This window comes from Hydra viridissima, unplaced genomic scaffold (assembly GCF_058129835.1).
Source record: "Hydra viridissima isolate aposymbiotic clone 2 unplaced genomic scaffold, HvirCarnegie_v1 scaffold_3, whole genome shotgun sequence".
Classification (NCBI taxonomy): Eukaryota; Metazoa; Cnidaria; class Hydrozoa; order Anthoathecata; family Hydridae; genus Hydra; species Hydra viridissima.
The window spans coordinates 9079082-9132030 of NW_028324302.1; the positions used below are offsets into that span (position 1 = coordinate 9079082).

Here is a 52949-nt window from a genome sequence, read left to right on the forward strand (position 1 = left end):
ATATATATATATATATATATATATACCCTATGCTTGCAAAGCTTGCTAGGCAGCTTCTGGCTATCCCAGCCTCATCTCTCTTCTGAAAGAGTGTTTTCAAGTGCAGGGAACATTTGCACTGTAAGGAGAACAAATTTAAGTGTTAGCAAAATGGAGCAGCTAGTGTTCATGAAAGAGAACAGTAAATTACTGGATGAGATTTCAGATTTAAAATGGCCAGGCTACTTTTAATTTTTTGCTTATCCTGAAACTTGAACTCTTTCAGTACTAATATTCATATTTCAATTTTTTTTTGTTATTTGTAATTCAATGTCATAAGTGAATTGAGGTTGAACTGTTTTGGGTATTTTTACTTCTTCGGGTATTTCTACAGGTATTTCTACGGGTATTCTACGGGTATTTTCTACGGGTATTCTACGGGTATTTTCTACGGGTATTCTACGGGTATCAAGTATCGGGTATTAAAAACAATCGGGTATTACCCGATTTAAAACGAAACGGGTATTTTATAACTTTCGGGTAATTACCCGAATATTTAAATTCGGGTAATACCCGAAACAACTACCCGGATCCGAGTTCGGGTCTCGGGTCCCTAAGTGATATCATGTTCAACTGAACGAGGCTTTATCAAACAAGGAGTGTGATAATAAGATCAAAACTATTAGTGAAGAATTAAATCAATTAGCATGTCTCTTTTGAAAAGACATGCTAATTGATCGAAAAAGCAGAACGTTTCTTTTGCCGCCAGGAATCTGTTTTTTTTTATGTTTTAGGCAAGTTTTAGGAAAACTCTGGTTTTCGTTGAAGTTTTAAATAAGTTGGCGATAACTTAACCTTGGATTTGCTCCTGCTTGACGAAACATCAAAATGTTTTCAAGCGCAAAAGCATCGTTTTTTTTTTGTTTTTTTTTGACCTTCTGGTCCTGGATCAATTCAGAGTTTTACTGACGGAATTCTCTGAAAACAATAATCTACTTGCTCTGTTATTGATGGTCCATTATCATCCTTATTGTCTGCCAATTATCTGCCACTGTTGCGTTGGCTATTGTTTTATGACCATTATTATCATTATCTTAACTTTCATATCTCAAAATCTTAACAAAGAAATCTTAAATATGGCTTAACTGTTCATTAATAGCAATTTTATGAAATTTCTTATAGAATACGTTTAAACTAACGCAGAATATTTATGAATAAAACAGTTCGTTCAAGAAAAGAAAAGAATAGAATCAATTAAAATTTTTTGCTACTTTTTATTTTATTTGCTTTTTTACAGCATTTTCTGATGTATTTTTTATATGCACTTGATAAAACTGAATTAATAAAAAGGTAATGAAATAGTGAACTTGATTATGACTTTAGTTAAAGAAATATTATTTCTTGTCATTTAAAAACAAAAAGTACCTCTTTATTAAATATGGTCAGCAAATGATCAATTAATGTTAATAGTTAATTGTAACGTAAAAAATTATATATAACATGCTTAACACACACAGAGGTAAGAATTATATGTATATATTTAAAGTTAATCAACGTAAAAATCAATCTTTTTATAATTTAGATTTTCATACAATTCTGCTCATGTACCCTATTAATATCCTAAACATGGTGATATGAGATGAAATATGAAATGAAATTGTATCACAGTAGATGCATTTGGAAAAATATTATATCAAGTAGCATGCTTCTTATAAAAAGTATGACTTTCTAAAGTTTATTTAGAATAAAGGATTTTTTAAATTTTCTTAAATTGATTTTCAAAAAGAATACTTGAAAAGCTTTTTAGTTCTTAAGTTTTTAGACACTTTCTAAGATACACATGACCATTACATAGGTCACTCTAAATCTAATAATATTTTTAAAAACTTATTTGAAATATTTCCTATAAAAAAATATTCTTTTTTCTTTTTTTTTTCTAAGATAAAGTATTTTAGCCATTTTTAATAATTACCATTTTCCCAACATTTGTCTGACAAATACTTTATTTAAAATGACTTTGTAATTTAGGTCAAAAATTTCAAAACTTTATATTAAGGATACTTGACCATAATTTTTGTTTCAGTTAAGTTTTTGTGCTTTATTAATCCTTTTGTTTTTTTGTTTTTTTTTACAGGTTAACTTTAAAAACAAAATGATCAGATTTGATTTGCGAGTAATATTGGGATTTATATTCTCTTTTGCAATGTTTTATTGGTTTACAATGCTGCCAGGTTCAAAAGAAAAAGATGACCCTTATATGAGTGAACTTCAAAATCATCATATTCATAATGAGGAGTTTAATCAAGATAATTTTAAAATGGAGTATGAAAAACAGGTTAGTAAATTTACCAGTTCATGTTAAATCACATATATTTTTTAGAAAATTAAACCAGAATTTTCAGGACTCTGTAAAATATGGTAGAAAAATGCGTTTTTAAAATCTATTTCAAGGTAATTTTTTTTGTGTGTATTGCAAATGTTAATTTTAAGTAGAACTTTTATTGCATTGTAGGAATGAAAATTCTGCTTAAAATTAACATTTCATGAAACTTATTCTGGTTTAAATTTTGTCCTGTTTTTATGTTTTTTGAAACTTTTTTTAATTGAGCTGGTGAGAATCAGAATGGTGTAAGTCAAAAAAGAAAATTAATATTTATGATTACAATACATCATTCTGTTAAATTTGAGCTTGGTTTAAGTAATTAGTTACTAATGTTAAGTTAATTGAGAAAAGTATTGATTATAAAGCTATGAAATTATATGCATTTAGAACAAAAACTGCACAAATAGTAAAATAAACTTCAGACCCAATAATTAAAAACACCACCTTCTGGACTCAGTCCAAGAAAGAATTTTAAAAATCTATTTTAAAAGATTGTTTAGTAAGAATTACACATAATTACACATTCTTATAAGTATGCCAAACTTTTTCATAACAATAAAGTTTCTATACTGTGTAAATATGTTAGTGTGTATATGTGTATGTATGTGTGTGTATACATACATACATACATACATACATACATACATACATACATACATACATACATACATACATACATACATACATACATACATACATACATACATACATACATACATACATACATACATACATAAATACATGCATGCATGCATGCATGCATACATGCATACACTTAACCACAAAATTAATGCACCACTATACATTTTGATTTATTTTAATTGTAGTCAATATTATCATATATTTTGACAAATATATTAAGAATAGAACACATAAACACAATTATTTTGATAATAAAGATAAAATGAACTTTGAGGATGGTGAAAAAAAATGCTAAAACCAAAAATGTGGTTCATTTAACAAAATAAAGAAAAATTATTATCATTATTATTATTATTATTATTATTATTATTATTATTATTATTATTATTATTATTATTATTATTATTATTATTATTATTATTATTATTATTATTATTATTATTATTATTATTATTATTATTATTATTATTATTATTATTATTATTATGCACACTAATACAGCTTAAATTAAAACATTTTTGTCTTATCAATAACTAGTGTTAACACCTCTTGATGTTGTTACAGCCTGAAAGCGCAGTGGCATACTTTCAATTAGAGATCTAATTGTTTCTTGAGGGATATCTTCCCACATGCGGATAGCTTTGTCGCAGCTTGTCTAGGCTGTTAGGTGGTGAATGTTGGCTTCTAACACAGTATCCCATTATGTCCCAAAGATGCTCTATTGGGTTCATATCTGGACTGCAAGCTGGCCACTCCAAAACTTGAATATTATATTGTTTAATTATTCTATAACAATATGTGCCATATGTGGTCTAGGATTATCCTGCATAAGAAGGAATCAATCCAATGTACAGTGGAAAAAGTACCACAAAAGGTTCTAAATGTCTGTTATGTATTGTTGAGAAGTCAGACGTCCACCATCAACAATAAAAAGCTCTGTGCGAGCTGTTAAAGATATTTCGCCCCATACCATCAATGAGCTGGCTCCATATAAAGTGGTTTCTCGAATGTTAGAAGCAAAATATCTTTTATTTGGTCTTCTTTTATTTGGTGGCAATCAGAACTTACAAGGCAAAACTTTGACTCATCTGTAAACAAGACCTGTCCCCCATCTGTGTATGTGTGTGTGTGCTCTGAACCTAACATGTACCTAAGATTATTTTCTTCAGCTTTTTCAAGACAAATTCAAACACAAGTTCTGGTTTAGTATTTGAGCTTTATATGCTCCAAACTATCTTTGACTATGTATCTATAAGACTCTCATGACAACCCTTTTTTAAAAGATTCTAAGAAATTTTAGTATTTTATAAGACCACCTTTGTTTTTAGGGCATGCCAAGACTCTATGCAGCATAGAATCTATAAGTTTTCTGATTAATTCTTGTCGCATGGTATTCCACAACTCTTTTATTTGCATTTTGAGCTGCACCAAGTTAGTGGGCTTGCTTTTTTGTAATTTGCAGTCCATTCAACTCCAAAGATTCTCAATAGAATTTAAATCAGTTGAGCGAGCGGGCCAAGGCATTAGATTCAACCGTTTTTCTTCCATTTATTGCTTTATTGAGCATGCTGTGTGGCAAGGAGCGTTATCTTGTTGAAATTGCCAGGTGGAGTCAGCCTTGAAAACGTCCATTGATGGCTTTAAATAATCTTCTAATATCTCTCTATATCAATGCTGATTAAGGCGATCAATGTAAAGATGCGTCAGTCCATCGCTAGATCCAGCAATGCAGTCACAAATGCCAATTGAACCTCCTCCTCCTTGAACTCTTGATAAAACGAGGGTTATATTTTTAGTTTTTGTATCTTCTCATGACAACCCTTTTCTTGCGATTAATAAGTTCAAATTTTGATTTGTCCGAGAAAATTACTTTTCTTCATTGCTCTACAGTCCATGCAACTCTCTCTTTGCACAATTTTCTTTGCTTGAGATGGTCTTTGATACTTAATAGTGGCTTCTTTGTTGCAAGGTATGAATTGAGATGTTTTTTCTTCATAAGCTTGCTAATTGTTGATCGGCTAACTTGATGTGCACCCAAACTGTATTTAGGTCTGAGGCGATTTCAAGTTGACGACCGATTTCTCGATTACTGAGACCATTTTGTTCAGGCCAACAACTTGCCACTTTGTTTCAATTGAAATGCTCCTAAAACCCATATTTTTGTTATTGCAATTTTAAAGTTTTAACTAACTGCATTTCAAATGATATTTCCGCAACTTAAATTAATTCTTCTTATATTTTTTATTGACTATTATTAACCAGCAAAGAGTTTTTAACAAAAATTAACCAAAAAAGTCTTTATCAAAGGAATTAAACGAGTGTGCTAATACATTTTAAATGAGTGCGCTAATACTTTTGCACGCTTAATTTCAGACATTTTTCCGAGTAGTCATTAAACTTCTAATTAGCTCATAAAAAAAACAAGCAGGTTGACAATATTTGACCATAAAATTAAATTTAATTGGTTTTATCTTTCATTAAAAAAAAAAAACTAGTTCAAAATTAAAATTATTTTACAATTTATATTGGTTTGAAGTTGTTTGTAATAAAAAAGTTACAAGTGTGCTAATACTTTCTGGAAGCACTGTAACCAATTTCTGGTGGCATCATTCAATAGCTTTGAATCTGAATCTTGAATCAGAATGTATGTTATATAAATATTATGCTCTATTTTATAATTATACAGTTACAACAAAAAAAAAAGAATTGTATTAAAATAAAATTCTTAATTTTAAGAATTTTAAAAAAAAACTTGAGATGACAAAAGTAAAATTTCTTTTATTGTTTTTGCATCTTAATATTTTAAAGCAAGTTTGTGATTATCTAAATAGTTTATAGCAAAAAAAATTTTAGACGGGAGTATTTAGAACTGCTGCATCCCAAATTATATGATGTATAAAAATATATTTATTTATTTTTGAACACTTTCATTTTGTTTTTTAGTAACTCTAAATGCAATTTTTGAATTCTGTGTTTTAAAAGCTATTCTATATGTGTATATGCTGTTTTGCTTTACTATATAATGCTGTTTTGCTTTACTATATATATGCTATTTTGCTTTACTTTATATATGCTGTTTTGCTTTATTTTATATAACACTATATTTAAACTAAAATCAAAGCTTTTTTTTTTTTTTTTTTTTTACAAAGATATTTATAATGGTATTCATTTTTCATGTATTCATGAAGTATGTAACTTTATTTTCAGAGTGAAAAGGAGTTCTTGAATAACAAAGAACTTTTAAAAGTTAAAATGGAATTTGACCGCCTTAATAATCAACATTTAAAAGAGACAGAAAATTTAAGAACTGAAAATAGTGATTTAAAAGTAGCTATGAAAAAATATGAGGAAGAACTTGGGCTACTATCTAGGCAAATTGAAAAATTGAAAAGATCAGTTCTGGAGAAAGAAGAGCAACTAGATGTAACAATTGAAATGGATAAGCGAATAAATGCTATATCCATTGAAAGTGATAAGCTACATAAAGAGAATTTGAAGCTAAAACAAGAAGAGCCTGTGAGACCATTTGAAGGTTTAAAGTTGGTGCATTTTGATCTCAAAGGTGCTCCGCCCAAAATTGACTACCTTATTAAAATGATAAAATTTTCAAAGGAGTTAGGAGCAAATGGGTTTTTAATTGAATATGAAGACATGTTTCCATGGTCTAATGAATTATCGTTTTTGGCTCGCACCAATAGCTACACTAAAGATGATATAAAACTTATAGTAGATACTGCTCTGAAAGAAAAGTTAACAATTATACCTCTTGTGCAGACATTTGGCCATCTTGAATTTGCATTGAAACACAAAACACTTAGTCATCTTCGTGAAAATAAAGTGATAACCAATTCAGTTTGTCCTTTAAATAATGATACATATTTATTTGTGAAAAATTTAATTGACCAGATTCATTCTGCTCATCCAAATTCAAAGTGGATACACCTTGGTGGTGATGAAGTTTGGAATATTAAAACATGTGACAGATGCATCAATTCTGCTTTATCAACGGCAGAAATATTCACTTATCACATGATGAAGCTATTCAAATATTGCAAAAGCTTAAGAACAGTAAATAACAAGATAGTAGAACCTGTGATTTGGGATGATATGTTGCGAAATTGGCCAATTGAGAAGTTAAAAGTAGTAGCAGAATATGCTTCACCCATGGTATGGGCTTATGAAGCAGAGCTTGAAGGATATAGAAAGTTTCCTGAAGACATGTGGGAAAGGTATGCAAAATCTTTTTCATTCATTTGGATAGCTAGTTCATTTAAAGGTGCCCTGAAGGCATGGTCAGACTTTGTTCCTATAAAACAGCATTTAGAAAACCATTTGTCTTGGTTAAAGATAACTTCTAAAATTAAATCAACGGGCATGAAAATTGTTGGTATAGCATTAACTGGATGGAGCCGATTTGATCATTACGGACCTTTATGTGAACTTTTACCAGCTGGTATACCATCTTTAGCACTGTCTTTAGCTGTTTTACAAAAAGGTCGCTTTGATGCAAGTCTGCATGAAGAAATCTCCCACAAATTGGGATTCAACGAAACCTTCAAGATTAGAATCGATCGTTTTAACACATATAAACCTGAAATGGCCAATTACTATGGTGGGGATTACTATTACTTAGCAGGACTACTAGAAAATGGTTTGGGTTGGAAAGCTCTGGCTGAGGCAAGAGAAATTGGTTGGACACGCCCATTCCAAAGTCAATTAAAACATACGAGTTTTTTCCATTTAAACTTTACAAGAAACGCTTTGAATATTAGCAAAACTAGCATTTTACAAGTTCAAAATAAAGCAAGAGAGTTACTCTCCAAGTATTATGATGTTGATACAGTTAATGAATGGCTAGCTGATAAAGTAGACTACCAAATCAAGCTAATTGACAAGTCCTTAAAGAAGGTTTCATATTTATTGGAAAATGATAAGTTCTTTTAATATTATCCAGAAGTAAAATATAACTTTTTATAATTTTCTATAACACCTGTTTATATAACCATATATAGAATTTGATTCGCTGCAATGCGTTTTTATAATCAAGTTTTTAAACCTAGATTTTGCTACAATATGGTATTATTATTACTAATATTATAATAAATTGCGGAAAAGTTTTCAAATCCTATTTTGAAATTTCAACTTTTCTGTATTTTAATGTTTTAAGAAATGATTAATGACATTAAAATTGCATGGTACTACTAACCTCTAGTCTCAATTTGTTTATATCCTTGTTCATAGATTCTTGCTTAAGGGAACGAATCTTTAGTAATTAGATAACACAGGTCTACCACGAAGTCTTTCCCTGTGTTTTGAAATGTGTTTTCTATAGATTTTCGTGTGCTGACTTGGAGGATACATTTATGATTACTACACAAAATTGATAAAAATTAGACCTTTTCCTTCCTAACCTTCACTCCATCTATACCCTTGTTGATGCTTGGACATCTGACGTCTGGCGCATATCTTCCACTCTCCGTACTCCTTTCCCTCCATTTAGGTAAAATAGTGAAATAAACGATGCCTTAATTGGTAAATTGGCTAACTCAACTTTTGACATAAGAAAATATTTTGATGTTGTTGAATACGCTGGGAAAGATGGGGGGGGGGGGTTGTCACCTACAGTATATAAAATTAAACAACTCCTAGCTTTCAAAATTACCGAAAAAATAGCGTGCATATAAATCGAATTATTTTTAATTTTAAAGTAGGTCATCTTCAAAAAGTTTTAAATAAGTATGTGATCAAATTATATTTTTTCATGATTTTAAATTTTTGAATTCTGAACAATGATATATATTAACCTTGATATCTAATTTGCTCTACCGCAGTGAAGCAAATTTTTTCCCGGCCCAGGTTTGTTTTGCCAGCCTGAAATGACGCAATAATGTATCAAACACTGATCTCAAAATATAACTGGATAGCGTATACGAAAAAATTTTTTGAAGCCAGTTTTGGCCTCCCAAGATGGTGGCGGAATTAAGGAATGGTGATATGAAAATTAAGAAACTGATGATAATCAAGTTTTATATCTTAAGCTCAAATATTGATAAATATATAATTTTCTAATAAAAATCTAGTTTTTTTGTTTAACATAAGATTTTATTCATAAAAATAACGGAATATTACATATTTACATAAATTTCAAATATAAATATTTTTTTATTTAACAAAACATTCTTACAATAAGTTGCTCTATATTAACTTTCTGTTTTTCGTTTTTTAGAATAGATATAATAAAATAAAAGTTCTCAGTAAAACTAAATACAAATTTTAATCTTAATTTGCTTAAATTTAGTTTGTTTAATAAAAGTAAAGAAAAAGTATTTGTTTGCTTGTGCAGAAATCTCAAGTTTCAAATAGTTAGCATTTGTTATATAATTTATGTACCTTTTAGTTCTTAACTACCCAATGCTGTGTGCTAGAAGGTTAATAACACAACAGCATGGTAGGCAGCTAATTTTATTTTTAAGATAAAATGTTTTTTAGGCATTAGTTCATCAGATAGGCACTAAAAAATTATAAATGCATGAACTATTAGCTGAGCGCTGTGATTACGCACAACTCAGAGGTTCCTTCTAGAGTTATTATATACATATACATATACATATATATATATATATATATATATATATATATATATATATATATATATATATATATATATATATATATATATATATATGTATATATACATATATGAAGACCTCAGTGGAAAAACCAGCGTTGTCACATTTTTCTTATTTTGAGATAATCAATTTTTAAAGTTCAAAACGTTCTTTAAAATTTAATTTATACACTGCTTTTTAGTTTTATGTATATATATATATAGATTAACTATATTTATATCAGATTATTTCTTAAAAAATAAAATATAAATATTTTTTCAATGTTTTTTTCGGAAACTAAAGTTCATTATCAATAAATGGACATCACTGACTTTTTCCTTGGAATTTTTAAGTGGCGTAATTACTATTTTTAGCCCTTCTTTTTTGTTTAAAAACAAAACAATATCTTAAAAATGGGCTCTTCATGATGTAAGGGACCTCAAAAGACAGTTGACCCTGCTGTTTCTTTAGCTAATTTTTTTTTGTTATCCCACTGAAACGTCTATGGGAAGTTATTACATTTTGTTAACATCTATTGTGGAGCGATAGATTTTTTTATCTAACAAAGTCAAACTAATTAAAACATAAATTTTAACACAAATTTATCAGAAACATTACTATACGTGAAATTAATGAGACCAGCATGAAATTAATGAGAAACATAACCATAATTAAAATATATTTTTCTAATCAGTATCTGAATCTTCTGATGCCGAATCTTTTGTTTCTGTGTTTGAAGTAACAAGATTATCAAAAAAACTGTGATTATCAGGTTTACATAGACGCTTCAGAACTTGTAAGTCGTTATACTTGGCAGTACTTATTGGTAGAACTGAGGAATACATATTAAACTGATTGAGTGCAGTTTCTGTTTGATTATTTTGTCTACGTTTTACCAAAGCAGTATTTTCAATATTGCCATTCCAGTTGTTAGGAAAGAGACGCAGTGCAGGGTGTATATCTTGAATGACAAGTTCTCTGACTGGTCGAGTTTTTATCGGACATGCACACTTATAATATTGTTTCAAGTAATCAGAAAATCTGAAAAAATTTACATTGAAAAAATTTACAACATTAAAAGGTGAAGGTTTTTTTCTGCAATTCTTAAGAACCTGACGCCAATCCTCAGGAATTTCAACATTAGCCTTTATATTTACATTTGCCATGTCATGATCGCATTCCATATAGGAATGACCTCGTATAGGAAATGACACTTTAATACATTTAAAACGTTTTTGAAAGTGAACCATCCAATGCAAAAAACGAAACACAGTGTAATTTTTGTTTTGTCCGCAAAAAAAATGTAATTTAAGGACTGTGTCAGAAAGATGATTAATGATAAAATGATAAAGCATAGAGCAAACATCATCAGCTCCCTTTTTTCCTGTTGTTTCATCGTATGTATAAAGAAATACTTCATCACTGGATAGGATGTGTATATTAAGTGAAAAAATTTAAGCTGTCTTGGGTAATACACATTGTTAGTTGATTTATTAGGCAAGGGTAAATTCTTCTGAAAATCAAAAGCAATAGCTTCAAACATGTCTGAGTTTTTTGCTCGTTTTTTTGCATTTGACTTTCTGTTATAAAATACAGCAGCTTTTTTTGTGTGAAAATCATGCTCTGTTTCAAGATCTTTTTTCTTTTTTTATTAAGTTTGATAATATCTTGACCAACTGCATTTAAAAGCTCTTGGTCAGTGTGTTTTATATTTACAATGAACTCATCACAAGCTAAACAAGTGTCTTTTTGTGGAAAGCCAAACCCAATATTAAATTTATTGTTAAAAACTACTCTGTATGTTTCGTATCCTAATTTAACAGTTGGGTAAGCATGTTTGAATAGTTCAAACATTTTAGAGACATTTAGATCTTCAGATAAGTAAATTTTTTTAGTTTTTCCAATAGCATAATGAGATGACCTTCCTCTGAAAGAAGATATATGTTTTTGGATAGCTTCACTGTCACTTTCGGTTATTTTGTGTGGCCAATTTTTATGCTTGCCTCTACCATCGATTGGAGGGCGACCTAAAAGAACAAAATGACATAATATTCATATACACACACACACACACACACACACACACACACACACACACACACACACATAAATAGTTTAGTTCATAACTTAAAATATTATAAATAACTTCTTTAACTATTTACTAACCAGTTGTAGCAACTGATTTCCTTATTGATTCGATCTTAGCTTTTGTAATTCCGAAAAAAGACATCATAGATTTAATGCAGATTGGAACTTCGATAGCTGATTGTGCTCTTTGCACCCTTACACAATAAGAATATGAAAAATTGTGTAAGTTTTATCTGCATTCTGTCGTGGTCTTCTTCTGTTAATGTTTTGGATTTTTATTAGTGTGGATAAGTACACGTCCTGACTATTTTAAGATGAATATTCATTAAAGTTCTTAATAAGTTCGTTCCTTTCCTCACTACTAATATTTTTAAAACATGCAAGTCGAATACAATTACAGTCTGCCCCAATAATATGGCTCGATAAATTGTGTATTTTTTTTCTATTTTTAAAATTAATATTAATCTTTCTTTTTCTTGATTTTTCTGTAACCACCGGACTATCATTACAAGCCATTTTGTTTTTTGTTTACTTTTTTCCGCGGCTTTTTTTTCAACCAATACTTGAGGTATTAAGGAATCACGTTGTTTCGTAAACTATAAAAACTTCGGACAACGCAGGTTATTCCAAATGTAACCCTTGACATCACCGATTGTTCCATTTGATCATGTTTAATTTTATCCTCTTTTTTAATGAGTGGACTAGTTTTTTCACTTGGTAATTAAAATAAAAGATGAAATAAGATATGCTTGCTTGAAAAATAATAGTTTCTCAAAAATTTTAAAAATGTCACATCGCTGGTTTTTCCACTGAGGTCTTCATATATATATATCATAAAAATATTTTTGATTGGTTTTTGAATAGGATAAGTTTTGTTAATTGCTTTCTAAGCTTTTTTCCAGTTATTTTGGCAGTTTGTTTTTTACCCAGGTGATAAAGATATATATTTGCATAGTTTTCTGAAATAAGTTTAATCAGTGCAAATAAATGGTTATCAGTTATAGCTGAGTCAAACATATAAGATGTTTGTTCATTAAATATTTTTGAGTAATCAACTGATCTCAAAACAGCACCAGAAATGGCATTTTGAATTCCTATTTCATTTGGAAGGTTGCCATTTATTGAGGCAAGCAACCTTTGGAAACATCTTTCAGTTTCTTTGCATATGATAGTAACACTTTTAGTTGGTTTAATTAAACCTCCTCTGTCTTTGAATTTTAAAAAACTGGTTTGTTCGAAATGATAAGAAAGTACTAATGCATTCCAACATTTAATGCAGACAGTTTATTGTAAATTTACGTATCATAAATTTTTTGATAAGATACATAATGTTGATAATGTTTGATAACATACAAAATATATGTTATCAAAACATTCCCTTAATGATTTGTTTTGAATAACAAGTTAAAAACAATTGACTCAATTATTGAGAGCTAAAATATTACAAAGAATAATATATAAGTAAAATAACATATTAAAAAATAATATTTTGTACTTAATATTTTTATTAAATACTATATTAATTACATATATGTATTAAATAATCCTAGAAGGAACCCCTGAGTTGTGTGTACTCACAGCACTCAGCTAATAGTTCATGCAGCATGTACATATCTGGTATCTTGCTACAAAAATTGAAAATATAAAATTTGTCAAAATTGTAAGTAGACACCACTGCCGCCTACCATACAGTCATGTTATTAACCTTCTAGCACACTGCATTGGGTAACTAAGAACTAAAAGGTACATAGATTATGCATAAATATTATTTAATCGTAAAGTAAATATTTAATCGTAAAGTATCGAATATTTTGTACCTTAGTATCAAAATAATTACTTTAATTGTCTGATTTTTTTAGAAATCATTTCATTTCTTTAAAGTCATTAAAACTTTGTTTCATAGTCTAGTTTTTCTTTCAAAACTCTATTTATTTTCTTTAATATTTCTGTAAAAAGCCTTATAAAATGTACATCGATCACCGCTAGGAGCTCCGATCGCCGCCATCTTGGGAGGCCAATTTTGGCTTCAATTTTTTTTGAAAAAGGCAATTGAATACGCTATCCAGTTATATTTTGAGATCAGTGGTATCAAAGCAAAACAAAAATGAAGTAGTTGGTTTAAATAAAACGGCTACCGGCATTAAAAACTTTAAAAACTTGCTTCACTTTTTCTTACGGAATTTTTGTGAAGATAGACATCTAGTTTATATTAGTAATATTAGTAATGTTAATAGTTATTAGTTAATATTAGTTAATTTTAGTAATATTAGTAATGATTCTGTATGCAAAATAAACAAGCACCAAATAGAATTTTATAGATATTGTAAGTACTTTATTTTTTATCGAGTTTTTTCCTTCCTGCGAAATTGCATAAAACAGAATTGGCCGACTTACTGATTAAGCAATCGTTAAGTAATATTGAAGTTTTGTGCACAAAAAAAACATGCGTTATCTTATTTGTTGTCATATTCTTAACACATGGTTCCATTATGTTTTATGATTTTATCAAGCTTATTCAAAATGTCCTCAAAGTCGCTGGAATAAGGAAGTTATAATTTTTATTAAGAAAATTGTTCGTAAGGCAAGTAATTTACACTTGAGTATTTCAAATCAGATAAAATTCATCGAAACACCCTTGCTAACATATTCCGACATGCTGAGATGGGATAGCAATCGGCTAAAACAATCATAAAACTTGAAAAAGGTTTTGGATAAAAGTGACTAGTATAAAAATGGATGAGTGTGTGAAGAACTAAAAGTTCCTAATTTGTTACGAGATAACAAGGTATGTTTTTGATGTTATATACAAAAATTATTCTTTTCTCCATGTAAATACACTAACTTGATTTGAGAAACAGTTACAAAGTGGAATTATCTTAAATGAGCAATATACAATTGTATTAATGGTTATCATCACATAGTGCTTGAATCTCAACTAATTAGAATTAAATTCTCTAAAATTAGTTAAAAATTCACATGAAAACAAATATTTTTTGTACTTTTGTTTTAAAGTTGGACTATTAAAAGGCAATGCAGATAATTCTTAATCTCTAATGTGAGACTAAATGAAAGAGTTGTAAAAAGAGTTTCAATTAAAAAATATTTAAGTAATCATAATGTAGTGAGGCGGTATTCACGTGTTTAACTATCGGCATTCACAATACACATTAAGATATCTAATCATGTTTATTTTTATTTTTCAAATTATAAATGTGAGCAGAAGATTTGAATTCAAAATAATTGATGCCAGAAGCCAACAACTTGCAAAGCGGCGAGATAATCGTTTTTCCTCACTTTCATGACAAAATAAAATCCGTTATAACAAAATAAAATCTAATGCTTTTAATGAATCAAAATCACAAACTCAGTTTCTAATATTTAATAAACTCAATGAACGAAATAAAAAGGGTGAAAATCTTTTGCAGACCGTAGAAAAATTTTCGGGGAATAAAAAAGCAGAACATTACAAATATATCTTGTAGTTGTATGAGTTATCATCATTTAGAATGCTAGATGAGGTTTATTTCTTCAACAGCCACCTTTACGAATTCGCAATTAACTTCGGTGACGTTAACGATGAGCACGAAGAGCGCCCTCAACAAGTTGATAAGGTTATGAAGGAAAGGTATCAAACCGATTGGACATACGTATGCTTGCAGATTACTGTTGGAGTTTTCAAAGAGAAGCCCAGACATGAAACATTCGGGTGTTTACGCAAACAGAAATTTCTTCCAAAATTAAATTGCTTTATGAATATGTTAATTTTTCCAATTTTTATTTTGAGTGCTGTATTGTATCATACTTTTTAATTTCAGACATCTTTATTAAACATGCTTTTAAACATTCCTTGAAAGATGGATAGAAGGTCATTGATTTTAAAAGTGATCATTTTGACTAATAAAGTCTTTTATATTCAGAAATCTATCGTATTTTAATTACGGGTTATTTTTTTCTTTTTATTCAATTCTTTCTGACAAAAACCTTCAGGAAATTTACATGTTAGAACTCATGACTGTAGCTTTTAATGAGTTTCTAAGTTATTTCTATTTTGTTCTTGGAGCATCAATTATTAAGTCCGCATTATTGTAAATACAATACATACAATGCAAATCTTTATGCTCCTTAACATCACATAACCTTTTTTAATTTTTTTTTTTAAAAGAATTTCGAAACCTAAAATACACTCTTAAACATCACATAATCATAATCACGGAAGCGCTACCAAAATGTAACTGAATGAAATATTGGCAAACAACAAATTAGAAGAAAATAAACTGTTGATTTTTTTGTACAATTCCAAATACCCACATACAGCATAGCGTAGAACTACATATTTTTTTTTTAGGTTTTAGGGAAAACGCCGTTTTTTCCTTTATAGCCGGACGGCATCGGAGACTTCATAACCATGCTTGTGTATGTGTGATTAACCAACGTTTTCAACCATTCGATCATGGGTGATTTTTTTATTTCTTCGTTGATAATGCTATACCATATATTTTCAATTTTAAACCGTTCAATTTCAATCTAAAAGACAAGCTGTAAATTTCACCGAAATAAATTTTTTTTCTTCGAAAAAAAAGATGAAGTTTATACCAAAAAAATTCCAAACATTTAAAGGTTCAATCAATAATTTTTACCTCCTGTTCGCTCCAAGTGATTGGTTTATGTAAACCATCGTTGCAATGTTTCTCATTATAATGTTTATAAAACACCTTCAAAGAAAGCTGATCATAAATTTGCAGCACAAAGTATTTTACAGTTATAAAGTATTGAATGTAGATTTAGAAAACTGATAGTTACAAAGAGCTGTTAAAACGTTTCGTACCTTGCAAAGTAATAAACCGAGACCAGGAGCTTTCGGTATATCGGCCTAAATGAATATTTGTGTAAGTAAATCTTAAAATTTGTCTAGCATTGAAAATGCAAGTAAGCGTAAATAATTTTTCCTTTTTTATTAAGTTAGTAAATAGGCTACATCAAATTACTAAGATTTCACGATGACGTCAAGGTTTTTTTTTTTGATGAAAATTTGGTGATTAAGAAATTCATCGTGAAATCTGATCATGAAGCTCAATGCATCAGAGCTTCTCCTAAACTAAGTACACCTCTCAGAGGTATATTTTAAACGAGTTAGTCAATGACTTCCATTACATAGTGAAGCGCTATAGATCTATTGGTGGAAAAAACAATAGACCCAACTCTCAGCATATCCCATTCATGTTCAAAGGACACACGATCAAGGGACCTTGTTGGTTGATTCTTCAGAGCATTTATTTTTTCTTATTTTGATTAATTTTTATTTTACTTTATATGATTTATGTGTACCCATTTATTACTACAAACTATATGAAAATATATCTACGTTTACTTATCATCCATTTTCAGTATTTTTGTAAGGATCATTTAAAAACTAATGAAATGAAATTAAAATTAAAAAAAAAAATTAACCAAAAATTTGAACTTTGTCGACCCTATGTATATAGAAGATAAAATATTAACATTCATTAAATACAACCCTATGGTTATGTAAAATATAAAAAATAGGTATATGAAAATATCTAAATATACGAGAAAGGCTAATTGAAAGAAAGAACTCATATTGGATGTGGTTTTATAAAAATACTTTTGTCGGCTGCCAACTCTTTTCGATGGTATCCTCTGAACAATGGCCACGACACACTGCAATAACCAGACCTATTTTGTCAAAACAAATAAAGAAGTTAAACCAAGTTTGCACACATTTCAGGTATAGGCACAATAAATATCCTAAAATACCTATCATTTTTCTGATTTGATGAATCATAAAACTTTGACCAGATATCTCAATTGCAATAAACTCTTGTCCCTGACATTCAAATGGTTTGTTTGCCTGAAAATGTAGCAGAACTTACCTAAAAATGCAGATTCGCAAAAAGAAAAAAAACAAAACAAAAAAATTAATGAGTTTAAAATTCAACTTTAAACTTTAAACGTTCAAATTTACAATCTATAAGCATTTCAATTTGCAAACCCACTAAATGACAATTGAAATGTTAATCATGAATATTAAATAAAATCTAAAGAAAAAAAAGCTTAAATTGAATAAGAAAAAAATTATTACCTTGAAACTTGTAATATATCTATTTGCACTTTTGTCTGAAAAAGGTCTTTGAAAAAAAAAATACCGTTTTTAAATATCAAGCAAAATATGCAATAAAAATATTCAAAACATTTGAAACACTCAAGCATTTATCCATGTTAATGATTTATAATTTTTTGGGCGCATATTTTCAAAATAAAAACAGTGAGCTTTAAAAGAAAAAAACTTCATTCGATAATATCTTACAAAGAGCTATATAACTTTTAAAATGGGGCTTTTTCTTACTTTCCACTGGTAAAATTATGAAAATTGTGCGTCCCTTCATAACGCAAAAACAGTTGATTCACTTTCTCAAACTGCTCATCTGAAAGGTTTGTGCAAAAAAAAAAAAACATTACTAAAACTAAAAGGGGGTAAATTAAAACATTTAAACTGGAATTAAAATTTTTAATTTCACTTTAAATAACTTTAGCATTTTTACACTTTTTTGCATAATTTTTTAAAAAGTTTTTTTAAAAAATTATGCAAACCCTTGAAAAATCTAAATCTGTTTTAATATTTTTAAATGTTTAAGACTAACCTGTGATCCTATAAGAAGCAGAAAATATCTAAAGAAATAGTTTTCTAAACATTAGTGACCTTATCTTTACATTTGTCAAATAATTTTTTCAAACAAAATAATGTGTTATGTCAATAAAATGATTGCTTTAAGTTTCCAATAAAGACATACATCTTTAGATGGTGCAAAAGCAAGTGAAGGAACCAAATACTCATAAGCACGACCAGAGCAACAACATTTAGCATCAAAACTTTTTGTAACTCTTTCTAATCCTGAAGAAAAATATTATTACATGAATCTAGTGGCTTCAAAAAACTCTTTCATAATTATAAGGTTTATTTACCAAAAACACGAATATCCTTTGGCAGTAGCTTGTTTACATCTTCAAGGAATGTATTAGATGCTACAAGGTAAAGAACATTACAAGGCATATTAAATTATTTTTGTTGTTACTTCTTCAGGCATCTTTTAATAATCTTTTCAGTTATACTTATCTTTAATGACACGGTTTGTCTTGCTGCTGATACGCCTTTGTCAGTACGGGCTGCTCGCTGGAAACTCAACTATAAAGAGGCAGAATTAAACAAATTACAAATATATTTTTCAAGTTCATTAGACTGGTGTTTACTGCAGTCATTATGATAAGTTTTAATATGTAAAATATTTGGTCTTGTTAAAAGTAAACTGATTTACTTTATATATCTTAAGATACTATCATTATGATTATAAATATATTTTATATTGAGTTTTTCATATGCATGTTAATGATAAACTTGAAACTTATTTTGTTTTCGTTAGAATTAACTTTGATAGAATTAACTAACTGAATAATAATACTAACTTAATAAAAAAAATTATTATTTTCAAAAGAAATTTTACCTGGTTGATGTTATTTACCAAAAACTCTTTTTTGTGTTCAGTACGGATAGCTTTTATCTCACAAAGGGCATCCAAAAGCTTCTCTTCAATTGTTTCAACATCTGGATTTCTGAATTAGCCAATAAAAATTTCCTTTCACACTCAAAGTAATAAAGCATTTTATTTCTTTACAGTATGTGCTTCCAAATAGATTTTTCATCATACTTTCAGCAATTGTTTGTTAAATCATTTTATTTCTGTAAATAAACTTATAATATTTTATTAAAACTTTTTTTATAGAACTAAATTGTTTTTCTTTATTATAGAAATAAAATAATTTATATCTGTTTTGAAATTCAATAGCAATAACAACAATATGTTCTACTAAATACAAATACAATCCTGAAAAAACTTTCTTTTCAACCACATGAAACCTGTGAAATAGGATTAAAGTAATTTCTTACTTTTGCATTCCAGAGTAATTTGCTCCACAGTATGCTAACAACAGCGCAACTTTTCTTTTCCTACTAAAATCCACATTAAAATCTTTGCAAATATTTGATTTTGCTTCAGTGATTTTGTATTTTGTAAAGTCAGGCTATAATAAAAGTTATTACAGAATATTTAATGTATGGATTTAATAATAGAATATTTATTGTGTAAGATTTAGCAATAGAATCTCAATACAGAAAGGGTTAAAATATAAATAAAATTTGCAATTATCTCTTTTTGATGATGCACCAGCTAGTATCATTTACCTAAATTTTATTGAATTGAAATCATTAATCCAGCAATTTTTAAAGCTCATTCTCTTGTCCTAACTGACAAGATGTTAAAGAGAAAAGAAAAGAGATACTAATTATAGATATTAATTATTTAAGGTAACAGTCTTTTAGTAATTCAAAATGCAAATAATTATTGCTATAATTAAAATTAGATATGCATAAAAACAATTAAAAATCTCTTTCTATTTAAAACTCACTTATTTTCCTCTGAAAGAACTTCTTGTAAATTTTTTACAAGTTTAACAATATATGATAGCAAAGCATTGGTTTAAAGCATGAAACTGGTTTCAAAATACAGAGATTTTTATCAAACTTAAAATACCTATAATGTTATTGATGGTGAGATTTTTATAGGTTTATAGAAATTGGTTTATTATGAAATTTTCACATTCTATAATATAAAATGGTAAAATTTCATAATACTCTTTCTAAAAAAACTTGAATACAACTAATTGAGTGGAAAAGTTATTTTAGATAGTGTTATACAATAGATATGTACCTATGATGATATTGATTGTCATAGATGCATACTTATAATATTGATCAGGAATAGGTTGAAATTTGGAAGCCTCTGTGTATACAAATTTATATCTAAATATAAACTTTAAGAATTTTAAATCCAATGCTGCTAATTTTAGTTTTCACTCTTAAGCTTTACATACATACATACATACATACATACATACATACATACATACATACATATATACATACATACATACATACATACATACATACATACATACATACATACATACATACATACATACATACATACATACATACATACATACATACATACATACATACTACAACATACATACATATAGCTAATGTCATAGTTTTATAGTTAATGTCAATGGCCCTAAATAGTCTCAAATAAATTGTCATAGTGGATGTCAAGATGGGTCAAAACATTTCTTTTTCCTTAAGAAGCAGTGCTAGTAACTCAATAAGATCAAGATATTGTGTTTCCATTACAACAGTTATTTTGTTCATTCTGAACATGTTTTATAGTTGCTGTTTGTGATAACAATTTGGATGCTTGCAGGCAAGCAGTTCAAATTATAATCTTATCAAGACAGAGTTGAACCTAATGCTGTTCACATTTTTGATAAAAATAACATTAAGCTGAGCTTCTCTGTTAAAATGTACTTTGGTATGATTGATTGGAATAACTGCCAGGTAAAACCTACCTCCTCTGCTGTCCAATGTGTTTAGCAATAACCTTAAGATATATTAGCAAGTTATTCTACTAACATTTCCATGCCATTTACAACTGTTGAATGGACAGAGATGTTTTCAGCATCCAGTTCAAAATTCATGGTTCTGTTGGGCAAGAAAGATATATTTTTTAACTGTCTAAAGTGGATACCAAGACTTATTTCAAACAATATGTGCATCTTCATTATCACTTGAATAGTTTTTCAGAACAATATTCTTAGCTAATGTTTAAACACATGTATTGACTGTCAGAAACATTTATGTATTTTTCACATTCTAAAAAATGTTTATTGATTTATATATATATTGAATAAATAATGGAATTATTATTGATGCACCCAATAAAAAATCAGTGAAATACTACACAGTCAAGATTACTAAACAGTATTGGATAGGGTAACACACACTGTAAGATGTGAAATACTTTACCTTTTCTAAATCATCAGGAAGCTCACCCTCCTCCATAATTCTTATATTTTCTTCAACATTCTTTTTTTCAATTGTTGAATTGTCTGAACTACCTTCAATGGACTTTATTTTTTTTATAGGAGAAGCTTCAACTACACCAACATATTCATCTAGAGGAACGCTGCTACTTCTTTTTATCAACTGATTATCCATTAATGGAAGAAACTGTAAAACCTTATAATGCAACCTTAAAATAGAATTTCTAATAAAACTATAATACTATTAATTGTAATTTTGGGATAAAAAATACTTCCAAATTTAAAGTTAACTTATCCCTAATATTTCTTTTGAAATAAGGCTATTAAAATCTTTATTAAAATCAATATATTAACCTTATAATAAACCAATATAAAAACCTTATTAAAATCAATAGGGGGAAAAATAAATTGAAAAACAAAATATTATAAATAAAAGAAGTATCTAATTGCAACAATAATACACTATAATGATATATGCATGGTAAAAACATACCATGAGAATATCAATAGCTCCATCAACAAACATGATTATTTATCAATACGAATTTATCAAAACTCATACTTTTATTACGAAAACTGTTATCGCTAAAGTGAAAATGATTTTGAAAGTCCAAAAAATTTTTAAAGTTCTCATTTATTTTTAAAATTCTCATTCTTAACAAGCTAGTAGACCTCTAACAGGTAGTCTTTCTAATAAACAAAAAAACAAACTGTTCGTTTGCCTAAAAAACGTAATAAACACGAATACTTGGGAATATTTGGGATAAATTATCAGATAAGGCTAAATTACTTATGACTAGGGAGTGAGAATCGTGCTAGTGTTTCTAAGAGTACGTTTAAAACTATACTGAGGCCGTGTGCACGTCTCTTCTTCGCAATAAGCAATCGGCTATCTTTATCGGTAAAAAGACATCTCTGCAAGCGGGAGTTGATCTGGTTGAAACTGCCATCTTTCGTATTGATAAATCAGCATGTTTGTTGATGGAGCTATGATATTCTCTTGTGTCTCTCTGTAGGTGTGTTGGTTGATTAGACCAGTATAGTTATTAAACAAACTTACTCCAATAAAATTAGGGTGGTACATCCCCATTGACTTAAAAAGTTTTTTTAAAAATTAATTTTTTAAAAAATATTTTTTTTTTTAATGTAAAGTTTTTTATAAAACGTGATTTTAAAGCCATGTTTAATAAAATAAATAAGAAAGTGGAAGAAAAGTATGTCTTTGTTGGTCATAGTTTACTTTTGGAATACTTCGAAACACCATAGCAACACATTTTTCATCATTAACAAGTTGGTGGACTTAATATTTTCAAGATGTTTTCATTATTAAATGACTTAGGTAATGAACCAGAATTACGAGTAATTAGTCTCAGAGCATGTTTGCACCGATTTTTTCTGCTTTTGTTCAAAATTTTCAAAAGCAATAAAAAGTTGTTTTTAAAATATTCCATACATTCTCAAATGAAAACTTTTAGCTCATAAACTTTACCTTTCTTTTAACATTATAATCTGAAACGTTCAGCTTTAAAGGTTACATCGAATTGAAAAAATAAATCTTTGACGATTGAAGAAACAAATTTTTGACGGTTTCATTGAAGGTTTGGTAAGTTCATGATAACTTACCAAAACCTTCAATGAAACCGTCAAATACATAACCTTGGGTTGGCTCTTACTTGACGAAATATTAGACTTTCTATTAGTCTAAAATGTCAGATCTTCTAAATCATCAAAAAATCTTAAATGAAAAATAGTTATGAATAACTATTTTTCATTTAAGATTTTTGTTTTTCATTAAGATTAACGTTGGTTTTGTGCTAATAACTTTGTGCAACTATTTATTAGCTTCAGCATTTTCCGCAGGATGTTTTATTTACACTTGATAAAACTGAGTTAATAAAAGCAGCATTGGGCTTGTAAACTTTTTATTGAAATATTAAGTGAGAGAAATATTTTTCTTGCCAAATTTGGTTAATTTCTTACGATATTTTGCAAAAAAGAAGTTGCAAAAAATCTTGAACCAACTATTTTTTTGAAAGCACTACTATTTTATTATATAATTGTTATATAAAATGCGATTAGTTATTACTTAAATCCATTTACTAAAATTACCCCACTCAACATTTTCGTTCACATAAAGTGACACTCTTTAATAATAATAATAAAAAAAAAAGTATTCTTTTATCATTATGTGAACACGCTACTATATCTTAATTTCTTTGTTTACAATTTAGATTTTTCTTTGAGAAAAACTCCTATTTATTTACTGATTGATAGAAACTTCTGTTGTATGAAGTAATTTTTAATATTCAGCAAAGTTTGTAAATATCCCATAAACTACATTAGTAAAACGATATGATTGGGCTTCCTTTCGCTACTCCTTTCTCTATCCTTTCCCTTCTTCCAACTTATTTACGCTGACAATTTACCAAACTTAAATTTGTTTTGTTTATTGTTACTTAGCGATAATAATGTTTTACAAATGGCGAAAAAGGTTGCTGCTCATTTAGCTGAAATCTGAAAGTTGCAGAATTGCTAATAATTTGAAAACTATAGAATAATAAGTTAATTTCAATAGCATTTTTTTTTTTTGAGAATCTTAAACAGAGAGTTTCGAAAATATAAAAATATATAGTTTAAGAAAATATAGGCAGTTAAAAGTAACTAGCAGGCGAAATTTTTCTTTGAATCTTCTTTACACCTAAAGTCAAGTAACTAGGTATCTATGACTAATATTATTTGCATTACCTGTATATTACCTAAGTTGTTCATACATACATACATACATACATACATACATACATACATACATACATACATACATACATACATACATACATACATACATACATACATACATACATACATACATACATACATACATACATACATACATACATACATACATACATACATACATACATACATACATACATACATGCATACATACATACAAAAATACCCTAAAAACAGATTTTATCCTAGGTCCAAGAATCTGTTCTTAAAATCACCCCATCATTTCTACCCATAAAAAAGTTATGCTTAACTTTATTCTTTACCTCTATGAATGTTTTCTTTATGTTTATGTACATTTTGTAATTTCTTATTTGTGTATATGTGTATATGCGTATGTATATGTGAATATATTATCATAACTACTTGACCTATATTTTAACTCTTTTGAAAATCTGTTTTATAAGTGTTACTTACAAATTTTTGTAAATTTCTACTTTTGTTATGTGACTAGTTTATTTCTTATGGTTTTCTCTTGTCTTTTCTTTATGTTATTTAGGTAATTGCATTTTATTAGTGAATTACTATTTGAAATGACATGTATTTTTTTGTAACATTCTTAACATGAAATTTATTGATATTGATTGATTTTGTTCTAATTTTGTTACTAATTTTCAGTGTAAATTGGTAATATGAAAAGAAAAGAAGTACTCAATAAAAGAAGGTAATATTGTGGGAAAGCTTTTATCATTTTTTTTGTCTAATCATAAGTAAAGATTCTCAAACCATTGTAGCAAGGTATGCTATCTTGTTGAAAAGGTGTAGGAATACAATTGTTTGTGAAAAGTTCATTTTAAGGTTATCAATATGGCAATTCTGTTTGAGAAAACTGTTAAAAAAAAAATCTAACTTTGTTGTGATTCATGCATGTCCACGTGCTACTTTATTGCTTACTAAGTCTAATGATGCAATTTCTATTTTATTTTTAGCAGATTTTCTACACAGGTTTAGTTTTTTTGAATATCAATTACAAGCAAAATTATCTTATCTTTAAACTTTAATCCTACAAAAAAATCTAAAATTTATTTAATTCATAAAAAGAACTTTTTTTTTCCTTTTACAGAGAGAGAATCATTCAATTATCTATGCCTAAAGTTTCCAAAGCAGTTTGGGCTACAATAGGGTATATTATTTAAATTTGTTGAAAATTTTTCCTTAATAGTTTAACTTTTTTGTGATTTTGATTGGCATTAAAGACATTTATATATTTACTTATCTATATTGTATTATTCAGAAAAAGAGCTAAAGTTAAAATCTAAAATTATGTTTCAGAAAAATTGCTTATTATACATGTTTTATTGCTATTGTTAGAAATAGGTTCAAATGATTTATGTTTATTTTAATATAATTTTTAAATATATTTTTCATTTAATTTTGTAAATTAGGCCACCAATTGTTTGGGGAAACCAGGAGTTGATGAGACCTCTAAGCAAAGCAGCATTAAAAGCCAAGACCAGTAGCCACGTGCTTCGTCTTGCAGCACCAAAAAAAGACTTTCAATTAGTTCATCCAGAAAAATGCAGCAGGTATCTTTTTTTACATCAACTTTCTGTTAGAACATAGATAGAAAAGCCCTTGCTTTGTTAGATTTTTTGTTTTCTTTGCTTAACTTTTTATTAAAGTATTATAAAAGGTCTTTAAATTAGATCATCCAGAAATCCTCTCATTAGAGTATTAAAAAAGGACTTTCAATTACATTATCCAGAAAAAACTTAAGTTTTACTTTTCAAACTAAAAAAACCATCATATAAAAAAACCACTATATAAAAAAATGGAAATCTTTTTCTTTTTGGCTATGAACTTAGATTCTTTTAAGTTTTTGTTTTTTTTTAAATTTCTTTTTTTCTTCTTTTTCTAGTTTTTTTTCTATGCCAATCATGTACACTTCTTGCATGTAAATGTTTAATATGCAAGCACATTATATCTTCATATACGACATCGTTTGTACAAATTATTTTTAACTGCAAGATTAATTTACATAAATTAATTGACAAACTATATTATTGATGAATGCAAACATACATCTTACATTGAAACTTATACTTATCATGTATTTTACTGCTATATTGCATTACAGATTAGCTACTTAATGCATTTTTTTTGCAAGTTAAAAAACAATACATAATTTCAGCAAAGCATTGTTCACATGTAAAAATTTTAAAACATGTTTTGCTTTAAAATTCAATATATTTTTTTATTTAAGATTCAATATACTCTTTCTTTAGTTCCAGCTCCTTTTGTCATACCAACATTTACATGCTACATGGTCTACATTTTGTTCTGTATTATTATCTTCTGCAAATGAAATTCTCTATCATCTAACTGATACTTACAACTTTTAGCTTTTAATAACATTTTTCAAAACTTCTCCATTGCCAAACTGCGTATGTTTAATTTACAGGTTATTACATTTTAGGACTATTGCAAATGTTTAAAAGTTTTTTTTCTAAACTCATTTATTTAAAAAATTCTGATTTAAGAGAGCACTTTGTATACTCTTGTGGAAGACCCTCTGTTATCTGGGAGGTTCAATCCAAGGCAATGAAAACAATTGCTTCAAAACGTGTTGAAGAGTTATCCAAACCAAAAAGTACAGCTTCAGGATATGAAGAAGATAGGTAAAACAATTCACATTTTGTTTAAATTTCTGAAACATTATTTTCATGTTAAATATAGATTGGTTTAGAATGTTTGTGGTATTTATGTAATTAAATGTTAATGAAACATTTGTAGCAATTTTTTAGACTATCATATGTTCTTGGATGTGGAAGGTCTTCTCCAATATGGAGAGTAAGCAAATCATCGGGAAATGTTTGTATCCCAGAAAGAGTGAATGAACTTGCACGACCTAGGTCTTTGCATAGATTGTATCAACCTTCAAAAGAGGTAAGAAGAGTTTTGATTTTAATAATTCTTTACATTATTATCGTGTTTTAGCTCTTTTTAGTTTTATTGTTTTTAACTTTTTTTTAAGGTTGAATGGTTAGTTTCTAATGCTGCAAAAAATACAAAACCAACTTCTTCTATTGAATCGTTAGCTCGTCCTAAAGTACGCACTGATTTGCCATTTTGTGATCCTCAATGGGTCATACAGAAAAGTACTCTTTCTGCTCATGCAAGTATACGGGTTGAGGTATGTTTACATTTGTATAAATCTTTGAGTAATAGATAAACCATTCCAAAGATGTACTATAGATTCCTCCAATACAATATTTTTTAAATTTAATGCTAATACATATAGGAGCTCTCAAAGCCTAAAAAGTTAACAGATGGTTATCTTCGTAATCGAGATGTTGAATGGAAAGTTTCTAATGCTGCAATGAATGCTAAGCTCACTGAACGTTTACAGGCATTAGCAGTTCCTATTGTGCGAGATGCTATGGATTATGTTCAGTTTGATCCATTGGCATTTCAAGTTAAAAAATCAGCACTGAAAGGAAAAATACCAAGTCGAATTAATGATTTAGCTCAGCCAATCATCAGAGGCGAAAAATAAATTTTTTTTCGCTACTTTTATAGTTTTTGTATTTTTTTTTTTTTTAAATCATAATTAGATTATAAATAAAAATATTTAAAAAGGTTTTCTGAAAAAAGTAAAATTCCAATAATATTGATGTAATACATACACCACCACTCAACCGCTCAAATCTATTTTCCCATGCACAAAAATAAATGGTTCGATAAGGAAATAAAGAAATAAACTCTGGATAAGTGTTAAGGTATATTTATGCATGTAAGTTACATAAATGACAAAAATTGTTACAATTATTAAACTGTAGACTCATCTATATTTCCACCATTGTTTTTGATGTTTCATAAAGTTTAAGAATTCTACATAACAGTTTAATTTGAAAAATTGTACTTTAATATCACACAAAATTCTTTCAAAACTCTCCACGATTATTCTTTAAAAATGGGATACATTTTCTAACCATTCTGTTCGATACATTTTACAATTTATTTGGGTTCAAATCATGGCTGAATCATAATTTTTATTATTCTCTTAACAGAAAAGTTGTTCAAATAATCTCTAAAGAATTTAAAAATGTTTAGACTCATAAATTTGTTGGAATACCAAATCCTCAAGGATATCCAGTCAAGACGAATGACATTTGGTTTTCCAGTATATTCTAACATTTCTTATTTTAACAATTGAATAGCCACCAAAATAATCTAAAACAAAAAATCATAGCCATATTTTACATTAGACATGTGAGTGCGGTGGATTTTATTATATTTGTCTATTTATTTGTTTTTAATGTTTATGTTTTCTTACGTTTGAGGGAAAGGGGAAGGGGAAGGTTTGGGTTTGGTGTTGTTTGGATTATGTATATGGAGGTTGGGAACAAGGTTGATGGTCTGGGGAGTATTTGGTTAGGAAAGGGCTTGGTTTGGGAATAGTTTGGTTAGGAATGGGTAAGGTCTAATCAAAAAGGCTTAACTTAAATTCGCCGTCTTCAGTATATTCTATAATATAAAACTCAACAAATGTTTTATTAATGTGTAAATATAAAAAAAACTTGGAATTAATTCGATAAGAATTTATCGAGTTAATGCTAATCATATCCGACCGGAAAGTTTTGACTAATTGACATTACAAATCGCTTATAATGTTAAACATTACAAGAACAAAATCATTCAAAGAAAAAAAAAATTATATATATGTGTGTGTGTGTGTGTGTGTGTGTGTGTGTGTGTGTGTGTGTGTGTGTGTGTGTGTGTGTGTGTGTGTGTGTGTGTGTATATGTGTGTGTGTGTGTGTGTGTGTGTGTGTGTGTGTGTGTATATATGTGTGTGTGTGTGTGTGTGTGTGTGTTTGTGTGTGTGTGTATACACACACACAGTATGCTTGTTACAGTGTTATATTGTGATAGTATTGTATTGACAGTACTGTATTGTTTATGGTAGTAAACTATGTAAGTTACCAAAGTGCGAACTTCTGTAAGAAAAACACGATATTTAATGATTTTCTTGAGAATAATGAAAGATTAAGAAAAAGCTCTGAATAGGCTAACTTAATTGTCAATAGTCTCTATTTAATTATCTCCTGAAATTTCCTTTAGTATAATCCTGCTTATGAAAAGATAGTTCAGAAATTCCTTTTCCAATCTCTGCTGGAGTTACATCAAATGTGCGGAGAAGTAAATTCTTTATGTAAATTTATTAAGAAATAGTCTTTCACTGGTGGGAAAAGCAGTTTACAAGACTTTTGCAACAAAACCTGACTTTTTGTAATAATGCCTGGAAAATTAGAGGGAAACCAAAATTTTCCTTAAACTGATCCACAAAATAAATCGATACACACAAGAGCCCTCACACACAAGTACACTCACAGACAGAGAGCTAGGGAAGGCAAACAACCATAAAAATCATTGTCATAATATGTAGTAGTATAACCCTATGCGCACATTTCTAGTGATTTAGTACTGCCTAGTGGTGACGATCACCAGTGATCGCCACTCAATCACTATTCGGTCGCCGCGAATACTTGACGAAGTTTAACGTAAAATTCAAATATTTTGATGAGATTTTGTCAGAGATCATTCAATGCACATTTAAGGTGGTAGGCCTATGAAAAATAGAGATTTTTGATCAAAAATTGAAAAAATAGGTAATATATTGTATTTATGTAAAAATTTATCCTCTATCTTCTGATATATAACTTGTTTAGGTTTGATCAAACTAAAAGGGTTTAAAATAACTTATATTATCAGCTAGTTTGTTTATTTACCTTAGCAACGCCATAGCAACGAAAGATTAAAACCTTTATTTTACCCAAATTTGATGGTCAAAATGACAAATCTTGTGAAGCTTCTTTTTCCAATTTAATATAGATCTGCGCTGTTTTTGGTCATGCTTTAAAATCACATTTTCTTATAATAATTGTCGTATTGAACTGTATATTGGTTGTGGAATAAAATCATTATTTATGAATTTTTCAACTCTTGATTTAAATCAAACAAGTTGTACTGGTGTATAATTGTAATGTCTTCTGGAAAAAGCAACAAGCAAAATTTTTCACGAAAAAGAAAGAAAAAGCCTCCTTTAAACAAATATTCAAGAATAAATCTTTCAAATATTTCATCAGAAAAAGTTTCATCTTGCATAAGTAAAAAGAGGCTAATTTGATTTATCATGAATACCTTGGGGACGGTGATACTTCCTCTTTTAAAGAAGTTGAAGAATCTAACCCATATAAAAGTTATAATATTCAACCAATAAAATTAGAATGCATTGGGCATGTGCAGAAGCGACTTGGTACACGCTTGCGAAAAATTGTACATAAGTATAAAGGAACAAACAAACCCCTACATGGAAAAGGAAATTTGACTAATAGTGCAATTAACTCAATGCAGAATTATTATGGTATTGCAATTAGAAATAACACTAACAGCATTTATGCAATGAAAAAAGCAATAGGAGCAGTTTTGTGGCACAGTACAAATTTTAGTGATAATAGCATTCGTCATTCTATGTGTCCTAGGGATGAATATTCATGGTGCAAGTGGCAACTAGATAAGCTTAAAGGTACAAGTACTCACACAAACAAAATTAACTTGCCTATCTTTATTCATAATATAATAAAACCTATTTTTAAAGATTTATCTGATGACGATTTGCTAAGTAAATGTTTACATGGTCAAACCCAAAATTCAAATGAAGCATTTCATTCAATTTTATGGACTCGATGTCCTAAAAACATTTTTGTAAGTAGAAGAACATTTGAACTTTGTATAAACTCTGCAATAGTTCATTATAATGACGGTGGAGATGGGGTAAAATCTGTTTTAAGTCACTTCGGATTGTTAGGATCATTGACTATTCCAAAACTGATTTTAAAGGACCAAAAGCGAATTGTAAACAAGCGTCGTAAATCAACTTCAATATGCAAAAGGCAAAGAAAAAAACTTAGATCTCTTCATAAAGGATACTTAGATACTGAAAAAACTGATTCATATAGCACTGGTAGCTTTTAAGGAGTGTTTTTAGACGTAATTTTTTGATTTTAAATTTTTGACTCGATTTTTCTCATTTTGAGATTTTTAGTTTTTTTTTAAATTTTAAAACATGATATCTCCAGTTTAAAGTAAGCAATTAAGCTGAAATTTTCAGGATATGTTCTTCATACATGTAGAATTCATTTGTCATAAGATTTTTAAAATTTCTTTTTTTGGGGCGCTACAATGTGGTTTTATCTGCCAGAGTTTTTTTATAAAAATATATATTCAAGTTTAAAAGTCAATATAATCTGAACTAGGAAGGCAAATTTAAAAATCCTATGACAAATGAATTTTATACATATGTAGAACTACCATACCAAATTTGAAGTTTTGATTTATTGTCGTTTTTGAGAAATTGTGTTTTGAAGTTTTCGTTTTTTTCACACTTTTTAATATAATTTCGAGGCAAGCGAGGCACTTTTTTATATATTTTATTGATTTTATGTTTAATTTCATAATTATTGTTAACAACTGATTAGTTTTATTGTAAATATATCTTTAATACTTGAAAAAATTTTTTCATAGGCCTACCACCTTAATGGTGATTGTTTAGTGTGATCAATAACATGAAATATGAGTTAAATATGGCAGAAAGCAAGCGCAAGAACTATATGTAGGTACGTGTGTAAAAATTTCAAACCATTTATTTATTCAAGTTTTATATATGGTTCGAAAGAGCTCTGAATTTGTAATAAAATGGTGAAAACTTTATGAAAAAAGAATCATGCTCATTTAAGTAACATTATTTTTATGAAGCATTGCTTAAGAAAAATGCAACTTTCGTATAAAACTCGCGTTCGGCTAACTGCAACTTTGTAATAGAATCATTGTTAATTTGCGCATGATTTTGCATAGTGAAATGTGCAAAACGATTAAAAAACGAAACTAAAAAAGTTTCGAATTAAAGAAACAAAGTATTTTTAATGATTAAAACGTAATAGTAAAATTTATAATAAAATTTTATAAAACATGCATTAAAAAATATCGCGTTTTTTTTTGCAATATTTACAATAATATATATATATATATATATATATATATATATATATATATATATATATATATATATATATATATATATATATATATATATATATATATATATATATATATATATACTTATAGAGGTGATCTTTAAATACATTAAGGTGGCTTCACAGGAAATGTTTTTTTTTTAGTAAAATAACTTAAATCTGTTCTAAAATCAGTTTTATAAATTCAATTTAATGAAAATAACAATAAAATATAAATGCTTATTGAAAAAAAAAAAAAGAGGACTTTATTTATAAAAAACGCATAAAAAAGCATATATTTATTTATTTTTCAAAACACGATTAAACCAGAATGGCTAATTAAAACAACTCGCAACTTTGCAATATTATTATCTGATATATGAGGTAGAGGATGAACTAAGATCAATATATAAAAACAAAAACATTTCTTTTAAGTCCCTAAAAACTGAAAATTGACTAATTTTTAGGGGGTAGGGTTCAAAAAAAGACTTAGCAATCAATAAATATTCATTCAATTATCAAGATTCTAGTTCATTCTCTACATATATATGTATTGGACAATTAGGGAAAATTTGAAGGTCTAAGCATTTTTTAATGTTGAGATATCGTGTTTTGAGTTTATAAATTATGTTAAAATCTTCATTTTTAGATATAAGGCAAATAAGTTAAAAAAGTTTTAAAAACATCCCTTTTTGTAGCTATTTTTTGATAATTGTTCTTGATCTTTATCAATCCAACCTTTCCTAATTCCTCTCAACTCTTTTCTTCTTTTTTTTTTTTTGGTTGTCCTTTTTTCACCATATTCTGTAACTGCTTTCGGTCTTTTTTTACTGAACTGGTTATTGTATTTTTTCCAAAGTCTAGATTTAAATGTTTAAATACACGATAAATACCAGATGAACCTTCATTAAAAGAAAGAACTGCTAAGTTTACTCCCATTTCAAGAACATCTGTCTTTACATAAACATTTTTAGGACATCGGGACCAGATGATATTATTTAGTCCTTCATTACAATTTTGAGTTTGCCCATGAAGACATTTTTTCAATAAACTGTCATTACTCAATTCATCAAAGTCTTTCTTAATAATTTCATAAATCCATTCAGGCAAGTTTAATTTACGAGAATAGTTTTCATCTGCATCTGCATTACTACTTATATTGTCAAAAGCATTTACAGTTAAACATGACATGTTCATAAGTCGTGAAAAATTAACCATTGGTTGGTGTCCTCTTCCAATTTCACGGAATCCAATTACCATTCTCAGGTTAACATCAAACATGTTTCTACCTTTTTTATCATTTTTAACAATGTTTGAAGTAAAATTACTGTATGTAAAAGAACATTGTGCATTTGTACATGTTAAAATAAGTTTATGGGAGAAACCCATTCTGCTAGAATAATCATCTGTGATGTTAACTTTACTTTTACAATCAGGACATGCACTAACCAAATCAAATAACTGTTTGATAAAAATAAAATTAACCAGAAGAAAATAATCATTTGTGTTGGCATTACTTGTATCTTTGACATCAAACTTTAACTTTTTAGAACTGATACATGAAACATTTTCAGACAAGTTACCAGTTACATTCGTATCTTTAATACATTTGGTGTGCTTGTTACCACTAAATTTTCTCTTCTTAGATCTTGAAGTATTCTTATAATTACCCATTATATATTTAATTTATTAATCTAAAAAAATATTTCAAGTAAACATTGTATCAACACAACTTGTGTTAGTATAATGGTTTTGTCACAAGAAGTAATTAAATGATCGTGAAATGATGCAATTTTAATAAGTGGAACGGTTTTATTTTTAAAACTGAACATGGTTAGCCTCTAAACTAAATCTTTTATAATTGCAGAACACGAAAACATACCAAAAGAGTGGTTAAACAAAAGTTTTCATACTGCTTTTTTCCGTTGCTATAGGCGTTGCTAAGGAAGCTACTTTATATCATACCTGCAAAATGCAAAATTGTTGCTTAAAAAATTAAAATTATTAAAAAATAATTGTACCATCATTTTCAGCATTGTTAAAAGTCTCAAAAATCATGTTTTTCAATTTTTTTTTTTTTTTTTTGATTTTACACCTTTTATTTCCTGTGAAGCCACCTTAAAAGCGTTTTCGCCTATTTTTATCGTTACCACGGTCGTTTAGACTTTAGAAATAAATGGAAAGTTATTATACGCAAGCGCAGTAGAGTTAAAAATAATTTTAAATTTTAAAAATGGCTACGGATGCAAAACTTATCATTGACAACGAGTAACTTGTTTAATTTTAGATAATTAAATAGGCTTTTAACTAGTTTTTTTCATGAAATTATTTTGAAAATAACTTGCAGCTGTACGAAAAAATTTTTCAAATAAAATACAAGACCTCTGAATGTGAATAATATCTACTTTCAGCTAAAGCAACTTTAGTGTTTTTGTTTACAATTTTTAAACCTTTTTTAAAATATTTTTGAGCGTAGAAATTTTTTAATTTAAGTTTATTCAGCAAGATGAACCTTTTATCTTTTTTGTATTTTTTGCTTATATGAGGATTCAATTTTTTTTGCAGGGTTAAAAGAAAATCTTAATCATTAAACTTTTGTGACCTGTTGCTATGGTACTCTTTTCCGATGTGACTATATATATATATATATATATATATATATATATATATATATATATATATATATATATATATATATATATATATATATATATATATATATATATAATTTATATACATAAAAAATATATATTATGTATATATACATAGTTTATGTATATATACATAATATGTTATGAATATATACATAATTTATGTATATATACATAATATATTATGTATATTTTCATAATTTATATACATAAAAAAAATATATATATATATATATATATTAGGGCCATGCAAACTGACATTTTTTGTTTTGTTAAGCTTTTTTTTTTCCAAAAAGATAAAAATATTTCTTTGAACAAATTCTTTTTGCCCAGATTATATTTTCGACGTTTGTTTAAAAGTAATATTCGAACTGTTTTCATTTACTCTTACTCCACCCGGGATAAAAAACCCATTTCAATTACATTTCAGCTTTAGAAATCTAAAAAAACAGCAACATTCGCAAAATAAAATATGATTAAAAAAAACTTGAATCTTTTTTTTTTTCGACTCGAATCAAAGCGACACTTGATTTGCAAATCGAATCGAAGCAATTCGCAAGGTCCTAATATATATATACATACACATACATACATCATATATTTATGTACACTTATGTATGATCAAAATTTTGAATGTTATTATTCCAGGCTTTTGATTTAGTCAATAACCTCTAATAAATCAACTGTATTGTCTGCATTAAAGCAATATCATTGGTTATGTTTTTGATTTTATTGATTGAATGCTTTAATTTTGATTCTATCGATTGAATCATCAGTCTGGTTTTGTACATATTGATTCAAAATTAATAAATTATGATAAAAATTGATTCAAAACAAACAAATATTATAGTATACTTTTTTTTAGTATTCCAACCATATTCGCGTCTTGAAGAGGAAACTTACCTGTTGTAAAGAAGGGAAAAGTAAACTAAAGCAGAAAGACTTTTTCTTGGAGCTCGATATAAATATTTTTTGTATTTGGTGTTTAAATTTTTTTATTTTTAAATGTTTTTTTGCTTGAGACTGTTAAAATCAATATGAATATATTTAGAATATTTTTTACATAAAGAGTGAAGGAATGAAAAATGTATTTAATGCATAAAAGATATTTATATTTTCATTTGAATTGTATTTTGATCTTTTATTTTGTGCTGATTGATATTTATTTGATGCATAAAATAAATTTATATTTTTTAAATTATACCAATGTTGCTTTTTCTTCAGTTTGTCTCTATTGCATTATTACAAATATTACAAACTTTATAGCTTTATATCGAAAAATTAAATAGTTTATCAAAGTTATGCTTTAAGTTCAAAACTTGTTTGTGTTTTTATTTAGATATAATATGAAAATTGACATTTTCAAAGAAAATGCGAGTAATATTTAGAAATGTGACCTTTAAAAGTTAGAATGAATAAATTTATTTAATGTGTTAAAAAGATATTAACTAAATATATAAAGGGTGTTTTTTTTAGAGGTATAGAACTTTAAATTGCAATAAAACAACGATGGATTATTCGATTGACAAGAATTTTTTTTTATTAGAAAGATAATCTTGTGGCATTACATTTTAAATATAATTTCTGGCATATGACCGCCACGGCTGGCTCGGATGTAGTCCAATCTGGACGTCCAATTTTTGATGACTTTTTCCAACATTTGTGGCCGTATATCGGCAATAACACGGCGAATGTTGTCTTCCAAATGGTCAAGCGTTTGTGGCTTATCCGCATAGACCAATGACTTTACATAGCCCCACAGAAAGTAGTCTAGCGGTGTTAAATCACAAGGTCTTGGAGGCCAATTCACAGGTCCAAAACGTGTCTTTCAATAAATCGATTGTGGCACGAGCTGTGTGACATGTTGCGCCGTCTTGTTGAAACCACAGCTCCTGGACATCATGGTTGTTCAATTCAGGAATGAAAAAGTTTGTAATCATGGCTCTATACCTATCACCATTGACTGTAACGTTCTGGCCATTATCATTTTTGAAGAAGTACGGACCAATGATTCCACCAGCCCATAAAGCGCACCAAACAGTCATTTTTTCTGGATGTAACGGTGTTTTGACATACACTTGAGGATTATCTTCACTCCAAATGCGGCAGTTTTGTTTGTTGACGTAACCATTCAACCAGAAGTGCGCTTCATCGCTAAAGAAAATTCGCTTATGAAAATCGGGAACAACGGCAATCTCGTTTTGGGCCCATTCGACGAATCTACGCCTTGCTTGATGATCGTTTGGCTTCAATTCTTGCAAGAGTTGGATTTTGTAAGCACGCATACCAAGATCCTTCCGCAAAATCTTCCATACAGTGGATGGACACAGATCCAATTCCTGTGCTCGATGGCGGATAGACTCATTCGGGTCTTCCGCAATGCTACGCTCTACAGTAGCAATAGCTTCTTCTGTACGCACCGTACGGCGTCTCTGGGGATGCGAGTTATCAATAAGAGTAAACGTGGTGCGAAAACGTTCCATGGTTAATTGAATTAACTGCTCTGATGGATGATTTTGTCGAGGATAAAATGGATGTAGAGCGCGATACGTATTCCGCACAGAACCATTATTTTCGAAATAAAATTGAACTATTTGCAAGCGTTGTTCAGGCGTAAGTCTATTCATGATGAATTGCCAAACCAAACTGAGAATAAATCACTTGTCACCTGTTAAATCGGTCGCCATCTTGAACAGTAATGCCAACTTAAAGTTCTATACCTCTAAAAAAAACACCCTTTATATCAATTTAGTTTCTCCGCGCAGTGGCCTTGCTTGTCAAGGTTCGTGTTTCGGAGTTAAAGAGTTGAGAGGGGGTTGTACCACGAATAAGAACAAAAAATAAAAAACACAAAAAAGAGTAGCCTCCTCGACTGTAGTAACCCCCTCGGCCTTGGGGAGGTGAACAATCTAATATATATATATATATATACATATATATATATATATATATATATATATATATATATATATATATATATATATATATATATATATATATATATATATATATATATATATATATATGTATATATATATATATATTTGAGGCAGTGGCCTTATTCTTCATAAAAATATTAATTAACAAATTATATTCAGATTGTAATAATGTAAACTGAGATCTAGCTTTATTTGTATCTTTGTAACAGTTATAACATATAGAAAGAGCGCTCCGGTTGGAGCAGGTAAAATCCTTCCTTTTTTAAATTCTGTAACCGTTTGCATAGCAGTATATTGGTTAAGGTATTTTACCTAAACATGCACTGATTTTAAATTATCATTTTTGGATTCTTTCTTGTTTCGGAACCTTAAATGTTCAAACCTTTTTTGAGTGGCGCTCAAAAAATGTCTTTGGCCCACTACATGACGACTTGACCCTGGTTAATGTCACCCAGTGTAGTGCAAATGACAACTGTAAATATCTGAAAGTTATAGGGTAGTTTGATTGTTCTAATGATAGAAATAAGATTTTGCAATATCCGCATAAATGTTGATGTATTAAATTAGTATAAAATTGATTTTTTATTTATTTATGCCTAGAAACTAAATGATGGAAGCAGAAAGCGTTTTAGAATAGGTTTCCATTTAGTACAGAGACAAAGGGCAGTTGATATTTTTCTTGAAAGCACATTGTTTATTGTACAATAACATTTTTTACACATTTTTGGAGGATGGACAAATTCCAAATCTGTCATTTCAACATGAAACAGCTTCTTTAATTTTGCTTTAAGAATTTCTCCTATAAAATAATGCTTTTTACCAAGTAACTGTCCACAAACTCTGCAAAGGAGTTTAATATTTTTGTTGTGAAGTTCCATTTTGTCTAATATTAGACTATTAAAAAAATGGTATATATATACAATTATATAATTTTTTTTTTTTTTACAAATCCTAGTAATTCATATTTATCAACCAATTCCTATATATTTATACTCTTTTCGAAATCTCTTTCTCTATTTCTCTTTGTAAATATATATATATATATATATATATATATATATATATATATATATATATATATATATATATATATATATATATATATAATATATATATATATTATATATATATATATATACATATATATTATATATATAATATATTATATATATACAAAATATAATAAATAATATATATATAATATAATATATTATATTTATATATATACATGTGTATACATATATATATATACACATGTGTATGTATATATATATATATATATAAATATATACATATATATAATATAATATATTATACATATATATTATACATATATATATATATAGTCACATCGGAAAAGAGTACCATAGCAACAGGTTACAAAAACTTAACGATTAAGATTTTATTTTAACCCTGCAAAAAAAATTGAATCCTCATATAAGCAAAAAATGCAAAAAAGGTAAAAGGTTCATCTTGCTGAATAAATAAAAATTTAAAAATTTCTACGCTCAAAATTTTTTTAAAAAACGTTTAAAGATTATAAACAAAAAGAGTAAAAGTAGCTTTAGCTGAAAGTAGATTTTATTCACATTCAGAGGTCTTGTATTTTATTTAAAACATTTCTTAGTACAGGTGAAAGTTATTTTCACAATAATTTCATTTAAAAAATAGTTAAAAGCCTATTTAATTATCTAAAATTAAACAAGTTACTCGTTGTCAATGATAAGTTTTGCATCCGTAGCCATTTTTAAAATTTTAAATTATTTTTAACTCTACTGCGCATGCGCATAATAACTTTCCTCTTACAAACGACCGTGTTACTAATAAATTTCAATGAAAGATAAATATATAAATAACAGTTCTGATAAAATATATCATTATAATGAATAAAAAAAACAAATATACTGAATTCTCTACTGTCAAAAACCGCCCCTCCCTCTAACACTATGTAACGGAAGTGGAAATACATACCTCCACTGCGTGGAAAAATAGGGTATGTGGTCATGAATATTTTTTGATGAAATTTGGCAGGGACATAGAAAATAGATCTATACAGTTGCCTATAAAATTTTAAATATGTACCAACATGCCTTCAATATTAATGCACCTCCGGAACAGAAACGAAATTTTAAAACAGAATGAAAATCACTGGTAACTGTAAAAAAAAACAACAGAATTTATAACAAAAAGTAACAGTAACAATAGCAGAAACAGTTTTATAAAGTGTATCAGTCACAGTAACGCTAAAAGAGGTGGAAATGGTACCTCCACTGGGTCGAAAAATACAGTATGTGGTCATGAATATTTTTTAATGAAATTTGGCAGGCACATAGAAAATAGATCTATACAGTTGACTGGAAAATTTCAAATGTGTACCAACATGCCTTCAATATCAATGCAGTGCCAGAACAGGAACACAATTATAAATAGCAATAAAAAAAGCTGAAAAATTTATTACACGTAAAAAAAACCATAATTTATTCAACATAAAACATTCTACTTTTTTAATAAAGTCTAAGCTAATATAAAATTCTAAAAAAAAGACAAATAAATACATCATTTCCACACCGACTTCGAGCACGCTGTGAAAAAAAAGGTCACAGTTTTTGTCTTTAAAATCGGTGCCGTAAAATCCCAGATACGCACGTACCCACTATATGGAAAATTACATGAGAGATTATAGAAGTTTTAAAAAATTGTTTAATATTTATGAGGAAGAGGTTAGTGTTAAAATTGATACCAACTCCGTTTCTTTTGTTTCTTCTAAGGGTATGGGTAACTTTAAATATTTTGAAGAAGATGAAGAAGAATAACAAGATGATAAAGAAGAAGAAGATGATGAAGAAAAAGACCGAGAAAAAATTGATCAATCAGAAAATGGGGTTTCTCAATCCATTAAGACTCAAAATTTTCTTCATAAATGGGCTGTTCAAAATAATATCAAGTCTAAACCATTAAATGAGCTATTGATACATTTGAACTCTTTCCTAAAAGACATTTCTAAAAGTGGAACAACTTTAAAAAACTTTTAAGAAGTGTGAATGTTGAAAACGTTGCTGGAGGCAACGTTTTCAACATTCACACTTCTTAAAAAATTGCACAAAGTATTTTTGTAAAATGCTTTGGAAAACAGTCAGAATTTACTCTTATTATAAATGTTAATGACACTCAAATATACAATAGTAAAAAAAAGCAAATGTGGCCTATATTATGTACTGTAAACCAACAAGGTCAATATAGAATTGCTTTATGGTATGGTGAAGGAAAACCTACAATTCTTGGACAGGGTGGCCAGCCAACTGGAAATCAGGGCAATCAGGGAAAAGTCAGGGAAAAGCATTTTAGTCAGTGAAATCAGGGAAAAGTCAGGGGTTTTTACTTTTTTTGTTAAAAGTCAGGGAAAATTAAATTTAAAAATAAATGAGTAGCCTCCTTGACTGAAATGGCCCCCTTGGCCTTGAAGAGGTGAATAATACAAGGAAAGAAAAATTTAATTTATTTTAATATTTTTTTTGTTATTGTAGTTACAACCCTCTTAAATTCTGATAAAAATAGTAAATATGATTGCTATTATATTATTATCTAAAGTTTGAAACTTATTTTTAAAATAAATTTTTTTTATATTCAATTTATTTAACTGTGTGCTTCTATATGAGTTAAATATATTATATCTATATAATATATTTTATAACTGTATGTTTATGTAGTGTAGATTTTTTCCAGGTAAATAGTTAAAAAATAGTAACAATAATGTCTAAACTAACTTATTTCGACAATGACTGGATCAATCATGAATTCCATCCATCATGGGGTTGGCTAAAGAGAACCAATGATAAAACAAAGGCTTAGTGTATGAAAAAGGTGTAGTGTATGTGAAAAACATTTTCTCTAAGTAATGTGGGTATAATGGCAGTTAGAAGACATGAAAAAAGTGGCAAGCATTTAAAAAACATATCTTTAAAAAGTCAACCAAAAGTACTAGATTATTTTAACAGTAAAATGTCACAGAAAAATACAGCATCAAAAGCATCTGCTTCATCAATTTCATTAGTTACTGATTCATTTCTAAAATCTTCTCAACTAGTTTCAATTGTTTCAATAACTTCTTCCAGCCCAGTAGTACCACCTTTCTCTCTATTTACGACTCAAAATGATGTAACACGTTCTGAAATACTTTGGGCGCTATACGTAACTCAGCAACATTTTTCATACAGATCATGTTCCAAAATTGGACTTCTATTTCAGCGAATGTTTTCTGACAGTTATATTGCTAAAAAAATGACTATTGGGAAAACTAAAGTGGCCTATAACATTACACACGGACTTGCCCCGTATTTTCATGATCTAGTTTTAAAAGCTGTCTTAAACTCTAACCATGTATGTCTTGATGAATCTTTAAATGAAGTTGTTCAAAAAGGCCAAATGGATATTTGCATTCGATATTGGGATGTGATGCGTAACTAAGTGACTACAAGATACTTTTCGTCTGTGTTTCTTGGCCATGCAACTGCTTATGATTTGTACAAAGGTTTTACAAATGTCCTAAATGAAAATCTCCAAGCTAAAATTTTACAAATATCTATGGATGGACCAAATGTAAATTCGAAGTTATTTTGATATACTCAGTGATGAATTCGGTAAAAAATTTGAAACATCTATTCTTGAAATGGGGTCATGTGGCCTACATGTTGTACATGGTGCATTTCAAACAATTATACTGTAAATATTGTTACTGACGCTGTCAATGATCTTTTGATGCCAGCTAAAATTTCATTTTTTCAGTACTTGGCTTCAATTGTAGAGCCTTTCTTAAGACTTTTTCAGTCAGATTCTCCATTAGCACCTTTCCTTTACCAAGAACTAGAAAAACTAATGAGATCTGTCATGCAGAACTTTATTAAAAAAGATGTATTAGATGAGGCAAAATCTATTATTAAGCTAATGAAAATAGACCTAACCATGCATAAGTGTCACGAAAAAGAAATAAAATTTGGTATTGCAACTTCTTCGCTTCTTTGTAAAATAAAAGTAAGTGAAAATCAAAAGTTACAATTTCGAAGTGATTGTATCCAGTTTGTATATCGGAGTAGTTGATAAACTGAGGGAGAGAAGTCCTTTAAAATATAAACTTACAAGAGCTATATCTGCTTTAAACCCCATTACTATTTGTTCTAATTCTGACATAGGAAAAAGCAGAATGACTGATTTACTCACAATCCTTCACGAATCTAAATGGATTAATGCCACATTAGCTGATAAGGTCAATATTCAGTATCAAGATTTATTTGATCTTGCCAAAGGCATCCACAGATTACAGTTTACAAATTATAATGTTTATAAAGATAGGTTGGATGTTTTTTTAATTCCTTTTATATGCCAGAATTTTAGTTCCTTATTTGAAGTATCCAAAATTGTCTTCACTTTTTCACATGGAAATGCACAAGTTGAAAGTGGGTTTTCTATCAATTCAGATGTTCTTGTAGAAAATTTACATGAGAGCTCTGTAGTTGCCCAAAGACAGGTATATGATGGAATTCACCATGTTAATGGAGTTTGCAATGTTGAAATAACCAAATCAATGATTAAAAGTGTAAATATGTCTCATTCACAGTACAAAGATTCATTGAAACGAAAGAGAGAAGAACAGATGCAAGAAGAAAAAGAAAGTATTGATAAAAGAGTAGCTGTGCAGAAAATCAAGGAATTAAATGCTAAAAAAACAAAGCTAAATCAACATCATCAGGAAGATATACGCGAGATTGAAGCTAAAATAAAAATGCTTTCACGCAAAATGGAATGAACAGATTTACATTTTTTTGATTACATACATTTGAATTATTTTTACTTCCTTAAATTTAAAAATGATTTTTAATCTGAAATAAATCATTTTTGAAAAACAAAAAAAAACATTTTTTTAAAATTTTAAATCTTTACTTTTTAACATTTTTATATATGTGTGTGTTATTTCTTTTGAAAGTTTAAGATAATTCTTTTAAAGATTTCTATAAAATTTTCTGAACCCTAATTGGTAATATGCAAATCTATTATATATATTGGTAGCAGACCCAGTATAGTACCTTAAGTTTTAATACAGTAGAAAAAGGTATATAAAACAATCAACAACTCAAATTTTTCAAAAAGTTGAGTTGAAGGCTATATAGACTAGTGATGTTTTATTATTAGATTAGTAGTTATTGCTTTTTTATAAGTTTATTACAAATTTTAAGGCTGAAGCATAAAATACGATCGTATAACATAAATGAATTCTCTACAAAAAAACTCTGACTTGTAGCTTAAAAGTTATTTCCTTTATTGATATTAAACTGGAAAAAAAGTTCAAGTAACTCAAGGAAAAATATAATAAGTCAGGGAGAAGTCAGGGAAAAGTCAGGGAATTTGAATGAACAAAGTAACTGGCCACCCTGTTGGAGATTAATTTAAAGAATTTGTTGCTGAACTGAAAACGTTTTTTTTGGATGGATATGAAGATTTAAGGGGGGATGGGGTTTAAGGCATTTGTATGTGATACACCAGTAAAAGCATTTTTAAAATGTATAAAATCTCATAGTAGATATGACAGCTGTGAAAGATGTGAAGAACATGGTGAATATCATAAAGGCATTAGATTAATGCACATTCTTTTATCTGATGCAATGTTAAAGATTACTCAATAGTTTGTTATTCTAAGGATTTGTTAAGATGGTTTTCAAAAGTAACAATTGTCTTTTATGGGCCATTGTTTGCATCATATAATGTGCACAGTATAATTAATTTAGCTGATGATGTTATAAACCAAAATTCATTATACAAAATGTCCGCATTTTCTTTTTAAAATTACCTTAGAAAAATTTTTTAAAAAATTCATAATGGTAGGTATACAGTTGCTAAGGCTGTCAAAAGGCTTGATGAACATGGTAAAATTGTAGATCTACTACCAACAAAAAGATCAGTGATCTATAATACACATTTAAGAAATAGTCTTTTACTTGAGCAAAAGAAGTTTTGTAGTAGTTGAAAGAGTTGTACGGAGCAAATGTTTATGAAAACTGTTTAAACTTTCAAAACTAACAAATCTCTTCAAAAGTCCTTTACCAAGTTTAGCCATTCATATATACCACTACCATGTCTAATTGCAAAAAAATTGAACTGGAACAAGATATATTGCTCCACAAAGCCATTATGATGCCTTGTGATAATGGTGGTTATGTACTTATTCCTCTTCTTCATTGTGACCTTAACAGCTATTTATAAAACTGTAATTTTGTTTGTTATTTTTATGCATTTGGGTTAATATGCGAACTAAATAATTTTTATTCTGTTATTTTACTCTGAAATTTTCTTATAAAAAAATAAAATAAATAAAAATCTATTTTAAAATTTATGATAATAAAATATAATATTTTTACATTTTGTTATTAGTTAAAACATCTTTGTTAAAAGGTTTTTAACAACAGATGGGTGCCAGAGTTAAATTTGTTACTTTTATTTTATCAGTCGAAATCCGATTTCCAGCAGCATTACACAAGTAATAGTACAGTTTTAATCTTTAAATATATTATATATTACTTTCTCTCTAAATCTCTCTCTATCAACCTATTTATACATGAATGAAGTAAATTTGTAATTGCAGGTTGTAGCAGTAAATCTTTGGATATTCATGACATAAATAACACTTCTATTTTATCACAAAATGGTATGTTAGCTATCTTCAATATTTACTTAAAGCTTTTAATGTTAATTTCTTTAGAAAAAAATCAAACTAAGGTGCGCAGTCAGGAATTTACTGCTAATGGATGCATTTTCCATAACCATGTTGATAGGACCATTTTATTTTGAAATATAAAAAGAATATTATAAAACTTAAATATATAGATACAATTTTATGTGCTATAAAAGTAAAATATTATAAACAAAGAAATAACCTGTTTTGTTACAGTAATCAAAGTGAAGTTATTTCTTAATTTATTACAACAAAAATCTATATTTTTTAAGTAATAGGTAGAGAAAATATTAAATCCAAGGTGCAGCTGAAGCAAAACCAAAAAGTATTTTGGAGAAGTTTTCAGGATTTCAACATACAGAGTCAGATGTTGGTAAAATATTTGTTCTGGTTACATTGAAAATGTCGAAAATTTGGGAAAATTAGACACTCAATTGAAAGACAAAAATCTATATTTGTAGATGGTAAGTTATGTTATCAATCAGTTCATTCATTCTTGTTTTGCTGTTGTCCAAAACACACAAGTATGTTTCATCAATTTTAGTGAAATAAAAATGGAGGAATATTCAAAAACCTTTTGACAGTTTTCTTGAACAATGATCCTCCATTTATCATATTAGATCCGATGGTGGGTAAAAAAAACTTATAGCAATAAGGGTAAAAAAAATTTAAATGATAAGTGTGAGAGACCAGTGGCTGATACAGAGTTACAAATTATTTATAACACTGTATCAGACAGTGTTTTTTATTTAAATTTTTATTCTTACAATAAAAAATTTTCTAATCTTTTAGAAAAGTAGTTTAAAACAACTTTTTGAAGTCACTTTTACACACACACACGCACACACACACACGCACACACACACACACACACACACACACACACACACACACACACACACACACACATTCTTATAAACATTATTTAGTTGCTATTACTTTTGTATTGCTGCAAGTGTGACAGGTAGTATGTGATGCATTTATGTAACACCCAAAATGTTCACTGTTGAGTGGGCAGAGTATTTAGCCAAATATTGAAAAGTAAATGTTACTCTCAGTGATGGATCCTAGAATTCCCAGTGGGGGTAGGGGATGATCCCAGGAAAATTACAACTAATTTTTTTTAGGAATTAAAACAAAAGTTTTAATTCCTAAAAAAAATTAGTTGTAATTTTCCTTTTAACTTCTCAAGGTGTCAATTTTTCATTGGTGTATTACTTTACTTGCTATCATCAAGTTACTTTGCTTGCTATTCTAACGTTTTAGATAATCTGGTGGAAGGGGGATGCATGCCTCTAGATCCCTTGCTGATTAAAGACTATTCTAAAGTTAATTATAAGTATATTATATATATTATATATTTATAAGCAAGAAGTTATTACTACAGGTGGCAGTTTTAGCCTAGTATATACAAAAAAAGTATATACGAGGCAATGAATAAACTAATGACAAAAGATGTTGCCTCAAATTATAATATCAAAGGCACTTCTCTGAAGACCAATTTTTGTATGGAGTTCAAAAATATTTATTCAGCCGTTATAGGTCTAGTTAAAGTAAATATTTTGATGAAGCGTTTTAAAAAATGTGACCGGCTCGTGTTCCAATAAAAAAAGATATTTCAATTCCAGGTTTTTGAGGTTCAGTTTCTTTTTTAGAAGCAGTCAAGAGTCATTATCTCGACTTCAATGATATTCAACTCCACAGTTTTATCGGAGATTGGTTACGTCAAGCTGGGGTCACTACTATAAAACTCATTCCGATCGGAATTCACGACCATTTCATCTGAAACCCGCTGAAATAAGCGGATTGTTACTATAAACATATTTTTTCGTAATTTCCGCTAATTTCAGCGTAAAAACCCAATTAAAGTTTACGCGATCTTTGTGTAGCGGAAATCGTAAATCCGATAATTTGAGCTAGCTTTTTTTTTTAACAGTTTCTTGTTTTGAAAACAAAAACAGAAATCAAACTCAATCTCTAACATTTCTCATTGACAAAATTAGAATAATAAGTTCCGCATTTCATTTTTCACTGTCCACCTCGACAACAGATAATTAACAGTGGGTAAGAAATTTAAAGTATGAATTTGCGCACGAATAAATTTCTACTTTTTCAGACCAAACTCTATTTTCATAAGAATTTCTCCACAAATAGCAAATACCAAGGTTATCATTAAATATTATTTGCAAAAGAAGAGACTATTAAGGTTAGTGTCACTAATCATGAAAGAAACTGCTTTGCCAATTACAAATACTTTTATCTAGATTTCTTTATATTGCAGTGGAACACATTGAATTTGAATATAAAAACTCAGAATTTAATTCTAGAATAGTTGTAATATATTCTATAGAACTATCTGAGTCTAATGTCAAAAATAATTTCATCCAGTGGTATTAGCTTTTGACTCCCCATACTACTTTTGTTAGAATCTGTCACCTTTGTAGTCACTTATTTGATGTTGTCCCAGAAGTCTTACATAGTTAAATAATACATTTTAAGTTTGTAACATTTTACAACATTGATTACATCCTATATTATGATATTGCATTATTGCAGTATTTTGCACCGTCTAAGAACCATTTACACCTTGGGCAATAGGTCACTTTTGCTATATTAAAATATTGTCAGGTAACTAAAACTGGTGCCTGGCAATTTTTATTTTAGTAAAAATGACCCAAATTTTCCAACTCACAAAATGTGTAAATGGCATCTAAGGGTCAACATAGAAAGGTGATACTAAAGCGATACTTTTTATAAAGTAAAATTATCAAGAATGTGATAACCACTGACATTCTCTAAATAGTTAAAAAGAGAATTAAATTTTTCAGGAGACAACAAAAAAAGTTTTCGATTGGTCAGAGCAAGCTTGACTATTACTTTAATTTCTCCAAAAAAAAAATTTCAAATAAATGGAATCGAATTGTTCAATTTTAGTTTCCTGTAACAACTTTTAGGATGTTTTTTGATGCTTTTTAAAGGTATTTATTTTTATTTACAGTAGAAGTGGCGAAGGCTTCAATTTAAGGGCTTATAATAAGTTGCATTTAGGACCAATACATTTTGTCTGGTCAAAATGGATCCTGCTTCTAACAAACCAAACTAACATCTAATGTGAATAAAACTTGGTAATCTAATTTTAAACTAGGTTTAGAATACTTTTGGAAATGTAAGAAATTATTACATGTCTTAGGTAGTAGATGTTTGGAATGGGGAGTCCATTTGCAACTGCTTTAGAATAGATAGCCTCAGATCCCAGCAAACATCGAGTCTAAAAAAGATGTCTTTTAGAGGTATAAAAAGCGTCTAATACGTCTAAAAGACATATTTAAGACATCTTTTTTAGACTAAATGTTTGCTGGGATGCCCAGGTTTTTTTCAAGATTGGTAACCTTTGGTGTTTTTGAGCCATCTGTGACTTTTCACCAAATCTTCTCATTAAAACATCTTTTAATTATTTAATCCAGTCTGCCAAATTTTTGTGACAAACTCAATGACACTCAAGCTATGTAGGCGTCTTTTTTCTGTCCCCTTGGATAAAAAACATTAAAGCACATTAAATATAATGAACTATGTGTGAGAATAGTATTATGTATAGGGTCAACACAAACAGGCAACAATAACAATAAAGAATAACTTTGATGTAATGTGATGAAAATTATTTAACATGACATAATAGTTTCACTACTTTAAAATTACTGTTTAATTGTGGCTGTGTGTCTGTCTTTGTTATGCCTTAGAAAAAAACTTTTTTTTTATTGGAAGTTCTTTGACATATAATTATTGCCTTTGTGGTATGTCTATAACATAGGAAAATTACAGTGAAAAAATTACTTATAACTATTTAATGGTTTTAATCGTTTAATAAAACATTGATTAGCTGGCCTTGTAAATTGATAAAGAACGTCTTAAAACTCCTAAAACATATAAACGTAGGACTGTGGTAGTTGCACAGAAAGATTTATAATTGGAAATAAATATAATGTATATTTAAGATAAGGATATTGGGTTTACTTACATTTCTTTTTTGAAATTTGTTTTTCTTGTAGCATTTAGTTGAAAGTTTGCACAACTATCTATAATATAAACAAAACAAAATGGAAAAAACAATAGATTAACTAGATAATATCTTTTTGTTTTTCATGAATCCGCTAATATTTTCGTCGGAAAGTTTTTACGATACGAAAAAAAATGTTTATAGTAGAGGCAATTAGGGGTTATCGGGTTTACGCCAATTTTGTCGAATCCGATGAAATTCATCGGGTTTACGATTTTTTAAGTTTCGATCGGAATGAGTTTTATAGTAGTGACCCCTGGTGTGTTAAGTATCCGCGCCGAGAAAAAAAGAACTGAAAATCGTAATAAAGCGTTATAAAAACTTTGTTCTAATTTTTTTGTTTTTTACTATTTTTTTGTAACCACGTTAAATAAATTTAGCTTTGTAATTTTATGATAAGAATTGCAATACCCTTGGTATTGTTTTTAATTTCAATTTAAAAATTGACTTCTAACTTCTGTTTATTGGTGCATTCACTACGAATCTGTTTGGCGCCTAGACATTTTTTATCAGTGATTGACAGTGGCAGTAAAAATTATAAGTTATTAGAAATCATTCCATTAGAAATCATTAATGACCAAGATTTACAGATAATCAGTGAATAAATACTGAATCACAACCAAATCACTAGTGAACTGGTGTTAAGTCAATGGTGATTATCACTGCTTATCCACTAGTGACAAGTCACCACTCAATCACTGGTGATCAAAAGTTTACAGATACACCAGTGAATAAGTACTCAATCACTACTAACGATAAGTGTTGAATCACTACTAAATCACCAGTGATGTGCGCATAGGGAAGAGCCTTCTGATTGTTAAAAGGCCATAATTTTTTTTTTATTTCTCACCTATGAAAGATTCCTTTCTAAATAGCTATGCTAATTTAAAGTAATAAATTTTCTTCGCTTTCTCATAAACAGAAAAAGTATGAATATTTTATGCTTAATAAAAACTTTGAAGACCGATAAGAAATGGAGTTATCTTAAGGTGGTACCAGGGTAAAAAAAAGGCTATTTTTGATAAAATTTTGAAAAATACCAATATTAATGTTTTGAATTCTTACATCTACCTATTTCAATGTGCGTTTTGCAAAAAGTCAAAAATTTTCTTAATTTTAATCAAATTTGCCCTTTTTTTAAAGAGCAGTTTGGTTCTTGCTTCATAGCAACGACCTTAGCAACGCTTTTTCTCCAACATCTCCTTAACCAAAAAAACGATTAACTTTAAATTTTTGCTGAACAATGCTCAAGACGTTTGGCTTCTCCTAAAATATTATTTAAAGCTTTAAGCTGTACGTTGAAACCACTAAAATTGTTCTCAAAGTAGAGCTCCTGAAGGACGGTAGTTACTTTTTTGTCAATCTTCCTTCAGTTTAAATTGAGTTACAATTAAAGATTTTTTAGTGTTTTTATTTATAAATGGGTTCTGCAAGCAGATATAAGTCCTCTAAAGGTAAAAAAAGAAAGATTTTTAGAGGAAAAGTTACAAGAAATAACGGTAATACAGAATTGAATATTACAAAAAATTTGTAAATAAATCGGACCATATTACAGAAGACTGTGTTAAAAAAAGACGTAAAAAGCTCAGAGCCATGAGAAAAGGGCAATGATAAAGATAAATTAGAAGAGGGAGAGACATATGGTTATGGTCATTATTAAATAGTTTGTGTTACCATATAATTAGAATATATAACTTTTTAAAACTTATTTTAGGATTTCTGCGACTTTTTTTTTCTCGCAAAATCTCAATTTTTCAGAAAAAAAAACTTTTTATAGAAAATAGTTAATGGGCTGAAAATTTGCAGGTTTAAAGATGAACATATTAGAAATGTTGTCTATGAAGCAAAATTTTTTAATTATTTTTTTAAAACTCATTTTTATCATGCTTTGGGTCCCAAACTTCCCTTAATTTTTATATTTTAAAGTTCAAATGTCAACCTGGTAAAATTAAAAATGTTTTAAAAAGTTCTATTTCTTAGACAACATTATAAATGTATTAAAGAACTCATGTTCAAAATTTCAAACAGTTTTGACACTTTTTGAGTTAGTTATATTAGATGAAAGAATAGGCAGTTTTGGGGGTAAAATAACACTAATTATGTGCATAGTTAATGACGTCATCACAAAAAAAATTTTTTTTTGGTAGTTTCAATTTTTTTTTTGATTATTAATAGAAAAAAGCTAAAGTCTATTAATAGTTTTTAATTTTTTGTTAAAAAGATGCCTTTACCCTGGTATCTCCTTAAATTTTGGCATGAAATTACCCTGGTACCACCTTAAAGATTGGCATGTGATGTATACAACTAATTTTTAAAAAAGATATTTAGAGTAATAAAAGGCAAAATGTGACACTGAACCACTAATTTACCTTTATCTAATACGGCATGTAACAATTTTTGAAAATAGAACTAGATATTTTTGAAATCCTCTAAAATCCTACTTTAACCCTACAAAGTAAGCAGGGGCAGATCTAAGGTTTGGCCATTATGGCAATGGCTACATTGTTTAAATTTAACGGCAGTCAAGTTAGTTATGGGTTTTTTCGCTTAAGGAATATCCCAAAAAATTTTAATTTGTCTGCCGTAATTTACGGATTTTGGCTATAGAAATTCCTGCCATGGCCACAACAGTTCTTATTATATGTTACCGACGTTTTATTCAACCAATAAATGCTGTGAAAAAATATTAAAGTATTGATTTTTTATGGAAGTTTCAACCGTGAAAATAAAATTTGGCCACACAGCTACAAGTTCCTGGATTCGCGCTTGATATGAGTTGGAATATTGTAAAAGAACTTCCAGGTAAAATCTTGTGCTTTACTGGTTTTGAACTAAAATTCCATTTCTGTTAAACGTTGTTAAAATTTGTAACTTACCATAATAAAGTAAAAGTAAAGAATGCAATAAAAATTACACAATAATAACAACAGCTATTTATAAAAAAAATCAGTTTCTGGATTTCAAAGTTACAAACTAAAAAGTGATAAAAAATATAAGTGGTCTTATCTTTTAACCACTACAAAAAGAAAAAGAAAAACGCTTTTAACTTCACAAAAGAAAACTTTAATAAGAAAATTGCAGTCTACAGAGACATAATTGGTGAAACGAGTTCAGACAATATCAAGCCACT

The 52949-nt window shown here is 28.4% G+C and overlaps 4 protein-coding genes, 1 long non-coding RNA gene and 2 pseudogenes across 11 annotated transcripts; 5 read left to right on the forward strand and 2 right to left on the reverse strand.

Annotated features, from left to right (window-relative positions):
• The first annotated feature begins 575 nt into the window (after nucleotides 1–575).
• Nucleotides 576–8209, forward strand: LOC145202047 (hexosaminidase D-like). Its single transcript, XM_080074926.2, has 3 exons — nucleotides 576–1697; nucleotides 2114–2314; nucleotides 6212–8209. The coding sequence occupies exons 2-3, from the start codon at nucleotides 2132–2134 to the stop codon at nucleotides 7946–7948; spliced, it is 1920 nt and encodes a 639-aa protein (XP_079931052.2). The 5' UTR covers nucleotides 576–1697; nucleotides 2114–2131; the 3' UTR covers nucleotides 7949–8209.
• A 2068-nt stretch (nucleotides 8210–10277) lies between these two features.
• LOC149890881 (uncharacterized) lies at nucleotides 10278–12437 on the reverse strand (annotated as a pseudogene). Its single transcript, XR_016450417.1, has 2 exons — nucleotides 11779–12437; nucleotides 10278–11639 (listed from the first exon to the last, which is right to left on the reverse strand). The product of XR_016450417.1 is annotated as an uncharacterized LOC149890881 (transcript).
• A 3533-nt stretch (nucleotides 12438–15970) lies between these two features.
• LOC145202131 (pseudouridylate synthase 1 homolog) lies at nucleotides 15971–21903 on the reverse strand. 2 transcript variants are annotated; one of them, XR_016450420.1, is made up of 14 exons: nucleotides 21635–21903; nucleotides 19661–19794; nucleotides 19218–19326; nucleotides 18833–18901; nucleotides 18682–18748; nucleotides 18510–18610; nucleotides 18360–18387; nucleotides 18065–18143; nucleotides 17801–17846; nucleotides 17476–17591; nucleotides 17324–17394; nucleotides 16526–16570; nucleotides 16338–16412; nucleotides 15971–16224 (listed from the first exon to the last, which is right to left on the reverse strand). XR_016450420.1 is itself a non-coding variant. In XM_090080823.1 (14 exons), the coding sequence occupies exons 1-14, from the start codon at nucleotides 21824–21826 to the stop codon at nucleotides 16042–16044; spliced, it is 1293 nt and encodes a 430-aa protein (XP_089936949.1). In that variant the 5' UTR covers nucleotides 21827–21903; the 3' UTR covers nucleotides 15971–16041. The 2 variants fall into 2 exon arrangements, 1 of the variants encoding a protein (XP_089936949.1); XM_090080823.1 differs by having other exon boundaries at nucleotides 17476–17569.
• Nucleotides 21904–22572: 669 nt separating this feature from the next.
• On the forward strand, nucleotides 22573–28073 carry LOC145202573 (sperm microtubule associated protein 2-like). 2 transcript variants are annotated; one of them, XM_090080826.1, is made up of 8 exons: nucleotides 22573–22667; nucleotides 25060–25105; nucleotides 25505–25564; nucleotides 25827–25967; nucleotides 26922–27059; nucleotides 27186–27327; nucleotides 27416–27574; nucleotides 27683–28073. In XM_090080826.1, the coding sequence occupies exons 2-8, from the start codon at nucleotides 25074–25076 to the stop codon at nucleotides 27935–27937; spliced, it is 927 nt and encodes a 308-aa protein (XP_089936952.1). In that variant the 5' UTR covers nucleotides 22573–22667; nucleotides 25060–25073; the 3' UTR covers nucleotides 27938–28073. The 2 variants fall into 2 exon arrangements, with proteins under 2 accessions (XP_089936952.1, XP_089936951.1); XM_090080825.1 differs by lacking the exon at nucleotides 22573–22667 and adding an exon at nucleotides 24083–24367 and having other exon boundaries at nucleotides 27683–28072.
• Nucleotides 28074–29998: 1925 nt separating this feature from the next.
• LOC149890882 (uncharacterized) lies at nucleotides 29999–36307 on the forward strand. Of its 4 annotated transcripts, none has more exons than XM_090080829.1 (3): nucleotides 29999–30052; nucleotides 30178–32059; nucleotides 35972–36307. In XM_090080829.1, the coding sequence occupies exon 2, from the start codon at nucleotides 30792–30794 to the stop codon at nucleotides 31416–31418; it is 627 nt and encodes a 208-aa protein (XP_089936955.1). In that variant the 5' UTR covers nucleotides 29999–30052; nucleotides 30178–30791; the 3' UTR covers nucleotides 31419–32059; nucleotides 35972–36307. The 4 variants fall into 4 exon arrangements, 1 of the variants encoding a protein (XP_089936955.1); XR_016450424.1 differs by lacking the exons at nucleotides 29999–30052; nucleotides 30178–32059 and adding exons at nucleotides 34582–34723; nucleotides 35021–35068; XR_016450423.1 differs by lacking the exons at nucleotides 29999–30052; nucleotides 30178–32059 and adding an exon at nucleotides 34579–35083.
• A 4395-nt stretch (nucleotides 36308–40702) lies between these two features.
• Nucleotides 40703–50262, forward strand: LOC149890883 (uncharacterized). The gene is made up of 5 exons (XR_016450426.1): nucleotides 40703–40765; nucleotides 45540–45570; nucleotides 45676–45738; nucleotides 46067–46229; nucleotides 47032–50262. It is a non-coding gene; the product is annotated as an uncharacterized LOC149890883 (long non-coding RNA).
• LOC149890884 (uncharacterized) lies at nucleotides 41131–43952 on the forward strand (annotated as a pseudogene).
• Nucleotides 50263–52949: the final 2687 nt, after the last annotated feature.

Coding starts and splice junctions, on each gene's coding strand:
- LOC145202047 (XM_080074926.2), top strand. CDS start 2,132: ATGATCAGATTTGATTTGCGAGTAATATTGGGATTTATATTCTCTTTT. Junction 2,315..6,211: donor AAATGGAGTATGAAAAACAG/GTTAGTAAATTT, acceptor CTTTATTTTCAG/AGTGAAAAGGAGTTCTTGAA.
- LOC145202131 (XM_090080823.1), bottom strand. CDS start 21,826: ATGGATAATCAGTTGATAAAAAGAAGTAGCAGCGTTCCTCTAGATGAA. Junction 18,902..19,217: donor TGGTAAATAACATCAACCAG/GTAAAATTTCTT, acceptor GCCTCTTTATAG/TTGAGTTTCCAGCGAGCAGC. Junction 16,225..16,337: donor TCACTTGGAGCGAACAGGAG/GTAAAAATTATT, acceptor CTTGTCTTTTAG/ATTGAAATTGAACGGTTTAA.
- LOC145202573 (XM_090080826.1), top strand. CDS start 25,074: ATGAAAAGAAAAGAAGTACTCAATAAAAGAAG. Junction 25,968..26,921: donor CATCCAGAAAAATGCAGCAG/GTATCTTTTTTT, acceptor TTCTGATTTAAG/AGAGCACTTTGTATACTCTT. Junction 27,575..27,682: donor ATGCAAGTATACGGGTTGAG/GTATGTTTACAT, acceptor TAATACATATAG/GAGCTCTCAAAGCCTAAAAA.
- LOC149890882 (XM_090080829.1), top strand. CDS start 30,792: ATGCAGAATTATTATGGTATTGCAATTAGAAATAACACTAACAGCATT.